Raw genomic sequence first — 72,089 nt, forward strand, 5'->3', positions numbered from 1 at the left:
TCCACTGTTTAATTACCATTGGGCCAAACTATTATAATTAGGCTTGTATCGAGGTCCCCCAAGATTGAACTGTACTGACCTTTCCCAGGATGCAACCCACAACAGTTGCCTAATTCCCAGGTACCTATTTACTGCTATGTAAACAAAGCATTAGGTGAAAGGACTCATGCCCAACCATTTCAAGGCTTCCCTCCACCCCAGGTTTTGAACCCTGGATCCCTGATTGTGAGTCGAGAATGAAGTCAACTGTACTATGGGATCCATGCAATGTTTTGGTGTTTTTACTCTTGGGATACATCTGTTCCCTTTAAGCGGGTAAACATATTGGAAAAAGACTAAACAAAGTACAGTACAGATTGTATATTTATATTTTATATATATATATATATATATATATATATATATATATATATATATATATATATATATATATATATATATATATAATGCGAACAAGCCTGAATGGTTCATCAAATGGTTCAAGCCAATATCCAGACATGAAATTTACTGCCTGTAATGCATTTTTCTGGATATCTACCCGTGTATCATATTACAAGTGAAGGTCTGAACATGTCTGAAAACAAAAAAGTAAATCAGTCATATATAACCTCTTTAATTCGACAATGCAAACAATAATTTAATTTTTCTAAGAGCCTTGCATATTCATTGAAATCCAAATAATACTCTTATTTGTTCTGTTTTCCACTAGATACTTTTAATGTTTCAATATATTACTGGCATATATTTCAAAAGTTCCTTGCATTTTTTTATGGTCTCATTTTTCACTGATGCAGGCACTATCCAGTAAATTTTTTCAGTGCCAATGTCTGGCTACCAGTGATTTCATTCCAAGAAAGGATAGAAACTATACTTCCAACACCGATATAGGCTAAGGAAATTAAGCTTGAGTATAGAGAGGTAGAGTGATATAGTGCAAGCACTGGAAATATATTTTTTAAATCAGCTGGTGTAGTCCCAGGTTAGGTAAGTATATATGTGGTATAGGAATAGTGCTGTACTGAGAAAGGGTTAGCCTAGGCCTATGAGGAATGTAGTATGAGCAAAAGGAGTGATAAGAGAGAAAAAGAAGGAATAAAGTGTGGTTTGGGTGAAGCACAATACACTTAGGTGATACTGTATGGACATGTTAGCATGATGCCCGAGAGCAGTGTAACAAAAACGGTGTTCTTTGGTAAAATAAAAGGGATAAGATGGTAAGAGGCAGATGACCAACATAGTCCTATTTCATGTAAGTGGGAGAGCAGGGCAGTATATGAGAGAAGGGTTGAGGGAGAGGTTAAAGAGCTTGAAGGAGTAACAGGTTTGTATAGGGAAACCTGGGGAAATTTGCAGTGTCGAGGCAAAAGATAATAGATATATAGACTTCAACCTATTCTTAAGAGGGATGCATTGTAATAGACCTGTTAGCCAAGGACTACAGCCCATGATCATCATAAAAGAAATACATATATATAATTTTTATACTGTATACCTCAAATCCAACTGAATTTATGCAAACATGCCATGCAAATACTGTAAAAGAATCGAGAATACAGACCTCCCTGTTCAGTAACTAGATTTTTCACATACTAAAGGAACAATAATAGCAATAAATATGTTATTGTTTTAACAACTACAAGTCAAAGGTCGTACTTCACCAGTCAAGACGCCAGAGAAGACGGCAACACGGTCACAAGTCATGTGGTTCCCAGAGGCGTCGCCCAGACTGGTCGTTTCCCAGTAAATTATTTACAATGCAAAAATTATATACTACATTAACTAACTGTTATTGTTCACAAATTATAATTCTAAAAAGGGTACACATCGCATTATCTACTTAAAGGAATGCTATAGAACATGCCTGACACCATTATGGTTTGGGGAATATATGTATATATTATTATCTCTTCCCCACAGTGCTATCAACTGCCAACAGATACACACACACATATATGAGCCTACATGAACTTCATGCCAGTATATCCCAAGATAACTTTAATTACGAGCAGGAATAAGACAACCAGTGAGCCCGGTGTTTACCTCTGCGAGGACAACACCTTCACTAGCCGACAACCGACATAAACAATGCGTGTCCGGTGTGCCGGGTCGCATCCGAACGGACCGAACCCACTCAATAATGAGGTGATACCCTCACCGCTCGGTGACTGTATCGTAGCTGCCTCGCTCCATCCTTGTTCGATTTTGGATAAAAACCCATGAGACAAATCCAACCACATCGACGACCTCATATTTACTAATAATGTAACACTAACGTTCATTCATCAGAGCATTAGGTTGGGTTTGATCATACAGTATAGTTCTATACACTATACTGTATAGACAGTGGCTACAAAATATGACATTCAACTTTTTATATAGTTAATTACATTTTTTTACTAGGTCTACTCTAACATTACAAGAGGTTCATCTGGGTACATAGTTTTTATGTCACTATGTTAGTATTTAGAAGTTAATTTCCTCGCAATAATATTCCTACCCCACTCATTTTTGCAAACTACATTATTAAATTCCATTTACCAAAGAGCATTGTGCTAAAATTATAACTCCTTCATAAATATTAAATTATATATTACAATACACGTGTTAATTTCTAAATCACTGCAAATTATTCAATACATACTTTATCTCATTCACTAGTTTCAAATAAAGTGCGGTACTTAATCTTATTCTTCATTAGATGTAATTTCCTGTACAGTATTGGCGCTGTATTCTAGGATTGGCCTGCTGTTGGCTGTGTTAATTGCCTAACTACTGACCTTGCCCAGATTGTAACCCCATAATACTTGATAAACTCCTGGGTACCTATTTACTGCTAGGTAAGCAGAGACATTAGGTGAAAGGAAATATTATAATTCCAATCCATTTGTCCCCATCAGGGATTCCCAACTGAGTTGAGAACAAACCCAACTGTACTACTGAAACAGTATAGGAAGATGCAATTTACTCGGCCCTCTCTCCTGTCCTATTATGGTGACTTTGACGTTGGGCCATCAAGCTTGTTACACATGGTTTGCACTGCAATTTTTGTATTATTATTATTTATACTGTATGTACAAGAGTTCTTACATTCTCGTAAAGCCACTAGCATGCATAGTATTTTGGGCAGGTCCTTTAATCTTAATTTTCCCCTGGATGACCCACCAAATTGTTTAACAACCAGGTACCCATTTACTGCTAGGTGAACAGAGGCTTATAGTTAAGGATTGGCGCCTAGTCAATCCTCCCTGGCCAGGATACCAACCCAGGCCAATTCTCTCACGAAGCGCAGGGCGAGTGTTTTACCACTGTTCCACGGAGACTGCCGAGGCAGTCTCAATTTGATTAACCTCTGATGATTACCTATTCTCCTTAATTATTTTCTATAGTACAGTATTTTCAGTGAGAAACATGTTGATATTCTACTCTTTAATTTTAGGCTTTCAGCCTATCTTTTTATTTTTTAAGGGCATGGGGTGCATGGTTTGTAGAGATATGGATCAGGTGTAGATGTTGTAATATGGGTGGTGATAAGTGTCCTTGTTGGTGGATGGGTGTTTATAATTAGACAGAAATGTTGCTATGGTCATATGGTGGCCAGACATGCATACTGTTGATGGTTGAGGAATTAATAAAGGTATGGACATAAGTGTTTTGTGTGGGTGGAGGAGAAATATTCTAGAGTACCTCAAGAGTGAAAGATAGCAGGGCAATCATAGGTGTCAAGAGTTGAGGGTGAGTTACGACAGGAATTAAGGATGTTACCAGGCATTTGGAGAGTTTAGTACTCTCAATATGGGAAATAGTTTACAGTACTTCTCAACTGGTGGTCAAATACATTTTATTACAAAAGTATATATATATATATATTTTCAAATTGTACAAACATTAATGGTTAGAAAGCAAGTTATAATCACTGTATATTTATTACAGACTATAAATACAAAATGGATAAAAAACAAACATTTATCAGTTGCATATTAAAGTACAGTACATATATCAAATGTATAAAGAGGCCATAGATATACAGTACTCAGTTTTCCTGCACACCAATTAATGAAAAAATAGTTCTGGTACAGGTGTCCACAGCATAATAAATATAAATACGAGAAAAAATTTAATCATTAATTTATTTGGAGTACAATACAACATTGACAAAATTAAAAATAAGAAATGAACAAATTGAGAAACATGTGGTTTTAGAATAAATTATAGTAAGGTATGAAGATGTCACAAAGATGTGGAGAGAAAAAGTGCAAAATTAGCTATATTGAAAGCATACCGATATAGCTTGAGCATGTTGAACGATTGGATGGTAGTAATCTGATGAAAAGTGTATTTAAGGCAAGTTGAAGGTAGGAAGAGGAGAGGAATACCAGGAAGATGATCAGCAGACATGGTATGCACATGATGAAGCATGGATCAAGTGTTAACATTACATAGGATATCTTAAATGAATAAAATTGGCTGGGTGGAAGCAGTTTGTCAAAAGTGTATGAATTTATTTGTATTGTACATGACAACTTGTCAGCAGCACTGTACACCTGCCTAGTGAAGTTGTGGGGTACTGCTGTTGACAATTATTGGATTGAATTGCTTACTTATCAGTATCTTACTATTAAGTGCTTACTATTAGAGTAGCATGTGAACTTACTGTATGATAGGAATAAAAGCAGCCAGTAAATTTGTTGCTGATGTGAGACTATTGAAAGTGAATGTAAATAAAATAGTGAAAAACAATGTGACACTAAAGTTTGGGTAAATATAGGAGCATTGAAGGCTTATTGTTGAATTTAAATATCTCGTTTGTGTGATTGACAAAGAAACTGACAGTAGAATGAATAAGGATTAGCTAATAAGGAAGAACTGACAGGAAGATGAATACAGGGCTGCCTATAGGAATGGCAAAATTGAGCAGTTGGGAGGGACAATTCAAGGAGTGCAGGTTGGATTTAAAATAAAGTATGGAATGATATTGCACTGAAAAAAGCACTAAGATGGTATTACCAGGTAGTAGTATATAAAGCAAGCTAATTTAAGGGGAGATCTAGTATCAAAAGAATTGAGACAGAACACAAAACAATGGGTATAAATTGGATAAGTTTAGATTTAGGAAAGACTTGGGTAAATATTGGTTCGGTAACAGGGTTGTTGATTTGTGGAACCAATTACCGCGTAACGTGGTGGAGGTGGGGTCCCTCGATTGTTTCAAAAATGGGTTGGACATGTATATGAGTGGGATTGGGTGGTTATAAAAAGGAGCTGCCTCGTATGGGCCAATAGGCCTTCTGCAGTTACCTTTGTTCTTATGTTCTTAAGAAGGCACTAAATTAAGATTATTTATTGAGTAGAAAGAACAAATCACAAGAAATTTTAGCAGGCTACATATGTTTGACAGTATGAATCCTTTATATTTCACTATAAAGTAGCAGAAACAGCTGGGAATTATGTTTGCTATGTGTATGGTGATACTAGTTCTCTGATTATCAGTGAGAATGGATGGATTCAGTTTAAATTTTCTATAACCATCTCTTTCCATACTAATCTCCTATCTGCTTCAAGCAAAAGCCTCCCCACACAAAGAACATGAAATGGGAAATTGATGATAACTACCATCCTTTTACACTATTTCCACTTTGATATCCTGGAAGAATTGCATCACCACACTCCAATACCTTGTCTCCTTCACAGATAAGGTGTTCAGTACAGTACTACTCATAAGTCATCACAGACAAAATCATTCATGAGCTCCCTCGTAGAAAAGATAGTGTACCAAAAAGAAATTGATTAAAATCAGCAACATCATGAACATACAGCGCAGGACAGTAATTGCTAAACCATAAGCAATACAATTGAACTATTACTTTGCACTTTCACTAATATATCATTCTTCTTGTTTATTTTTTCCCTTTTTCTTCTTCCTGGCGGCCTCTTCGTCAATTGGGGCTGGATACTTGAAAGGAATAACTTCCTTGAAATCTGAGAAAGATCAACAGAGAATAATCTAGTTGAAACAACATACTTGTAATATTTACCTAACCATCTTTCTTGTCAAACAAAATCAATATTGTGTACTTTTCAGTTTTATAGCATAACTTCCAACTACAGCATTTTTCACATTATAGTTTAAATAGATAATAGTATAAACGTACCATCGGGCATATACTGCTTGATGGCTTGAGGGACAATAATGCCATCTTCAGTTTGGTAGTTCTCCAGCAGTGCACAAATCACTCTCGTTGTGGCACACATCGTAGCATTCAGCATGTGAACATATTCAACCTAGCAAACAAGATGAGACATTTAATTATGGTATAACGAACATTTATTGCAATTTGCAAACTATATATATATATGATATTAAAGGAAATTATAAATATGAATATGTAAAATGTTTCTAATTATGGCATCCTGTTGCTCCCTAATGTAAGCTTCCCTACTTTAGACCAGACTGTCCTTAGCAAGGCAGAAACAACACATGTGCTAGTTCAGGGTACTTTTCAAACTATCTCTGAAAGGTCAAAACAAGATGACAAAAGGCAGCTCCTATCTGGCCTAATATCTACAGCAACACTGAGAAATAATTCACAAATGAATGATATCCTTTTATTTAGAGGGAATTGCCCATCTAGCAAACATAATAAGCTCTGATTAAGTATTCATTTATCACTAGACACTCGAACTTTTTCAGAAATAACTATGTATGTGATTATTAGAAAATATAACTTGCCTCAATATATCAACGTCTAGATAAAAGCACTCAAACTGAATTTCCACATAATGAATAACCAAAAATAGTACAAATACTGTTCAGGTAAGTTAACTTACAGCTGTATTCATCTTCTTGGTTGCTCCATAGCGAACCTTAAGTCTCCTGGATTGATAATCAAGACAGTTGGAACACGAGACCAGTTCCCGATATGCCCCTGAAGAAGTTATCACATTAGTAAAATTTTACATATATATTTTGCTTTTATGTGCATTTATGTGAAGTAAAGCACACGACCTAGGAACATGATCTAACATCTAAGCACATGATCTAAGAAGTAGCAAAAATACTTCTGTGGATATTTTTTTAGGGTGTTTTAATACTAGTTTCCTGTGATGTTCCTTAGTGAGGATTGCACATGTATTAATTTCAATTTAGTTTTAACTTAATTGTGATAGTGGTCACTTAAATACCTGGGCTCTGAAATTGCTGATATGAATTCTTATTATAAATTAAAAATTTTACTGCTATTTTAATACTACTGTACAGTGTTTTACCAATGTATCACTTAAACCGTAAGCCAAATACTTTATAATCTGTCTAAAAATATAAGTGACAAACTGCTGTACACCTGTTCAGTCCAGCCAGAATTGTAATGATTCATACAAGTTATTACAAATAAAGTCCCCATGTCTAATCAAGTCTAGTAATGGTGTTGGTTCTATGGCACTGCAACTGTATGTAGTGTACAAGATACAGCAAACAAATGTAATTTCTTATCAGATACTGTATCCTATTCTTTTTTATTTGCTCTTGCAATTCTTCCAGGCTGATGCCTCCTCACCCCATGAGACTTGGAAATGGGGATGCGATGATGACGTGGTATTTACTTTGTTATCTTTATATCACTTTTCTTACAATATCTTTCCATTGTTTCAGGGTAAATGACAGTACTGAAGAAGTTTTAGATGATTTCAGCTTATATAAACTCACCTGATCCAGGGAAGTAAGCTTCAAGATCAAGTTTTTTAGCGGCAGCATTGTTGAGTTCCCCAGATACTATGTTGACAATTCGATAAGGCAGACCCAATTGTTGACATAATGCCTCTGCATTTGTGATCATTTCTTCCATCATGATCCAGGAAGCATTGTCATGAGGAGATGTAAGACAAAACTGTTCTACCTGAAGCAAAACCAAATTATTGAATTAATAATCTGGTTACATGGTGTATTATATAGTATGAAGCTGGCACATTGCTATAGCAAAGATGTCATAATCTTATGTTTGAATGTCATTTACTTATTTAAAATATATGCCTGCTAACTAATTAAATGAGTGAATGACTGGGACAGTAATGAAATATTTTCCAACAGAATACACCATTTTTCTTTCCCAAGAAGTATTCAGGTACAAAAAACTTCTTTATTGGCCTAAATACAATGTAATCACAATAATGTAATATATCTATGAGATGTATCAATACAACAGACTACTACAAAGTCTAGGGAATTAAATTTATGAACCTAAAAATAGACATCTATAATCAACAATAGCTAGACATTTACAGTTTATTAAACCATGCCTATGTTTATTGGGATAGAAGCATACAAAGTTTCGAAGACTAAATTTCCAGCTTGGCTGCATCAACTGTTGCAACTTTCAAGCATATTCTGAAAACAGGCAGATACTGTACTTACAGATAAGCCAGTTTCCCACATGCAGATGCAGTAATGCTATTCAGTTTAAGGCCTAATACATCTACCTAAGGCAGTCCTCCCAAAAATTTAAGTTATCCATACTAAAATATCTAATTACAATTGGTTAAAAAAAAAACTAAGATGTTATTCCTAATTACATACATCCTTCTTACCTTCTGAAACTGATGTACTCTGAAGATTCCACGAGTGTCACGTCCATGAGATCCAACTTCTTGGCGGAAGCAGTATGACAAACCAGCATACCTAAAATATGGTATCATTACACTTAACAGCTTAATTACTAACAAACTTTACTGCAGTGTCATTTCACCAAAAACAAACTTAATTGTGTTTAAGCTCAATATTCATATCTTCCTATGTTATCCATAACAAGCAAGGCAGATTATGAAGTACTATTAAAACTTGCAAGTTCTTCCGGTACATTATATGTACTTCAGATATTTTATAATCTGTATACTGTATATTAACTATGCCTCCAACTAAAGTTTACTGTGGTCTAAATAGAGCACAATCCATGGAATGATACACATGATGTCCAAACTACACATTAGAAAATGAAGAAAAGACAACATTTCGGTCCAGCCCAGACCCTAATCAAATCTCAAGAATTACCACAGTTATCTAAAGTAAGTGGGTTTACAGATCTAATGAAACATTCTACCTCAGCTTATACTTACACATGCATGGCTTAATATTTGAGACACACATATGACTACTGGCAGGATCAACCAGGTAGCTCAGTAATCCTACTGTTATAGTAGTGTCATCATCTACAATGACACACATTTCAAGTTTTCTGGGAACCTCTTCAGCAACATTACGGCACATTTCAACTTTTAACTATTTTCTCAAATACAAAACTGTACAGTAACATTCTAATAATTTAAAACTACTTTTTCTCTATGTCAGGACTGACTGCAGGAAATCCGATTCAGATAATAGAATAGTCCCAAATACCGTACTGCCTCTGAATGCTATTTTAAATATTTAGGATTTAGATATTTTTATCAAAATTATCTGAAACCCTTTCAGCTTTTTAAGATTTGGGTGTTGGTTAAAAGCCCTTTACTTCAGATATCAACACTGATACATATTCTCTTATTTGTCATAAATCACAAATGGCATTTAATAGTCCACAATTATCCTATCTGAGGATTTGCCAAGGTCATCAGGGGGAATTCAGCAGCAGATTACAGGTTCTCTACATAGAGGGTCTGCAGGAACTGAGGGGAACATAATTTTATAAAATGATCAGTTCCCAAAGAACTCTGGCATTCAGACGTTCAACCTTACATCTTCGCTGAGATTGATACAGTCTAGAGCAAATTTAAAAAATCAAACATTTAGGCCCAATAAGCTGAAGAAAATACAGTATATTCAAAATTTTATTTAGATAAGTTCGTGTACCTTTATACACGACCTACACACAAATTTTGTACAAAGCACTAATACTTTTATATACTTACTTAATTGGCAGCTGGTCTGTAGGTATCCACTCATCACGGTGGAAGGCAGCAATTGGTTGTTCTGACGTGGCAATTAGATATTTCTCATCTACTTGGTCTGAACCTGGAACATCACCCTTACCCAGGACCTAGCATGAAAAAAAATCAACCAATGAATGTAAGGAAACCCTTTTCTGATGGGACCCTCATTAGCATTCCATCCAAGCTCAGACCAACCAAGCCTCAAGGCCTCTAAAGTCTACCTTGCCAACCAGGAAATCGGATCAGAATCTGGCTCTTTCTACAAGTCAAATGAAACTTAGGAATCAGAGATCAACTACCTAAAACCGAAGAAACGCCTGCCAAAGAGCATAACAACAACAAAAGAAACCACTGCTTGAAGTAAATTAGGTACCCACAGATAATGTCAAACAATCATTGTCTAGTTATGATGTGCTTGCACTAATTATGATGTGCTTGAGTACAAGATGGTAACCAAGGTCACCCAGGGTCCCAGTCAGCCCGCAACCCAAGCCGAAATAATCTTGAAAAGCTGCAACTAAACAATGTCAAGCCTGGAGTTGGATGAAAAAATCATAAAAATCTGTCAGAGAACAGAAGCTTCCAAAAACCACCAAAGGATTCAGATAAACCAGCTACTAGGAACATCATGCTCACAGGCAGATGTGCCAAGCACGAGGAAAGCATTTTGGCTGAACACAGAAAACTGACCATAAACATCCGGCTAAGAAAGCATAAACAGACCCGGACAAGATCAATCACCTACACAACCCAAGCACACCCTTGGCAAAAGTGCAAATCTCCAACATGAATAAGGAGCATGTGAAATAAAACATGACCTAACTACTACTACTCATCAACAGGCACAGGGATAGCAACAGTGCTATCCTGAAGTGAGGTGAGTAGAGGAGTCTGTCAACAGAGCAGGAAGCAGTTACCTCTGGTGAGGCAGGAAAAGCACATGCACTTACCTTAGAAAGGAACCGTGCCCCCCACAGTTGGAGCAACATATAAAGCCAGGTAATCCAATATTTTTTTTTTTTTTTTGAGATATATACAAGAGTTGTTACATTCTTGTACAGTCACTAGTACGCATAGTGTTTCAGGTAGATCCCTGGAATACGACCCCCACAAAGAATCGTTTTTACAACCAAGTACACATTTTACTGTTGAGTTAAACAGAGGCTACAGTTAAGGATTTGCGCCCAGTAAATCCTCCCCGGCCAGGATACGAACCTATTACAAAGCGCTCACGGAACGCCAGGCAAGTGTCTTACCACTACACCACGGAGACTGGTGTATATGGATCTGGTAATATATGGATGGCATATTTGAATTAAATTAGAAATAAGAACAAAGCAGTGTCCAGCTTACACAACTAATGTTCCAGGGATAGCTAATACAATTTGGCTTTAGCATGAGTCTAAGGATGGGCCCCAGTCAGAGGTGCCATGCCCCTGAAGATATTAGGGAAGGGGGTGAAGTGAGGCTGACTGGTACCCACGATGACCTGGGCTGCCACCTGGTGGTGGTCAGGCACAGCACAGTTAGGGTGTTTATACTGAAGCGACAATCGTTTGACTTCTTGTCCTAGGATACCTAATTTACTTTCTAGCACTGGTTTATTTTGTTGTTGTTATGCTTTCTGGTATGGTTCACTCTTGGTTTTGGGTTGATCTCTCATTTTTAAGTTCCTCTCACATGGAATGCCAGATTCTGACCGCAGCTTTTGTTAGGCAAGGGTGGGGTCTCAGAGGCCTGGTGCATCTTCCTTGGGTTTGGCTTGGCTTGGCTTAACTCAGGGAGCTACTGAGACCCCTCCCAAATAAAGATATAAAATGATTATTGAAGGTGCTGCAGTTATACATCTACCCTGACTCAAGTAATTTCATGAAATAGGATGATATGCAATGTCAAAATTATGTTTTACAACTACCTATAATTATGTAAACAATAACTCCACACACTAGTTATATATGTAAACAAGCCTAGCAAATTTACTTCATGTGCAGATTAATTTTTATATGAGTAGAACCCAAAAATTTATCACAAATTGAAATAATTAAAATACCAGTTACAGAAGCACAAAAAAATAACAAAAGCTTAAATGGTAAGTAAAAACATTAATGGCATCTTACTTTGTAAAGTTCTTCATCAAATTGAGAGAGCTGTGCTACTTCCTGCATAACTTCTTTGCGCATGAAAAATGGGGTAACCATGGGAATGTAGCCCTTCTTGTTGAGGAGACTTAAGGATAATTCTACTATTGCACGCTCTAGGAACACTGCTGGACCCATCAGGTAGTACCCTCGACCACCTATTAGGAACATATGCTTCAAGATAAAATTTTCAAGAGCTCAAAATGCAATGGAACAAATGAAAATCCAATAAGGGTCGCCCATGAATCCTACAGATTGGGTGACCATTACCATATCCAATACAGCATATAATAGGAATGCATGCACACACACACATACATAAAACTAATATATTTTCAATCACAGGAGATGAAGGAATCTCAAATTTATGATTAAATATAAGTTATAGATTTCCCATCAATAAGACAAGGTATTATAAAATTCATATAGATACCATAAAGAAAAATTTCAAATTAAGAACATTAAATGCACAAGGTATCACCAAAGGTAATAACCACATGTAATTACAGTATGCATACAGATACATTACTGTTAATGTACAGTACGCACAAAAGAACAACAAAGCAAGTGGTGGTGGTTGTGGTCATGGATGCCACCACCATCTACAATTGTACGATAAAGTACAGTACAATAAATGCTAGAAAGTGCTGCAAGGAATACTTGCACCCCTTTATCATACATACAGATAAGCGCACAACTTCACATCACTTATACAAACCTGATGTAACAGACCCACGCTTAGAGTCTGATCCTCCAATCATGGAAATGAGATCAACATGTGAATATTTTTTCTTACTTTCTTCTCCAAATGTCCTCACCACTGCATTGTTGTCCTACAATAGAAAAATTTTTCTATTAAAATAATTAAGACAGTCAGCAAGATATTGTTTATATTTATCAATCATTTTCTATTTTTTCACAAAAACATTTACACTTATACAGCCCATGTATGAACATGACCATCTGTCTTAATATGCTGATAAATAAAAATAACTACAGTAAATTTTATGAACATTCTGAACTAATCTGTGATCAATAAACGATAACTAACCTCATCGTTGCTAACAGGAACATCATCATATACAATATTTCCAATTTCTTTGAGGATAGCATCCCTCTCATTCTCAGTCTTCACTAGCTCCTCATTATTCTCAGCCATAGCTTCATCAACAAGTTTTTTCACCTAGGTGAGGGATTATCATTATATACACACTCTAATAATGTACATAGACATATTAATTATATATAATAATATATATATAATATATATATAATATATATATATATAATATATAAATTATATTATATATATAAATATATATATATATATATATATATATATATATATATATATATATATATATATATATATATATATATATATATATATATATATATATATATATATATATATAGACATGTAAATACTATAAGCATATTAATTATAAAAAAGAAAATGCTGTAGGAGTAAAACTTTTTCTAATTATCGAGATACAGTTGATAGGAGTGCTGTAATCTATTTAAGGAGAATTGTAGTACTGTATACCCATTTACATATGAAGGCTTTCCAAGCAAGGCAAATTATTTTATTCAAGCAGTACAGAGGGATAATGAACTTCGAGGAAACACAGCAAGATCGACTGTGGTGTCAAAAAATGCAGAGGCCAAGGAGAAATTTATTCTGCTTACGAAAAAGGTGAGTAACAGCAAGATTGTCGATAGCTCAACAAATCATGCAAAGGAAGCCATATACTGTACTTTTAAGTTTGATTTGCACATTTTTCCTTTTAAAAAGAACATAGTCCCATGCAAACTGAGACCCACTTGTACTGCTGTGTATCTCTAAGCTTGATACAGCCCTTATAGTATCACCTTCAACTAATTTGACTCAATGTGGTGTTTCTTTGCTTTACTAAAATCTACTGTATATAACATTTATAAAGGTTATATACAGTAGATAAAAATAAAATTTTATGTAATTCTTTTAATTAACCCTTACACAACTTCAACATGTACTAATTGCCATGTGCAATTTTTTCTCCAAATGATTTGGTAACTAATTTTTTGTCATACACACTGATGTAATACAGTATTTTTAAATAGCTGAGCAGCACAAGAGGTAATTATACAGTAATTGAGATATAAATAGTCATACAAATACTGTACTTAATCCTCAGGTAATTGGCTAGTAAAAATGTGTCTGGGTCTGTTCATTCAACTGAGACTATCCAACATATGAATTATTATCAATGCTATTAGGGAACATGTGCATTAAGTTTAGTGAAGTTCTGCTTATTCATTTTCACATCACACAAGACATGATAAAATTATAAGAAACCAAGTCATCTCCAAACCTTATTAATAGGGTTGTACTGCCCAAGTGGAAAATGAAGTTTCATTTTATAAACATGTTATACATTTTGCAAGTTAGCAAAACATTTTAGTTATTCTTAAGTTACTGATAAAAAAAATTTGCAAAAAATATTAGGAATACCTTCTACTGAGGGTTCTCAGAATTTGTTAATACACTGGAATATAGTAACCGACCTCCTTCAGTTGAGAAACTGTAAGTGGTCGAAGAAGATCCATAGTGAGCTCTGTTAACTTTTCCTTAATCTCATCTGGAACTTTTGTATCTGTGCCTTCTGCTTCTTTAGCCTTAAAGAAGAAAATTAAACCATGACAAACAAAATTACAATCTTTAGCTTTCACTGAATAAATCTACAATATTAAGAAATGATCACTTTGCTAGTTAGTTAATGTCCATGCAGTCACAGTTATGATAATGCTTAGCAATCCTTAAACAAAACATTAACAATGTTTTGTTTAAGGATCTGCACTCCCCAAAATATACAACAAAGTGAAGTGGTGGAGGCAGACTACATACACAATTTCAAATGTAGTTATGATAAGAGCCCAATAGGCTCGGGAACTTTTACACCAGTTTACACTTTTACACGGTTGAGAGGCAGGACCAGAGCCGAAATTCAACCCCCACAAGCATAACTTAGCTAGTACAACATCTCCTACCATGCTTATTACAAACTCGGGAAAAAGCCTTAAGGCAAAAGCACAAGTAACATGAACCTAAAACCTGTTCATCTTCATGACAAATTGACAAATGATGACAAATTTACAAAACAAAACCAGTTGCAATTTAGACTAACATTTTTTGGTTAACAGCATACAAACTATTAATACTGTATTTCATATTCTCAGTTCTTAGACATGTCTGAAAGTTTTTAACACGAGGGCAAGCAAGAGTTGTCGTGAGTGACACATCTCAAGATATGAACAGAGTAATGCTATGAATATGGGAACTGTAATAAATAGAATATAATAAGCGCAGGCTGAAGTAATGAGTGAAGGCTGGCGACTTTCCTATTGGTGGTACAGTAGCATATGTTAAAGTCTGCCATTTAGTGTTCTTCGATTTCTTTAAGTTAAAGTAGCAGTTAATAAAATACAGACATGCCTGATTTTGGGGTTCCTGGGTGATATGTCAAGATTCACAGCTGATATAAAGGGAAAACTGGCAATTTTTTAAACTTGACAAATAGTCTGGTAATTACATCTATAAAATTAGACTGTACAATACTGTAATTCAACTTTGAATGGATTAAACACAAAAAAAATTATTAGATTTAAAAAATTAATAAATCTTAAAGAAAATTATAGAAAAGTAACTTGTATCATAAAAGGAGAGTGCAAGTCAATAGTTTGACAAGTCTTTAACATTGAAGTTAGTGTCCTTTTGGGTACATCCTAAATACCAATACAGTAGTTAATTATGAGTATGATAAGTATGAAAATATAGCTACAGGTACTGATGAAAATATATATAAATATGAAAATACATATATGTAAACAAATATAAAAACTTGTTTACAGTACACTGCATTCTTTCATTAACTGGGTATCTGTTGACATCTTTTAACCCATTATGAACACAATCTGATGTACACTGGAAATAAACTGATACTGACAACAAATAGCTACATTCAAAATACATATACTATCCTCAGCATTCTGCAAACCTAGATATACACCTTCATTACCCATCACCAAGGCTTACCAGAGGGACCCTGAAGGGAAGCTGCTGAGGCTCAGGCAGAGCCTTTATTTCCGCAGATGAGAAAGAGGTTATGTGATTGTACCATCGACACACTGACGGGCGAGTGTCAGATAATGGGGACACTGACAGTCTCCCTGCCAACTGCGGATCAGTTTGGCAAGGCATATGCCCATGAACGTAGCTGTACTGAGTCAGATGACTCTCCAAAGCATCCAGGTTGGGTGCCACACACTGTGGTTCTGTCTCTGGTTCGCTCTTTCCCCTCGCTGCCTGGCATGAAACCACAACTAACCTCAGTCCTGATTAACTTTTCATCCTCTCTTTGGTAATCTAAAGTTTTTTAATTAATGCTATAAATCATGTACGTCATCTAAATATTCAGCAAAACAAATGGAAATGTTTGAGAGTACTGTATACAGTAGGGAATTTTGAAAAGGTTTCAAAGGTATCATTCTAAACATTTAGAAAATGTGAAATATTGCTTTAAATTTCTGAATTGTATTGCTTTTCAAGCAGGAAATCAAAATTGTATTAATTCTTTAATATAGTAAATTATTTTGATATTTACTAGTTGTTTCAGAGCAAATAGATAAATACCTACAACTTTATTGCATGTGAGTGAAAAAGTAAGACTAGTAGGCATTTGCAAACAAAATTATATCAAATATTATATCAGTGCATTTTTACACAACATGATAAATAAATTAGAAAGCATTTAGTTAACTATGAAACTAGTACAGTATAATACAAGACTAAGTATCTGTTATTTGTGGAACGAATAAAAATTGGACAAGACTGAGATGATGAGCTAGGTAAAAAAAATTTTTATTGGTTATCAGAGTCAGTTATGCAATTTTCTAAACAGTTTTCTTTACTGCATATGTATGATCAGGTATCAAGTTTGTTCAATTGCTAGTTCTAATCATACACATCAATTACTACAAAAAACAAAAAAAAATCTTTTATTATGTCCCTGAATGGGGGGGAAAGGAATGGTGCCCAACCACTTGGGCTGGATTGTAAAGCAAGTCTCACTTCATGCTGGTCAGCATTCAATCCTCGACCGTCCAAGTGGTTGGGCACCATTCCTTTCCCCGTCCCATCCCAAATCCTTATCCTGACCTCTTCCAAGTGCTATACAGTTGTATTGATTTGGTGCTTTTCTCTGATAATTCTCTCCCTCCTGGGGTGACAGAGATGCATAGTAATGCTGTCATTTAGTTGAGAACAAACACTCAAGCTGAGAGGGTGAGCAGAATACTGATGCCAGCATAATTGGATTGAAGTTAAATCCTTATAGCACACACACACACACACGAGAATAAACCTGGGAACCTTAAATGTGGCATTGCAAGCCCAAAGAAAGTTTCCCTGCATCAAAGAGAGGGCCAGTGAGAGGGAATAATGTATGAAAGTAACCCATCCACCACGGGTTAGAGCACTTGAATGAGAGAAATGTACGAGTGTGTGGTAAGAACCTCCAGAGTAACATCTGCACCACCCCTTGATGCCAGGAAGAAGTAAGGTATTGGGACGAGAGATAAAATTACAAATTTGGTATGCACTATATGCATATAAAAGAATGGCATTCAATGACATTTTTTTTATTGTACATTATCTGGTAAAATACAGCACTAGGTAAAGCTTTAGAAACTGCTGTAATAATACCTACTAAATATAAATGAAGATTTATATACCCATACTGCACATTATATTAATAAAAACAAAAAATATATAGTAAACATGAAAGAAATTAGCAATATTGCAAGAAAGGCACGAGGGAATAAAACATTAATATATCACCAAATGGAAAAATACTGAAAAGTATATGAGAAAAATCGTATGTTCTGCTCACCTTTTTTTTTTCACCAACAGTCTTGGATATAACGTTCCCCATTCTGTTCAGGAGGTCGCCTTTGTGACGTGCTAAAAAGATATGGGAATGTTTAATTGCAGGCATTTATCTACCAACATAACATTTTCTACTTTACACAGGCAATAATGATTACTGAATGAACTACCTGTATGTGGAGGCTGACTCCATACACAGTTTCAAATGTAGATATGATAAGAGCCCAGTAGGCTCAGGAATCTGTACACCAGTTGATTGACAGTTGAGGGGCGGGACCAAAGAGCTAGAGCTCAAACCCCGTAAGCACAAGTAGGTGAGTATAACTAGACAAGTACACAGGCTACCTGTCCCCACCCCCCTCCTGACAAAATGAACTGTAATTAATTTGCTAAAATTTATTAACAATGACAATTTTCACAAGCAGATATCTGTACAAGAACACATGTTAATAATAATAATACTGAAACCTTAACAGATGATGAAATATTTACCTGCTCTCCATTTTGTGTCTAGTTCAATAACAGTATCAACACTTGTCACGTCTTTATATCTTCTCTGCTGCGATTGTCTAACAATATCCGGGTTGCCCCCTTGATCAACACGAAATAACACAATATCCAACATGATTTAGGGCTTCAGTCTTCGCCCAGCTGATGTAACCCCAGCCGCGTCGTCTGAAGTAAACTCTTGGTAATAGATGTAAACCAGACAGCAGTCTTACAGTTACTGTAAGCCTCTAGCATGAACCGGTCAACTGATATAAACGTTTCGCAAGAGAGTTATCCAGCTTCAGTAGATTTTCAGTAGGAGTCGTCCAGCTGAGGCTTACTGGTGGCGGGGGATGTGAGTGTGTGTAAACAGACGAGCGCCGGGGGCTGGTCCACGCGGCCCTCACCCAATCCACGAGTCGTTCTTAACACTCACAACCCTCGCCACGGTACACCAATCCGGATATATTCAGATTCAGATTCAGATTCAGATGTTTATTCAGGTAAGGTATATACATACAAGTGATGTTACATTAATGGATTGATATATAGATAGAGCTAGTACATACAATGCCTAAAGCCACTATTACGCAATGCGTTTCGGGCAAGAAAAACATTAATATCTAGAACTTAATACTAATTGAGCATAAAGAATAAAAGATGTTGAGAACAAATACAAATAAAGATAAAAAAAAAGGGGGAACATGACTGAAAAAGCAGCACAAATACAATAGGTTGACAAACAGTGTTGATTAAAAAAAAAGAAAAAAAAAAGAAAATAACAGACATGGGTTGACAATAGAGGAGTGAGGTAGATTACAGGGAATTTATTAGGTAGTGTTTAGTTTTTATCTTAAACTGGTTGAGAGAGGTACATGGTGGTATATGATACCACCATACCAATTGACATCATATTTATATTGTTAATGCCATTACCCTCCATCTAATTCCTCATGTTGCACGTAAAGGAGCCTTTAAAGCTACCCTTATCCGAGACAGAAAACGAAAAATGCCTTTTCACCAACAGGGGTATGAACCCCATGGAACCGCCTACCCGCTGTTGCCGTAAATGAAAAAAAAATAACTTAAATTTGAATAAAATCCATCTGGAAAAAATCATCAGGGCAAATAATTTGGTGGGGGGGGGGTCCTTGACAAGCCGCAGGCTTCCTGTCCTCGTCGAGGCCACTCGTCTGTGTATAGGCCCCATGCTAACTTTCACGTCCCCTCATTTTTCCTGAAAATTTCCTCTAACTAGATTTTTTTTATATAAAAATCAGACTTCAAAGAAACTAGGGCAGACAGAAAACCTATCATATTCTTTACCATCTACAGTCCACTGCTCTATCAACAGAGCTATCGAAAGGGTTCACTTACCCCTCACACCTCCATAATAAAGTGTCAATATATACAAAATGTATTAAAAATGATCTACTACTGTACATTTTAACCAAATATCTTCAGTTTGCCAACTGTAGGTAGTAAATGTGCATAACTAACTTTTCCACCACTGCTCACTGGATGGGGAGGTGGTGTGCAGGATAAGCAAATCAAATTATGAAACTATTTCACTGCATATATAAGCTACTTAGCTTTAAAATTGCTTTTCGTCACTTCTTGAACCCATTATTGACATACTGTAATATAAATTAACAGGCTCAGGTACACACCAATGTGATGCTATGCTATTCTGTTCAAGAGGGATTATATATTATAGATCAAGTCAAGCCTTAAGTTCATACAATATCACTATCTTACAAGATGGTAAGTCATATCTGGAATCAAAGAAAAATATGGGATATGTGGCAAGTAATTGTAGGTAATCTCCTATCAATAAGCATTTCAATTGTCAACTCTTACAGTTAAAAAAAAAAAAAAATTCTCAATCTTTAATATTTAATGCCAATTTTATTTCTTGGGCGATTATATATTTCAATGTCCAGCCTTTAACTTGTTACAATCTGTGTGATATCTGGTGGACTTGTACCTCATCAACAGGTTGAGCTTAGTTAACAGTTCTTATGGTTGTTTTTGTCATTCATCTGACTTTTTCCCCCCCTTTTTCCTTTTACTTTATTGTAAGTATTTTTGTATAAACTTAGTGCATGCTGACCTTTGTGAAATTATTTATTCCATGATGCTTCAATGTTGGGCTCTTCTATTACCTCCATTCACAAGATTATTTTTTGTTCATCTTTCACTCCTAGTCTTTTCCAAAGTAGTCATCTGGTTCTTTATTTGGGTTTGTTCTATGAATTGTATTCCATCTCTGGATATAATGGTTACATGTTCAGTATCGGGTGGTCTACTGTCTTCCCTGTATTTGGTGGACCATACCCCTCTCCTGTTGCTAGCACAAGATTATAGGTACTGCTACTGTTTGAGATTTGTCTCATGTTGCAAGAATAAAGGAAGTCCTATACTAGGTCAAGAAATTGCTTTTCCCCTATTTGTGGATTTACCTAATCCATTGTTTTGCGGTTAAAATCGCCTATTATAAAAGCTTGTGCAAGCTTTTGCCTTTGTCACTTGATGCAAGTCTATGACTTCATCTACTGTTATATATACTCCCATATATATATATTTTTTTTGGGGGGGGGCTATGAATTTGCACAATACTGTATATATACACATGTTTGCAACAACATGAAGTTTGTGAAGCATGATTTGACAAAAGTGAGTTGTGATGTTTTTAAGAGGATTGTGCACTGTAAGATAAACAAATTCTTTCCTTAGTATTGTAGCCTGTCTACAAACTCTTAGTGGGCCCTGTTTTCTAAGATTCAGACCAGAGCCTAAAAGCCTCTTTAGAAGAATCAGACAGATGGGCACCGAGAAATAAAATGAACAGCAATATTTATTCTCAAAAAGGCTATAGCAACATGCAGGCAAGTAAAAATGCAGTGACTTAGATGTAGGACACCTATCGAATGAGGGTTAACACTGGCATTTCCTAGAATAGTATAGAGTTGAATGCTATATAAGCTTAGTTTGTTGCCGAATTATAGGCTTATCAAACTAACAAGAGTTAAGATTACTACAGTAGTTTACAGACCAATTGGCCAATATACATTAGGCCTCAACATTTTAGAGGCAAACTAAATTGTGTATTGTATACACACTGAGAAGTGGGGTAAAACTCTCTGGAAATGTCAACCACATGTGCCGACAGAGAAAACAGGGCAAGGTGAAGGTAATGGAGAAAATCGGTTTATATTTTTGTGTGGAAATAATTATAGCAGATGAAATGCCGACTTTTCCCTTTATTTTATTCAATGGGATTTTTTATTGACTACATTCTATACACAATCTTATGTTTTCTCCATTGATTAGAAGTGACACGATTCAAGTTTATGAGGTATTAATGCTGGTTTAATATGTAACAAACTTTGATGGTGCTACCAAGCTGGCTTGCTCATGTTCATAAATTTTTACATAAAAGTTTCTATACATTCCACACATACTCCATCACAGTTACTCTGGCTTTACCTTACCTCATAATGTAAAGTAATAAGGAAAAAACACTAAGCCATACTGTGCAAATCCCTGCTCTGATGCTTCTGCTGCCATTAGTTATACTACTGACAAGTTGGTTTATTGTGCGGTATGTCTTGTTCACAACCCTTTAAGGACAGTAATAAAAAATTCAAATTTCAGAGTATTTATTATTTCACTTATATTATTAATAATCCTCGTCATGAAAGTGAGAGCTTAGTTATTTCAATTATAATAATAATCCTAGTTATGGAAGTGACAGTTCAGTTATTTCAATTATAATAATAATCCTTGTTACCAAATCAAAGTGACAATTCAGTTTTGAATCAAATTACTGTATGTTAAAGGGTATCTTAGCAATAACCTCAATAAAATTTCTGGCCATGGTGCAAGTCAATATATTGGTCAATTAATGCATTCACCATGTCTGGATTGTCCTGCTGCACCCAATGACTGGCTCCCTCTACAAACTTTACATCGCAAGATTCACACTCTTCTGCCGACCTGCAAATCATATTAAAAATATAATTATGGCATAAACTCTCCTATCTCAATCAGCAATGCAAAATTAAATAAAAATTATGCTACATGTGACAAAACTTAAAGCCTGCCAAGGGCAGATTCCCTCATCCTATTGCTGGATGATGAACATTATAAAATTCCATCTATTGAATGATGAAGTGTTTACGCTTTCTTGCCACTGCATATCTTCAAGTTACTTAATGACTTCCATAAATCCCTTAAACAAATTAATTTATTCTCTATTTTTTATCAATGGAAAAAGACAAAAAATTCAAAGCTAACTTATTCCATTCCACTGCTCCATAATGTATGGTCATTACCATGAATTAGGAAGTATGATGCATTGCATCAATGCCACAGGAAGTTTACAACTATGCAGGGTCAAGGTTCTATAGTTACTGGAGAAAACAAATCCAGCCAGGAATAATGTATGTACCTTTCCATGACTAGTAATCTCTCTCCAGACTGTACTCTCAAGACTACATTAACACCTAGATATAACAGCCAAGGTGGTGAGGAATGAAGAGAAAAATAATTTAAAACATTTAAATCTATAGTATTAAAAATCAATTACTAGGTACATAGACTTTTTCCAATCTCATACCCCTTTGAACATTTAAGAGATTTTTTACTCCAGGTGCTGATGCAGTAAGGGATGAGGGTTCTTTCTCCTCCTGTGTAACCAAAGAAGTTAAGGTTCAAGTGGAGGGGAAGTTCTGAGAAATTGATTTTCACTTGGAGAGACTGTAGGGAATGTTTGAGCCAATATGAGGACCAATTTTCTCAATTCCTCAAGATGTTGCCCACCAAGGTCCTTTTGAGAAGACAAATTGTGTCTTCCCAGCTTACTTCCGAGGGAAGTGCATCTTTGACCTGTGGGCGAGGAACTTCCGAGGCGAGGATGTCCTCACAACCTCCCTCATTTACTCACTGCACTTTACTTTCCTTCCTTCATATTTCCCCTATCCTGACATTAAAACCGAGTGGTAGACACCAAAGTAGGGTTATACTAGGAGTAATACTGTGCAGTGTACTGTATTTTTCTGTAACTTCAAAAACAACTCTTAAATAAAAAAAAACTGCACTACATGGGTTTCCAATTAAAAATATCAATGCAGAGCAAGGGTTAACTTTTTCAGATGCTAACCCCTTTTCTTTATCACCTCTTTGTCTGTACATCAATTTGGTTCCAATCTGTGCTTACCTCTTGGAAGCTATGAGAAGTTAGATTAGCCCTTTATGGAAATGCCTCCTAGCCTTTTATTGATTTATACATCATGATTTAGCCATGATTTACATCATTAACTGATAATTCATTGCATCAAGGGGGGGAGGGGGATAGGCAGCTAATGTATGTATACATAGGAGGCTTATATCAAGGTCAAACTACTGACCCTCCACAGGATGCAACCCCACAGCAAGCAAACTTCTGGGTATCTATTTATTGTTAGGTGAATAGGGCCATTAGATATAAAATGCACCCATTTCTGTCCTGCCCAGGATTCGAACCCAGATTTTCCAATTGCGAGTCGTGAATGAACCTAACTACTACTGGGATCCTGGTGTTGGTCTTTGTCCACTGTCATCCAATGGCTAACATGTCTGTTTTATTCACCTTTATATCAAGTACCTCTTATTCTCCCATTTATTATAACAAGCTCTCAGAGTTCTGCTTATTTGCACTTTTATCATTCTTCTATGTATACCTAATTTAGATTGTGTCAAGAACCCAACCTCAGTATAAAATGACTCTCCCCCAATACAGTATACATTTTTTAAGTCGCCTAACACAAAAGACAAATACTTACTTTAATCAAAACTTCATACAAACTCACTCTAACAACTTTCATCTCTTTATGGTCATGCTCCCCACTAGTAGAGGCACAAGCACACTACAGTATGCTACTTCACCAGTACAGTATATAAAATTCTACTTTATAAATCATGGGCCAATAATAACAAAAAATAAAATGCCCTTAAAAAGAAATTGACACTTACAGTTTAGGTATGGATTTGCTCAGAGCTAGGTCTTCAGTGCCCCAGATGATGAGTGTCGGCACTTTAATCTTTGGGTACACCTGATGAAGCTCACCAAATTTGATGTTACGGTAGTAGTTGATGGGAGGGGTGAGGGCTCCTATTGGAGAATTAATAGTGTTCTCAGATCTATAAAACATTGCTACTTTAAAGCTTTAAAGAATAACTAAGTATTCTCTTTCCTTTACTAATTATTTTTCTTTTTAAGGATACAACCTTAAGAAAATGGTTTAAAAATAGATAATTAAAGATCGATCATTTCAAGTGTAGAAAAAACTGCTTTTTTAATTTCATAAATGTTACAAACCCTGTCAAGAAGTAAAAATTTTCATGTCAAACTACACATTAAAACACTAAATATTTAAATTGCTCAATATTTCCAAAGACATACAGAAGGAACAATGAAGTCTACTGGTAATCCCTCTGAGGACATCAAAAGTCTTTCATCACCTGCCCTGCAGCCTCCAGTGTAACTTTGTTGGTTGAATGCATGACATATCTGCCTTCATTACAAATGCTTCCCTTATGATCTGCTTATGGACACAGTTGAGCAGCAGCCACAAATCAGGTGTACCTTTGTACAAGGCAGACACTAGTTTCTGTTGTGTGTCAATCGTGTAGATGTGGTACATTTTTGTTGAAGAACCAAATTAACTCATAATTATCATGCATGGTTTTTATCCCAAAGATTCCAAACTAATTATGAAAACCAATATGAAGATGATAATTTGAGCATGTAAAGTTGTAAAGTATGAATGGCAATATTTATGGCATGTGCCACCAGGTCATGGCACAAAGCTGACGAGGGCATGGGATGAAATACAAAGTTAAAATACTGTAATTATATCATATTTAGAGCTGATATTTTGACTATAGTTTTGTAAGGTATTTAACAAGAGAGAAACAAGGCAATTTGTAAGAATAGGTTTGTCTAAACAGACTAAATTTTAACTTCAATTATTGTAATAAAGTTGCAGTGAGATCTGACCTTTCTGTGAATAGTAGTATTTGTAAGCTTCAATGACATCATCAGGAAAGGCCTCCACATTATTATTGTTTCCACGGAACATCTTCTCTAATACCTTCAGGTCTTGTGCCCTTATCACCAACTCTGGAACCAGAGGTGTTTGAAAAAAGAAGACATACCTGCCGACCAGTAATGAGAGCTTAGAACATAGCAATAATGTACAGTACAATACTGGTCAAAAGTGCGAGTCGTATTGCTCTTGCCCCTCCAACGCAACAAAAACACAAGGAAATTTATATGTAAATAATGTATTATAATTACCTTTTATTATATGGTTGGGTGGCCTTTTCTATTCTTCATGACTTGGAGACATGAAAGAGCCATGGTGTTCAGGTGGAATTTTTGCCCAGGACTGACAGATGGCCTTCTTGAACTTGGATTTGGAGCCAATGTCTTTTCCCCTGCACATCCTCCTTTACCACGTGCCAGAGGTTCTCAATTGCGTTGATATCCGGGGTGTTACCTGGGCAATCCATTATTAAGGGTACCATGCAATTAAGCCACATGGTGACAGATTTAGTGGTGTGAGCAGGAACACCATCCTAATTAAACATTGGCATGTGCAAGCTCGAAAAAATCCAGAAAATATACACAAAGTAGCTCCAGGTAAACAGCTTGATTTACTCAGCTTTAAGAAGCACAGCAAGCTTGCCAAAACCCCTGCCTGAGAAAAAACCACACCATAAGAAAACAAAATGACGATGTCTGCATGGTTCCCTTCATTAAGGATTAGCCAGGTAACTTAGCACTTTTGCTACCCCGATGTCTCCTAGCAGTGAAGAAGAGAAAAGGCTATCAAGTATTAAAAAGGTAATTATAATACATTATTTACTATAAATTTCCTTGTGAATTGTTTGTTGCACAGGAGGGGCGAGATCAGGATGGCACATACTTTTCTTGACTACTACTGTACCTTCAGGCAATTAGCATGTACATCCCATACAAGCCACATATCCTGCCACATGACCGGAACATGCATGCTGCCAGCCAGCACCACACAAGCAACACATGCACACTGCCAGCCAGCGCCACACGCAGCCAGCCAGCGCCACACATGCAGCACGCTGCCAGACGGCGCCACACACGCAGCATGCTGCCAGCCGGCGCCACACGAGCAGCACGCTGCCAGCCAGCACCACACGAGCAGCACGCTGCCAGCCAGCACCACACAAGCAGCACGCTGCCAGCCAGCACCACACAAGCAGCACGCTGCCAACGAGCACCACACAAGCAGCACGCTGCCAACCGACACCACACGCAACACATGCACACTGCCAGTCAGCACTACTCGGCCCCTGTCATTCAACCAGCACACAAGCAGCCAGCCAGTGCCACTAGACCAGTACTACTCACCAAGACATAAAAATCTGCTTGAATGACTGCCTCAAGCACTTGGTGAAGGCAGTAGGGTGGGGTCCATTGAGGGATATGTGGGAAGAAAACAATTCCGGGTAGAGGGAGACTAGTCGCCACGCCAGAACTGCTCCCCAGTCATGGGCAACCAACGTACATTTATCTTTGCCTGTGTATAAATAATTCTATATATATTTCAATATATTTAAAGTATATCATCTGTGGATGATATCTCTATTTATATAAATATATTTATATATCTGTGGATGATATAAATAAGGTAAGAATGGCAAGGCAAGGGGAACTACATATTCCTGGACTCCCTGGAGACTGACACTGTGCCCAACAGGTAGCCACTTTACAATCATACTGGGTTATCTGGAAGGATATTCTTTGGAATTTGATACAGTACTTAGAAGGCAGTCTTAGATTATGTTAATGCCACAATGGAGCAATGAAGACAGCTGTGACATGATCATAACATACAGGATGGTCAGAAATATTAAGTGTATAAAACAAGCCATGAATTATAATTAAATGACCCATGGGGGGGTTAGGAAGGCATTGCATTAATTGATTACTGTAATTATAAAGACGTGGGGGGTCCAGTAGGATTTTATTTCCACAAACATTTTGGTAAATATAAAATGAGTATGGCTGCAGAAAGAACTAACCTAAAGCAATGACAAAGTGGCGGAGGTCCTGAACCAGGAGGTCCGTATTGTACTGTGAGGTTTTTGAGGGCTTGTCCGAGTTTCCATAGCCACGCATGTCCACAGCCACCACCCTGCAGCACCAGAGTATCAAACTATCATGCTGTTTCTGGTGCTCTAGATCTGACATGAACTTTTATTGAAAAATACATCAATGATTGTGGTGAATTTGGAATGAAGCCTGGAAAAGTGCCACTACTGTACGATTGTGTCATTACTGTATACAAAAATGAGGCACACAAAGTACTGGACTTATCAATTATTTGTTATAGGCAAAATGAATTGATAATAGCAATTAGAAATACATAAATTAAGCCCTAAAGTAATAAAAAGTTAATTTAGATGCGAATGATTGGATAACTTGGATAATATAGCGTTATGGACCAAGCATTGCAACATGGAAGTCATTCAGTAGTTTCATACTGAAAAAGTAGCAATAGTATTATATTTGAGATATCTATTTGATAGGGGGCCCAAGTAAGAAACACCAAGATGTACTGTACATGATCTTTAAGAATCTGGAGAAGACCTACGAAAAGTAAAGAGGACTGTGGAAGGCCGAGCATGGATGAAATTGAAGAAATATTGATAAATACAGCTAAGCTTCCAGGAAGAAAAGAAAATTTCACATTAGTTGTTGCATGGCAACAACTAATATTCCATTTTGTGACTATTTAGGAGTTAACGTGTGATTTAATTTTTTGTGGTAATGTAATACTATTACAATACTATTGTAATGGTAATACTATTGTATATACTGTATGTACAGTATACAGATAGATGAGGTCAGGAAACAACATTAGACAGATGTAAAAACTGTAATTTGACTGGAATAAATATAATTAGTGTTTTAATCTTAATTTCTACATTACATTATTTACAAATAAACAAATTTGCACCACTTCAACCAACATTGTACTAAATCTTGCTCATATCTTTTCCCAGCTGCACTGTATATAAAGAGTTCATAAGTACTAAAGATTTCTTCTGAAATCTTAATCATGAAACCATGACAAGAGGAATTTTTGTTAATACTACAGTATATAACCTTTATCGGTTTCTGGTAAGTCATTCTATAATTTAGAGCAGATTTACTCGCAGAGGTTTTCCATCATGATAATCATGTCCAGATTAAGTTTTCTTGGATGTATCCAAGGACCACAATCTCTCTAATGGGCTTGAAGGGGACAGGAAGTTAGCAGCTTGTCAAGGTTCTCTCTCCCCCCCCCTTCCATGCTTGGAAAGAGGAAAGAGACTAGTACTGTATACATAAAGCAAGTCAATGGGACTTCTAGAGCTCTTAAATTCATTTTAATTTCTTCAAAACAAAACAGATGCTCTATTTGCACTAATTCATATATCCAATTTTAAGCATCTGCTAGAAGTTTTACCTTATGTTTCTCAGACAAATAAATTAAACCAAAATTACCAAAAATTTGAAAATTAAGATCTGAAAGATTACGTTGTGTGATCCGATGATCTGGATTTCACCTTTTTTTATACCGAAATCTGAATTTCAAAGGAGAATTTAACAATTTGATGCATTGTTTAAAGGTATTAGTTATATAGAGGTCTGGAATTTTTGGGAGAACTGTCTGTATGTATGTATGCGTGTGTATGTATATGTATGTATATATATATATATATTATATATACATATATATAAGTGTGTGTTAGCTCATCTGCTGATTTGTGTTTAGTACTCAAGTCTTTTATCCACAAGAGAAAATGGATCAAAATTTTAATAAACTGTCTGTCCAAAGATATTCTAAATTGTTTAATGTTCCCTTGGCTTTCCTGTATATGGGGTGACCATTTCTATGATTTCATCATCATTCAGGTTATACAATGCAGTATAACTGCTATTTAACTTACCAAAAGTTCTTGGAGAAGTGTTTAAGTTGATGTCGCCATGAGAACCAACATTCAGGGAAGCCATGAACAAAGAGGATGAGTGGATTTTGTGGGTCACCAGCCTCAACATAGTGCAGTTTTATACCCTGCTCCTGAAACACAATGTATAGTGGTGACAAAAACTCTGAATACTGTTGATGTATCAAATATAGTTATGATCCCAAGAGCCCCTAACAAATGAGTTTTAGTATAATTTGTTTTTTATAGGTACCATTCCCATCTTTTGGAGTAGAAGCAGAAAGGTTGCATTGTCAGGTAATAAGTCAAAGAAGATAACTACAACAATCTCTAAGCTTATCATGCACCCCATACTCATCCATTGCACCCCATACTCATCCATTGGGCAACAATTTACAGTATACATTCAAGTGAATGCACGACCTACAGTTAACATCTACTTACAGTGACAAATTTTTGTAAAAGCCTATTGTAATCATAAATTTAACTTGAAGTTTTATATGTGTATGTTCCAGTTTTATATAGAATTTATGGTAGAAGATAATGCAAAGGTGTGTGTTATATACTGTACCATAAAGTCCATGGATGCTGTGTGTATGCCTACATGCTTGCTGGAATGTGCAAATGATCTACCTGCATGCACGCTCCTATGTACTCACCTAGTAGTGCGAGCGGGGGCTGAGCTCTGACTCTTTGGTCAAACCTATACATACATGCATGCATAAATGTTTCATTTTTATGCCATTGCCTACAAATGTGATGTATATACCTTGAATGCCATGTAAGCATTTGTGACATACCTTTAGGTTCATGTAAGTATGTGTACCCCACTGAGGGTCATTGAGGATGGATGGTGGAGTCGGGCGAGCTTTTACCTGGAAAAACTGCTTGCCCACCGTGATTCTGCGCCAAAACAATCCCACAACCACCACTGTTGATATAGCCAGTGACACCATCTGCACCACCACACCAATCAAAAACTGAAATCCAAGAAATGTATTGTTATACAATACTTACGAAGGCAATTATTAAAGAAAATATCTTTCATAACTATGATCATCTAAATAGGTACTTCTGTTCTAATATACTGTATATCACATATAAAAATTGTTCAAAATATAAAGCATACTAACTGGGGGATTAAATGAGTAACCTACAATGTGAGAAGTTCCCCAAGCACAGGACAGAGAGGGTAGTGCAGCAAGCACAGCAGGTCAAGAGAAATATTATAGTACACACAAGGGGGAAGAGGGGGTGGGAAGGGCTTCACAAGTGCTTATGATACCCATCCCATTCTCATAAGTGTACATGGAGAGCGTGTGGGGCCACAAATGCACATGGGAGAGGTGGGATGAAAGGAGGGAGATGCCACAAGTACACACAGGTAAATTTATAAAATCAAAATATTTAGCCACCCAAATACATACTACTACTGTATACCAAAGTTCAAAAGGTATATTGAAACAAAATAGGTGCCACAACCAAAGCATCAAGGTCTCTCGACCAGAGATCCTATGTATACAGTGTTATAGCTAGCTATTATAGCTATATAGGAACTCGCCATAATAAATTGCAACAAATATTACAAGACGAGATGTGAGGCTTCCCTTTCCCAGTAAATTAACACTTGCACTCTCCAATCCTTAGTTATTATACTCTTGTTTTCTCATATTTGGTTCCCTCTGAGTAAACATGACCTTATGCATATATATGTACACTAGTTTCATTAATAAATTATGCATCTAGTGATATCCATTCTGTGAGTGGCAGTGGAACAGGTCACAGATTGAGGAAAGGTATCTACACTTTCATAAGGAATTACTGTTATTATACACCATACCTATAATATGATAATGCATCAGTTTCTCAAAACCCATTTCCATCACTGCACGAGAAGCAAGTCTAGTCTGAATTTACCTGAGGGCCACTAACACTCTAGCGGCCTCGACAAGGACAGGAAGCTGGCATCTTGTCAAAGGTTCTCCCCCATTTGCTCTGATTTTTTTCCCAACTGGATTTTAAAATTTAAGTGTTTTAGCATTTATGCCTTTAGCAGGTAGGCAGTTCCAGGTGTTTATAACCGTGTGGGTTAAAAAGCATCTAGTTTCTGTCTTACATTGTGGCTTGTTGAGCTTGAAATCGTTGCTCCTTTGTATTATATCTGACCTTTTGAAGAAATTGTCTGGATCATCCTCCAACTTCAGTACTGTATTTTAAAAGTTACAATAAGATCCGCACTGTCATGCCTGGTTTGCGGTTTTGTTAATCCTGACGCCCTCAACTCAAGTGTTCCTGGTGTGAGTCAACTTAGTTCAGGAATGATTTTTGTCGCCCGGTGTTGTACTTTCTCCAAAGCAGCTACACCTTTCTTAAGGTTTCCATGCTCGCATCCAAGTGAGGCGGTACCAGAGATTTATAGTTAAAATACAAATACAAATCACTACCTTCTTTTCCTTCTACTAGCATGCACTTGCAAACTCTGAGTCAATTATGGGAATAATCTCTACATTTTCGCGAGTCAAAGAAATTGTTACAATGCTCCAAGTATTTCATGTCATTTAGTCTTCAGGGTATTCACCAATATAGTGTTGAAGAGATGCATGCCAATTCTCATATAAGTATTCACCTAAGAAACAAATAGACCCACAGTATATGTTTCTTACAAGTAGTGTATATTATGATATAGCAAAATTACAGTAAGTTAATAACAACTTACCTGCCCCACAGAGCCCATAATTGGTTGTAAAATGAAAACAAATCAGCAGCAGTCTCCCTCGTGAAGCAGTCGTAATGCACTGTTGTCAAGTTCAGCCCCGAGGCCAACCTTTGCCCTGACATGGGTTGCCATATCTCCTTTACTCATATCAGCACATGTACAGCATATTATATTAGTATATATTTTTTACCAGTAAACAATTTTTACTACAGGTAACTACACTCAAGTGACGATTCACAAACCTTTTAAATTTTTTAATTAAATGTAGTTTTAAAAGATGGGGGAACAAGGGGGGGATTTTTATTTGACAGGCCGCCGGCTTCCTGTCTCCGTCGAGGCTATTTATTATTATTATTATTAACAAGCTTAGGTATACACGGAACTGTGCTGTTATACTATTCTATATGAAGGATTACAGAGTGTAGATGAAAAACTATGGCTATAAACTATGGTTACATATAAGTTTGTAACGGACGAGTATGTTACGTTATTTGGTTAGTTAGATACAGAGTTTATTGGTTTTGATATTTATTTAGTAGTCTTGGTTACATCAGTCGGTCTGTTGACAGTGTCGTAGAAATTGAGACGAAGCCTGGAGCAGAGCAGAGAGTTGAGTGAGGCCGGGTGTATGACTAAGGCTGAGTGTATGACTAACCATCCCCATATCACGGGATGTTGTCATACATAGAATCAGGAGAGAATGAAATGCGAGTCTAATCTATTAACTTGCATTACCTTTCTTTGTTTTCACCATTGTTTTATCCATTATAGCATTCTACCATTTATGCTTGTAATTTCCATACAAATGTGATTCTGAAACTTGCTGTGTATTAATTATATTGTTTATAATGGATGTTACAGTATCTATTTTGTTGTCATCAACTTATGCTGACATGTTAGCATAAGTTGGCACTAACGCACTGAACAGTGGAGGAGTAATTTTCTGTTTCCAAATCAGCTATTCAGGCCCTTGAAAACCCAACGTGCAAAATAGATACTAGGACTGTTGCAACTTCCATTATAAACAACATTATTAATACTCAGAGCAAGAGTTTCAGTCTCATTTGTATGGATACCATCTCACATAGGTCTTGTCCAGTATGATGTCATAGGCATGGCAGCTAAAACTGCATATGATAAACCTGAAATCGAGTTGGATATGGACATTCCAATATCTGCTGAAAAGCCACAAAATTTCAGGAAATCAGGGATGACAGAAGAACAGTTACTTACACTCATAGGCCAGAAAGCACGAGTATAAAGAGCTATGACAAGTTTAGAACCAAGAATTATATGTACGGACAGCATTAAACATCCACTAGACAGTGTGACATTGTAATTACCAGAATTAAGCTAGGATATCGATATCTATGGCAGGTGGCTGCAGGTAATGAATTCCCCCAATGGTGACCATTCCAATTGTAAACTATGTGAACAAGAGCTGGGACATACTCTCCAACACTATACCTGTGATGTCCTGTTATTAGTGCAATCGCACTGATTCCCTTGTTATCAGTGATTTCATATCAAACGGTATGAGCTACCTTGAGCTCTGTAGTTACTTCATACACTCACGAATACTGGAAGATATTCTTGTGCTGTGCCCAGATTTTGCTAGTGGAGGCTAATAGATCAACTTCTCATATCATGTTCTCTCCTGATTCCACGTATGACTAACATCCTGTGAGATGGGGATATTAGATGATCTTACAGCTAGTTTTTTATCTACACTGTGTAATCTTTCATATAGAATAGGGTAGCACCACACACACACACACACACACACACACACACACACACACACACACACACACACACACACACACACACACACACACACACACACACACACACACACGCACGCACATATATATATATATATATATATATATATATATATATATATATATATATATATATATATATAAACATATATATATACATATACATACATATACATATACACACACACATATATAGACCCGCATTTCATATATATTAATCACGTGTTTATTTTCGTGATATACACACACACACACACACACACATATATATATATATATATATATATATATATATATATATATATATATATATATATATATATATATATATATATATATATATATATGTGTGTGTGTGTGTGTATATCACGAAAATAAACACGTGATTAATATATATGAAATGCGGGTCTATATATGTGTGTGTGTATATGTATATGTATATGTATATATATATGTTTATATATATATATATATATATATATATATATATATATATATATATATATATATATATATATATATATAATATCTAAGCTTGTTAATTAAAAAAACACTGTTAGCTTATCAAATCTGCCCAATAGTACATGAACTTTTCAACGTGGTGTTAGAGCTAGAATTAAATACTCTCCAACACTATAGGTGATTCTTCTGTTATTAATAACTCCAGACCAAATGGCATGAGATACCTAGAGCTCTATAGCGAACTATGGGGTTCAGCTGTAACCCTTTCAAACGCCGCCCACGGGATGGGTATGGGGTGCATAATAAAGAAAGAAATTGAAATGAAGATGGGAGATGTCAGATAAATTGATAGCGAGTTTTTTTATTTATAATCTGTAATCTTTCTTATAGAATAGAGTAGCAGCACGTTAATGTCTGGGTGTAAGCTAGTGAACAAAAACTTGTGCTGATTGCCACGTTTTATACATTCTTTTAAGATAAAGTTAGTCTCACTATATTTTTGTATTGTATATGTTATATGTTATTAATTTATCTTATTGTTTTTATTCGATAAGCAAGTTAATATTTTATTTACTAGTTATAATTATAATAATATATTAACAATATATTGAAAAGAATGTTCAAGAGCATGTTTCATTCCTACAACTTTATTTATATTTTATAACCTATTTGCTTTAAGGTGAAATTTAAACTAATATATCTTGCTTATCATAACATATATGCAATCAATTTTTGTTAGCTCCTTGTACCCCCTTGCAGGAGGCATATGGTTGCACTTGGACCTCTGCATTCGCATGCTTTGGCGAGTCTCTGGCATCATATTCAATCATACATTGAAACAAATAAATTTAACGTCTCAGTGCCAAACATACCCTAAAAAGCTAATCAGCTTAAAATGTTTAAATACAGTGAATACGTTAAATGATGTCTTTAATTTTTATTTGGGTTTTAATCTATATATTGTAGATTTTTGCAGGTGTTGGGGTGAGGCCGTGAGGGTGACAGAGGAGTGTGTTGTGACGGCAGCCGGCCGGTGTTTACATCAGCCTCGTGGGGAAACCGTCACGTATAACAGCCTGTCATAAGGGCGAGTCCCCAGTGTTTCCTCTAGCACCCAGTCTAAGGTAATACTAACCACTTAACTATCTAGACTGGTAATTAGCAGCCCAATGGCTATAGCAACCTTCTGACAGACTAGAACAGCCAGCTGATGGGTTATAGCAGATTGATGACTGAAGGCTATAACAGCTTGCTGGCTGGCTAAACTATAGCACCCTGTTGCTTAGATATGGCAGCATGGTGATTAATTATATTAACTGAATTTACCTAAGGGTCGCCATATCTGGTAGCTTGGTAATTGGCCATTGTTAACCATTAATTTGGTTATAGAATCCTGTTGACTGGCTATGGCAACCTGGTGACTGGCTAGGCTATGGCAGCCTCGTATCTGTAGCAACTTGATTACAACATCATAGTGGCTATTGTCAGCCCATTATTTTCTTGGGATAACTTCTAGAAAAACATGTAAAACAAAAGTTTTTATGAAAAAATAAGATTCGTGAGTCGACTGCATTTACTTGTCAAGCTATTTCATTGTAAGGTAAAGTAATTGGTCTGCTGTTTTTTTAAATTCACTATTGTAATATAGGAGTTTTTTTCAGATGTCTCGTAAAAAACTGGAAGACCTGTTGTCCATAGAGTCATTAATTCAGAAACAGTGGGATGAGGCAAAAATCTTCGAGGAGGATGCCCCAACAGAAGGAGGATGCAGTGGCAAGGAGACGTTCATGGCAACATTCCCTTACCCTTATATGAATGGCCGCCTCCACTTGGGGCACACATTCTCTCTCAGCAAATGTGAGGTAAATACAGTATCATAGTTTTGTTTTATTTATTACATTTAGCAATAGTATTGGAAGTTACAATTCTCTGTTGGCCAGATACTTGGGTGACCCAATGAGGTGTTGGCTGATGAGTTACTTTTGTTATTGTCTTAAATAGATTAGATAAAGGACACCATGTATGGATAAAAAAACATAGGTCTTGTTCTCAGTTATGCAGTTGGGCTAATAAAACTAAAAAAAAATAAAAGTAAGGTTTGCCATGTGGAATTAATTCTGAGAGAGAATACAACTACTGTATGCCCATAGATGAGCTTTGTGGAAAAAGTAATACAGTAATTGCATGGAGTATGCCAAGTTTTTAAATCTGTCATTTGTACTCTGCCACCAAATGCCTTGGTCAACAGTGGAAAAATTGGGATTACTAAACACAGTGCACTGGATTTGTGATGGTGATAATATTGCTTGACTGAAAAATAACCAAAAATGTGAAAGAATGAAACTTTTTACTACAGGTAAACTTTTATGGTTGCCTGCTCAGCATCAAAATGGAATTGACTCCCAGGTATGCAAACATGCATGAGCTGCAAAAGAAAAAAAAATTGTGAAAAAAAGATAAGATATAAATATACTCGTTCAAAAAATGTAAAGCGCCAATAAGTGAACATCAAATAGGATCTTCCTGTACTAAACTTTAGTACAAATTATCATTACAGAACAAAACGGAGTATCATGCTGTAAACACAGGTCCAGGGGAAACAATCAATATAATCATAGTGTATGTTATGCATGGAGTGTATAAATACAGTACAGTATGAACAGGGAAGGGAAACTAACAGTCTCCAGGTGTGGTCACACAAAGAAATGACAATCTTTTCATCACGGGTAAATATTATTCCAGGATAGGCAGTTCTTCCACTTAAAACTGTGTGATGTCTCACTTAATGAGACTATATTAGGCCATATGAACACCAGTCATACTTGGACAAGACCTCAACGATGCAGATTTAAGAGGATTTTTAGCAAGAGGAAGAAAGTCTTTCTGTAATACTGTACTTTAGACTTCCATTTGAGCTGAACCTTGCTTCCTAGTCATTCTCTAGACTTACTTGGGTGGCACTTTTGCAAACTATGGCTGGAATAAACATCCTGGTCTACCTTGACTACTGGTTCATTTTATCGCTAATATTGGTGTGCTGAGGGCTTCATCATTTAGTCAATTGACCAGAATCCGTGCTCCAGCCGTCACAGCTTTGTGTAGTTGGGCTTGGTTATGAAATACTATACCAGGACTACTTTCATTATTCTTCTAGAGGTCATGATAGGTCCCCTGTAGTCTTGCTACCAGTTCTAAGCAAGAGTGTCCTCCTACATCGGGATCCTGAGACTTCTTGGCAGGCTGAACTTTGCTTCTTTCCTCATCCATTGGTTGAAGATTGCATGGTGACCTTTTCACTTGCCATCAGGAGTCAATTTCTTTGGAGGTTTCTCTTGGTAACTTTTTTTTTTGGCCTCATTAATGCAAAGAACTGTCGTATTTTTCTTCCCAACATAAATAAGTACAAAATATAAATAATTATCTGGATTTGCTTTTTGTTGAAAACCTTTTTTATTCTCATCCTTGAGTTCCTTCTGGAAATATTAATAAATATTTGATAGTGTATGCAGTACAGTATTTTGGTTTCAGTTTGCTGTTGGGTACCAACGCATGAAAGGGAAAAAATGCCTGTTTCCCTTTGGACTCCACTGTACAGGTATGTTTCAAGTGAAACTTGATTTTCATTGTTGATGTCTTGCAACCTTAAACCTACATATTTATACAAGAGTTTAGTGAACTGTTGATTCATAAATTGGATTTTTTTTTTTTTTTTAGTTGTCCCCCCAACACAACCATTTAAACTATTCGTGTATCATCAGGCATGCCAATAAAAGCTAGTGCCGACAAGCTGAAAAGAGAACTTGCTGACTTTGGCTGCCCACCTAGCTTTCCTGAAGACAATGATGATGACAAGCAGGTTACACAGCCTCAGGAGGTAACTCTTAAAGACAAAGCTAAGGGTAAAAAGGTAAGAATTAAGTTATTTTTTTCGATGATTTGGAGAAAAGCCTCTACTAACCATGCCCAATTCAACTCTTACTTGCAGTATTTTATATTATGGTCAACTTGTACTCTAGTCATACTGAATATCCACAGATTTTCAGTCAAGACCTAAGCCTAAATCTAGCCATATTAATAATAATAATAATAATTTATTAGTATTATTATAATTATAATTATTATACTGTATAGTTCTCTAGACAATTTGTTCATTATTATATCTTATACTCTGGTCATATTGTATGTCAGTTTATTGTAGGTATAGTAAGTATATCTAATACCCTTGTCAGCACATTAATGTATTCTGTTTCAAAATTTCATGGGGTAGTGCAAAGAGAAATCAGAAAAAAACACAAAGAAAAATATAATTTTTCATGTGTCCTTCTAACCTCTCCTAACTAGTGTCTAAGTTTTATATATAAAATACCACTTATGTAAAAGATTATTCATGTAATGTATCATTAAATACAGCCAAGCTTATGTTTTAAGTTCATTTATGTTCTTTTTCCAGAGTAAAGTTGCTGCCAAAACTGGAGGCATTAAATACCAGTGGCAGATTATGCAAAGTCTAGGGATTGAAGATGAGGAGATTCAAAAGTTTACTGATGAAGATTACTGGCTGAAGTATTTTCCCCCTCATTGTGTAAAGGATCTGAAAAGAGTAGGACTCCACACAGATTGGAGGAGGTCTTTCATTACAACAGATAGAAACCTCTTTTACGACTCCTTTGTTCGATGGCAGTTCATTCGTCTTAAAGAGAGAGGAAAGATCCAGTTTGGAAAAAGGTAATTCAGTAATACTTTATTTAGTCTTTGCATAGCATGTACAGTAAGAATGAATGTTGTCTTCCCCAACATTAGAGATGTATAGTACTGTATTGGTGTTTGCCTAGTTTTGTATGAATTTAATACTGACCAAGCAGCTTTTAAGTAATATTCCAAAATCTGCTATTCTCATCACCCTAAATTCTCCTTTGAACACAAATTAGTAGCTACTCACTCTGCAAACTGAGTCTCCTTTCATTGATGCAAGGTTTTAATTAATTGCTGAGTTTTCAGTATTGTCACTTTGGAAAGTGTATTGTATTGTATCAATAAAGTGTATTGTCACTTTACAGTATGTACGTGGTATTTTTTTTAAATATTTATTTGTATAAGCTGTGATTATACAATTGTCTAAAAATAAAGAGGAATGTAGCATGTGGAAGAATTATAGAAGCATTAGTTTACTAAATGTAGTGGTCAAAGTATGTAACAAGATAGGTATTAGAAGAGTACAGGAATTTTACTGAGAAATTGAATAGTTATGAACACGGTGGGTTCTGTAATATAAGAGGGTTTGTAGGTCAGATAATTTAATTGAGACAGCTTGTAAAGAAAGCACACTAGAAAGTGTGATTTATAGACTAGGAAAAACCTACGACAAAGTTAATTGAAAACTACTTTCAAGTGTAATAAGCATGTATGTATCCTGAAATGAGAATACTGTACAATATGTTATATAAAATAAGTATGTTCCATGTAACAATTGTACATGTTGTTACTGTTTATTTTGCAGGTATACAATATATTCTCCAAAGGATGGTCAACCATGCATGGATCATGATCGGTCATCGGGAGAAGGTGTAGGTCCACAAGAGTACACGCTTGTCAAGATGAGAGTTCAAGAACTCTCAGGAAAGTTAGCAGCCTTGGCTCCAAAGCCAGTGTTCCTAGTAGCTGCTACTCTGAGACCAGAGACGATGTATGGACAAACCAACTGTTGGCTTGGACCAGACTTGACATACATAGCTGTGGAAACAAATGAGGGCGAAGTTGTTTTGTGTACACGCAGAGCAGCAAGGAATATGGCTTTCCAAGGTATGTTAAGTGTAGAAAATGAGGTGAAGCCAATATTGGAAGTTAAGGGCCTTGAACTAATGGGGACAAAACTTAATGCACCCCTTACCAGTTATAAGACTATCTATACCTTACCCATGCTGACAGTGAAGGAAGAGAAAGGCACAGGAGTTGTAACTTCTGTACCATCTGATGCTCCTGATGATTTTGCAGCACTTGTGGACCTTAAGAATAAACCAGCACTGCGTGAGAAGTATGGCATTACTGAAGAAATGGTAAATGTAGAGCCACTCCCAATTATTGATGTACCAGAGTATGGTTCCCTAAGTGCTCCATCAGTTTGTCAAATGATGGGAATCAAGTCTCAGAATGACCGTGACAAATTGCTTGAAGCAAAGGAAAAAGTTTACCTTCGTGGTTTTTATGACGGTACACTTTTAGTTGGCGAGTTTAAAGGGCAAAAGGTGCAAAATATAAAAAAGGATATACAGGAGATGCTAGTGAAAAAGAAGGAAGCCATGATATATCAAGAGCCTGAGAAGCAGATTATTTCCCGATCAGGGGATGAGTGTGTGGTGGCACTCTGCGATCAATGGTACCTGGACTATGGTGAATCAAAATGGAGAGCCGAAACCCAGAAGAACCTTGATACCCTTGAGACCTATCATGAAGAAGTTCGCCGTAATTTTGAGGCCACTCTTGATTGGTTGAAAGGTCATGCTTGTTCTCGAACTTATGGTCTTGGAACTCGCCTACCTTGGGACGAATCGTGGTTAATAGAATCGCTTTCTGATTCTACAATCTATATGGCTTATTACACTGTCTGTCATATTTTGCATAAAGATGTTTATGGTTTGGTGTATGGCGAGTATGGCATCAGAGCTGAGGAAATGACCCCAGAAGTATGGGACTATGTATTTTACCAAACTAATAATGCACCAGAAACGAGTATCAGGAAGGAAGCTTTAGATAAAATGCGTTGTGAGTTCGGTTACTGGTATCCAGTGGATTTGCGAGCTTCAGGCAAAGATCTGGTACCAAACCATTTAACATATTACTTATACAATCACACTGCAATCTGGCCTACTCAACCTGATAAATGGCCTAAAGGAGTTCGTGCTAATGGTCACCTTCTACTGAATTCTGAAAAAATGTCAAAATCAACCGGCAATTTCATGACCCTTTCTGATGCGCTTGACAACTATGGGGCAGATGGCATGCGCCTTGCACTGGCTAATTCAGGAGACTCTGTAGAGGATGCAAACTTTGAAACTCAATTTGCTGACTCTGGCATACTTCGACTTTGGACATTTGTTGAATTGGCAAAAGAACTTCTGGCAGAGAAAAGTTCCATGCGTACCGGGCCAACTACATCAGTAAATGATAAGATGTTTACATCAGAGATGAATTTAAAAATAAGAGAAACTGAGGACTACTATAAAACGATGATGTTCAAGGAAGCTCTGCGCACTGGATTTTTTGAGTATAGTAATTTGTTTCACCAATATCGGGAACGAGCACAAGTTCAGACTGGTTTACATTGGGATCTTGTACATCGTTACCTCACTACGCAAGTATTGCTGCTGGCTCCCATTTGCCCCCACACATGTGACTACATTTGGCAAAAAATTCTAGGTAACACAAGCTCTATTCTTCATGCAAGTTGGCCAACAGCCGAGGAACCAGATATTGTACTTGTTAAAGCTTCAGAGTATCTTGCAGATGCCTCTCATCGTTTCCGACTACGTCTCAAGGCTCATGCAAGTCCTGGCAAAGCTAAAAAGGGTGAAAATCTTACCCCACCACAACCACCATCACATGGTACCATATGGATTGCAAAGACTTTTCCCAAGTGGCAAAGTATTATTTTAACAACAATGCAAGATTTGTACAAAGCCAACAATAATTGCCTACCAGATAACAAGGAATTATCAAAGTCACTGGGAAGCAACCCATCTCTCAAAAAGTACATGAAGAAAGCTATGCCTTTTGCTCAAGCAGTAAGGGAAAGAATGAACACATTAGGGGAAAATGCCCTTAAAGACACTGTGGACTTTGATGAACGTAGCATTTTGGAAGAGAATATCGACTATCTACGTGGCACTTTAGATCTGGAAGGTCTTCAAATGTGTTGGACAGAGGAATGTGACAATGAACGCACTCAGGAGGAGGTGGTTCCTGGAGAGCCTTACCTGACCCTTTCTACAGCCCCTTCTATTTTCTTATCCTTAATTAATCCTCAACCCCATGTTGGACTTTTTCATTGTCAGCTGCCAATCTACGAGAAAGACACAGTAGCTTCTATGTCGGCTCGTCTGAAGAGACGAGAGCGTTTAGTAAAGCCAACTATGAAAGTAAGTTTTCATCGATACAAAGACCCAATATTTGGACCACGTATAATCCCGAATCTAGCTAATCCTCTTCAAGACACTGAAGAACTGAATGAGGAGATTGTACTAACACTGAAAGATAACAATATACATTTTATATCAAATGGTACTTCAGCATTTGTAGGAACTAGAATTTTGTATATAGTTCAGTAAATATAAAATTAAACAAGTGTTGTTTTCAAAATGCCCACAAATTTGGCCAGGCTTTGACAACAGCCTGCTACTGGGAATGCTATTACAACTACTGTACCAACTATCACCTGACCGTAAGTCAAGAGTTGAAATCTCGGTAGAACTACTGTATTGTATATTAATTATTTCACACATTGTAAACTCAATGGTTTATTTTAATTATTACCAATGACTGATAAATGCTGTGTAGGTTTCAGTGTATACTTGAAAAATGCTTTGGTTGCTGTTCATGGGCCAAACGTATTTAAACACTCCTATTAGTTTTTTGTCCATGAACCTGTTTAGATATTAACAGTTGTATAATTAATATACATGTTCTGTACTGTACCATACATGTCTTAACTAAGTAGAGAATCCCAAAACTAATGGTTGGTTTTCTTTACCTTTCAACATTCATAACAATGTAGTCATCTCAAGGCTTCCAGGATACTTTGCTATAAGCTTAATTGCAAAATTGACAGGAAGACAAAGCTTTGCTCACATCAGCTGCCATCTGCAGTGCCTACTCTGCCCTTTGTGAGAATCTTTTATCAAGTCTCTATAGGTCAAAAAACGACATGGCATCCTCACCCAGGGAAAGAATTGCACCATGTTTATCAAGATTTGTGTATTGGTCCAACTGGTGGCAAGTATCGTATAAGTTTACATCACTACAGGGACCTGCACTAGGTCTGTTATCAAATAAATACCCAAAGCATGGAGAATCGCTTGTTGCTCCCAGCCATCAAATGGATGAATTTATTGTAGAATCAGTATTTAGAGGCCACGCCCTTATTCTTTATTAGGTGTACATTCTTTGTCAAAGTATTTTTGAACCATGGCGTCTGAATTGTGTTCAGTGTATACAGGTTTCTCATTTATGGTACAGCATGTACAGATGCTTTGTTTACTTTAGCTGTGCTAGGGGGTTTCCGTGTCTTACACAATCATTTTGAAGTCTTGTGGCAGTGGCACCAGATTGTTCCATACATTCTCTAACTAGCCAACATAATTATAGGGTGTGAAGGATAACTTAATTGTTAATGGAATAATTGCCAGTAGTGCAAAAAGTCTTATTATACCTCAACACTCACAGGATGAGTTGGGTTCACAACCACCAAATCAATGTCTTCAGTAGGTTGGGATGATGGATCATTTTCTCTAATGAAGTCAGTACCATAGCTCTGCCTTCCTACCATCATTGTATTCACACTAAGTGAGGTCCATTTTTCCAATGTGTAACTGCTGCATATATAAACATTCTTTAGCGTTCTCTAATCAAACGTGTCAGAAAAGCCAATACATTACTGGCAAGTTGAATAGTAAAAAGTAAATATAGCAATTTGCAGCAGAAACCAAATACAGTACAGTACTGCATTTTTTTTTAAGCAAATATTGGATCGTTAACTGTAGTTTTATTTTCTTCAGTTTTTAAAATTTAATTCCCCCTGAATGATTCTAGTTACACTGAAAGGGAGAATAGGGCATTGGGAGAGCAAGAGTGTGGTGGGTGTTTTCAGCAATAGTAATTTGGCTTTATTCAAAGTAATTAAATAATCATAAAGCACCAAGCCTGGAAGACTATTTAGGCACCGTCTGTGGCATAATGGTGTACCATGTCATGGCACAGTGGATTCAGAATTTTGCATTTTTAACTATACTTTCCTGTGGTTCCATTTGTGGCAGTTATTGTAGTAGCTCTGCTTGAAAAGTTTTACAGTATTAGGTCGTGTTTCTTCAACTCGACCATCACTATTTACTCTAATTATGATAGAAGTATGAAGTACATGAAGATAGAAGTATGTCTTCTTCAAGGAGACCAAACAGACAGTTATAGACACTGGTCTCATTAGTTCCCCCAATACTTCTATGTACATGAATAGAGAATCTTGCCGATGTGTGTACCATAGTTATTTTTTAAGTTTTTTCTGGCTTATATGATCACAACTAGCCATTTTTCCAATATTTTCTTTAGTAGACATTTTCTTGAACAATGGGGAAGAAATGAATACAGCAAAAATTTACCATCCTTGCATCTTTTAATAAAAAACCTGCCAACTGCAATTCTAAGGTGATGCAGCTGCAACAATACATTGTTAAATATTATGTAAGCAAGACAATATATATGCTGGTATCTAACTCAGTAACACAGTTTTAGCAATACCATGTATGATTTATCTTTAGAAAAGGCAGTGCTAAGGCTGCATATATATCTCTACATTACAGGTACACACAAGGGTAATTATCACAAATTAGAGTACCCATATTGCAAAATGCAATGTATAATATACTGTACTTCATAAACACAGGTCATGCATTCATTTTTTGTTCCCCCACTATCTCCAAATATCTAGCACCAGTTTATTGAGAGAAATTTTCACCACAAGGATCTTGCAATACTTGATTATGAAAATATATTTGTTATTAAATTACCCCCTATAAAATTAGTAATAGGTTATACCAAATGAGAGTGATTTTGTAGCATCTAGATGGTCTGCAGCTTCAAGGTAATTATCAGAAGAAGTCTTGCGGAACCCCAAAATGCAGAAGGAATTTAACATCTTTTTCCACTTTGGAAGTTTATTCATGTTCAATAAGGCCTCTTGAATCTTGATTTTAATGGCATCTGAAATCCAAAACAAGAAAATGCCATTTAATGTTCATATTATGTTATGCTCCCGAAAAAGTGGAAGCATTTTATATAATTAATAATTCATAGTGTCAGAGGGACATGCAACCGGAGTATACATCCATGTTAAACTTATATCAAGGTCACCCCCCCCCACCCCCAAGGTTGAATTACTTACTCCCCAGGGTACAACCCCACAACAAGCCAACTAACTCCTGGGTACCTATTTACTGCTAAGTGAACAGGTTAATTATGTGATGGGAAATGTACCAAACCGTTTGTCCCCACCACTTTATACAAACGTGATGTTTCCTATACCGTCAATTAAAAAATCAAACATTTAATTTCTTAAACTGATTCCATCTAACCTAATTCATTACTGCTGCTTATTTACTGTTCCCTCTCACAGTCACAATGCCAAATGATTATTTAGTCCCGTCTTCAAATTTACACAAATACTCTTAGTCACATTGAACAAATGTAATGATAGTAACGGTCAAGTCATTATGAACTCGCAAATATTTGATTTATTGACATTTGTACTCTTACATCTTATGATATTTTCATTCTTACTCTACCTGTCCTGTAGAGCAAAAATGCACCTCAAATCATTCATTTCAACAGCTCCAACTAGATTTTTTTATGTTCATGCCACAACTGTAGCATCTTGCATCCAAACATAAGGGTAGGCACTTCCACATTTTCATGTAACTTTTGAATAATATATATATCTGCCTATCTTATTCATCCATATTAGGGTTTCTCTTACATCAGCCACCAACACTACTGATGTTCTTTACTCAACCTCTCCTGCATAAAACCTCACACTGTCAATTACAGACCCCATTGATCACATTGCAATACATCATTTTTAGGACTTCAGCATGTACCCCTATGTATTTTGCACACCAAGTTTTCCCCTCTACCACCCTTACCTGTGTACACATCCAATTACAGCAGCCTTCTTTCATATCATTTGTGCAGAAATTGGGAGTAGATTAACTCAAAGGAAAACTGACTGTGCACCAAGTGCTGAATTGTTATGCAACCAGAGGGCCAATGAGTGGTAGATAGTGTATCTACCACTCATGGTAGATAGTGGCACTACCTACCATGAATGCCACTATCTACCTCTCTAAGATCTAACTCTCGTCCTAAGCACATACTGTACTCAAAGCACTCTGGAGAGTGCGAAAAACTTATCACTTTTTTTTTAACAAGTTTCACAAATACATAAATGTGGGATTAAAACCCATACTTATAGCGTTAAGGGAATAAAGCAAGAATGAAAATATGGAAATTTGTGGTGTCTAGGTCAATAAATCATTAAGGTATGGAGTTTATATACGATAGTGAATTTGAAAGTAAAAGGAGAGGAAAACCAAGATGGATAGGTATAATAAGTATTTTGAAGAGGAAGAGGCTGTTGGTGTTGTAATGATATGGGAGGCAATGTGTGCCATATGGGAAGTTGGGGTAGATGAGCCAAGATTATTTGGTCACAGTGAATGAATGATAAAACAAGAATATGGTACAATGTAGATAATGAGTTGATGGAAGAAAGGATGGAAAAAAAAAAAAAACTTGAATGTGTGAAGAAACTGGTAAAATGTTAACAGTGCATGAGAAGCAGCAAGGAACAAGACCTAGCAGCTTTTAAGAGGTGTTATTGGAAGCGAGATGCTGTTTGGTGTGTAAAATATGGTGAATTGATGGGTTTAATATTTTATTTTATTTGTATCTTTTTCTTATAATGTTCTCTTTATTTTCTCTGTGCTGATACTTCCATATCTCATGAAAATGGGAACTGTGGTAACAATGGAGTATTATGTAATTTAATTGATTTTAGTAAAATACTGTATTCACAAAAAAAGAACCTTTTGGCTTTTTGTGAACTAACATCTAGCATAACTTATTAGCAATAAATTAGAAGAGAATTGAGGGTACTATTGTACGGAGAAATAAAATAGAAAAAAGGAAAGCACAAGACTTTAAAGAATCTGGTCATGTGGACAAGAAAGACTTAGGAATTCTAACTTAAGACAAAATGTAATCATTCTTATCTTGAGGTTATCTTTGAGATGATTTCAGGGCTCAGCGCAGTTCTCGACTAGGCCTCATTTTTGTTACACATCCCTGGAAGCAGCCTATAGCAGCTAGAACTCCCAAGTACCTATTTACTGCAAAGTGAACAGGAGCATCAGGGTGAAAGAAACTCTGCCCAATTGTTTCTGCCGGGAATCGAACTCAGAACCTTAGGACTACGAATCCCCGGGCGCTCAACCATGAAGCCCCCCCCACCCTTCTTAGAGAATGCTGTGAACGAACAAAGCTGGTCTAACCTGGGAGATTTGAGTTGACTAATATGGGGTGAGGTGGAAGTGGACCCCATGTCCCCTGGAGATGTATCTCAGGCGCCTGGTAGTAATGACGATTAAGGTAGTTTGCAAATGACAATGAATCGACAGCTGCTGCTTCTGCTTTTTTTGACACTACCATTTCAATGGAACTCATGTGATTCCCAGACACTGCAAGAAAAATTGTAATGAAACCAGTTGATAAAATTAGCATAAACATACAAAATTATCTAGGAGTAACTGAAATTAAACAAACTTGCCAGCATTCCAAAATATGGATTATACTCTGTTATAGCAATAGTTCACCATACTGTATACCCAAAGTTTTTTCCATTAGTAGTATGACATGCCCAATATTTCACCATGTAAAGTTTTTTTACATAGCCAATCTCATTACCATTTATTTTGCCTGCATTATTCATTACAATCATTTTTTCTTGAACTAGTTCACACTACCTTGTCTTTCCAAAACATCTCATTTAAAATTTCACAATACAAGTGAAGAATATAAAAAATGATGCAGTAGTATTGTTGTACAAGAATTTTTTATAATTCTTTTTATCATAACAATACAGGAAGATTAATTTTACGACTCATTAGGAATGCTCAATAAACTTGAAGTGATGCTAATTAAGAGCCATTAGTTAAGACCAAAAGTACAATAGGTAATGCAAGATATATTGTATTAGTGGAAACTTCTTAATGTGCATAGCAAATGGAAAAATTAATGAACATGAAAGTTTCACCGACCAAATAAATTGATGGAGTATAGTTACTTACAAATTATATTGGCTACAGTTTATGATAATTTATGACAAACAATATTTCTTACCTTGAATGTCAGAAAAGAAAGAGGCATCTTCTCCCATCTGCTTTAGTGTGCGCAACATAAGTGTATTACTGCTCAGAGAACCTTCATGGGCATAGACAAATTTACATCCTCGTAAATCTAAAAATTCTGATATTCTTTCTCTGAAATTATAAGTATTTTTATCCAAATTAGCAAGTACTATTTAGTATATTGTAAAAAATATATCACTAGAGCATATCATATATCATACAATAGTACCTGCTCCTGTAAAAAATGAATACAAAATAGCAGATAATTTAAAAGTAAAAAAGCCAAACAAATATATTCTCCAAACAAACACACTATTTAGTACAGTACATACAATACATACAAATATTAAAATACTGTAATTGAATCTACAGAAGGCCTTCTGGCCCATGGTAAGTTTCCAGTTTATAACCAACTACCCTTTGCAATGGAAAACAAACCCATTTTTCAGTCGTCTTCCTTAAAAAGAAATTCACTTAGTCTTCCACCTCTGCAAATGCAGCCAGCATTATTACGAGTCCAGCAAACTCTTAAATATGTACAGAGAATTGTGGATTATCTTGGTAAGCATATACAGTATACATAAAGTTAGAAAAATTAAAGTACTGTACAAAGAAAAATGTAATTTTAATTCATTAACATGTCAGTGTAAAAACTTTAAATATTTTAAAGATGATGACCAACTAATGTGCTATAGAAAATTTAGCATTTACATTGAAGTGACAACATTTTCTGTCGTCTCGTACTACAAACGCTACATATCTTATTTTAATATTTACCAAAGAATATTTCCCAAATTTGTGCCTTTTTAATATTTCAGTTTCCTTCTACTGTATATGCTTTCTTGTGTATTTTCTTAGGCAATTTCTGAATTACATCCAAATGATAATTCATTTGTGATAAAGCCAACAATGCTGGAAAATAAATTAGATATTCAGCAATAAAAAATTCAATGCTATCTTGAAGTCTAACACGTTAATTAACATTTTCAGGGAAACGCAATTTAAAGTGTTTTCTTATTAATAACGTAACATTTTATACAGGATTTTTTTTTAGAACTAATATATTGGCTCAGAAAATCTCAAAATGTATCTGAAGAATTTTCAGGGAAGGCATTCGTAATAGTCATTCCCTCTATCATTACTAAATAGGAAGAGTTCAGAATAAAAATATCAAATAGTTTAAAATATCTGAGCATACTTCAAGAGTATCTTGGTTGTCTAAAACTATCTAGCGAGACATGACACGTTTCAGACTCACTTTATATCTCTGTGTACAACAATATCTGTGTAGTAGCCAAGAACTTCACCCTTGACTGGATGCTTCGTTACAGCTCCTACTGGAAGTAACTGGAAGTTGTTTGTGCCAGACTTAAAATTTTCAAGGTAAGCAGATGTAGTCACAAAGGCTAGAAAAAACAAAGTCATGCTAAACATTTGTCATATAACAAATAAAACCACGAAATTCACAGTTTTATCAGTACACAAGAAATAGACAAGAATAATGTAGTGGGAGACGAAACATGACACACACACAATGAGCCACTCCTTTTAATATTTCAAACAAAACTAGTGTATAGGCCTAATATTATTATTAGTTTTCAGCAGAGAATGCAAATTTTTATATATGCAAATGCTCCAGTAATCAGTATTTACTGATTTTCTATTGATTACTGGATCCAGTAATCCAGTATGCAGACAATCCATTCACCTCTCGCTCTGCAGATTTGCAAAGCGAGAGCTTAATGTAGATTTAAATTTTTTTTAATTTTTTTAAATCAAAAGTGAATGTGGACAAAAGTAAAGTTATGGTGAAGGAGAGGGTGAATGAAATTCTGTAAAACGTCCAAGTGTTGAAGGACTAGAGTTGGCTTATTTCAAATTAATGGATAGTGGGATTGGCAAGAAGAGGGATTTGTGAAAGAAAAGTCAAGTGTAGGGAGAATTCAGGAAAAAAAGTTGCAAATACTGTACAATGAAATTTCTGAGAATTAGAGATTCTTAGCATAATTAAAATGAGCATCTTTGCCCAAGCTGAAATAATCAGATGTCAGATATGACCAGGAGAGATGTGTGAATGTAGTTACATTAACATATTCCTTAAGGAAAGGGGCAGAGGGTATTGTGTCTCCATTTCTGCAAAAGCAAGAAGCCACAGCAAGAAGTGAACTACAATGCCACAGGAGGATATATTGCATATCTTTTCAAAGATTAGTGTACATGCTGCAGTTAACAAGACTGCACAAGAATTTATTGGTTGGCCAAAGATATAAAAGAATAACCATATTTCAGGGCAATGAACACTCTTAGTGGAGTGGTGGACAAAGAAGTGCTTTATGTGCATCTCACTTGTTACATGGAATGTGCAAGTGATCTTAACACCGATAAAAGAATTAACGCACTCATTCTATTAATGCCAGTGAAAATATTTTCCATTACATTCATGCCCTATAAAGGTCTTTGTTTGGATGCATACACAGTATAAGCACACAAATTATCAGTGATTTATGGAAGTAAATGTTTTATCACCTATTAATGCAGTCCACGACAGTCCATTTAAGACTTCTGTAACAGAAGGCAAGCAATAACTTAAATTAGAATCTTTATTCTTAACAACTGGTACAATTCATGCCAATATCTTATTACTGATTGCCCTTGACATTTACTCTTGTAGCTGTCCCTTGCTTGTTTGAGACTGGTTTTAAAACACACTGTTGGCCTCAGTTTAGTTTAGTTCATTTATTATGCACCCCATACCCATCTTGTGGGCAGTAGTAAAAAGGGTTGGAGAGGCACATAATGAGCTCAGGGGCTGAACCCCACAATTCATTTAGCCAAACAAGTTACAAAGAAGAAGCTGGCGGCTTGTCAATTAAGTGGGCTTGACAATTATTCGAGATGATTTTTTTCCAGCAATTTTTTTCAATTTTGAACTGAGTACTGTCTTGGTATTTATGGCTTTGGCAGGAAGGCAATATCCTACATGTGAAAAAAGCATCCCGTGTTTTATGCCCCTACCTTGTAGCTTGTCGAGTTTAAAGTAGACTGAATTAATGTCTTCCAATTTGTTAAGAATTTTAAAGATCTCACCGAGATCAAACCTATCATGTTTGCCTTGTAGTATCCTGTGTTTGAGGCCCTCAAGCTTCCAGCATTCCCAAGCCAGCAGACTGTAAGCCCCCCCCCCCCAACTTTTTATCTCACCAGCCTATTAGATATACAGTACTGTATTTTAAAACTAATGAGTTCAGGCAACAGTTTCAACAGAAAAACTTTTACAATTATCCCAAAAAAGAAATTCCTCGATTTTTTTGCATGATGCAATTTTAAGTTAATTTATTGCCTCTATTGTACAGTATCTCAAACTGGTGGAAATTAGCTTTGGATTATTTTTTTACCTTGATTAGTATAAAAATTAAGAACCGCATACAGTATATCAGCATCAAAGTTCTTGCCTATCATGCTTTGCTTGGCAAATTGTAAATTATGACAAATTCAGGGGGTGGGCAGGGGTAGATATATTTATGTATACATAGGTTAGAGAGTTGGAATAAGCCCTTATTCACACTCCACTTGTGTTCCAGTTAGCAATTAAGATCAGTTTGTAGTAGTGTAGTTGCTAAGGATTCATTAATTAAGTTTAGGGTAGTGCAAAAAGCAAATATTTGTAATATGAAAGGCACATTTGTTGCAATTACAATGACATCCCAAACCAGTATAGAAAAAGTATCAGTAATGGTTATAAAAAATGATAGCAAAATATAAAAAAATTCCACAAAGATTACAATTATTATTTAACACAGCATGCATACTGCATAAATATTGTTTAGTACAATACATATATTTTTCTGCAAGACAATATACTCTACTGTACTAAAGATACACTATACCTAGATCAATGCGCTGGTGATCTCCTCGGCTGATGTCTGGTCCCCGACTACGTGAATTATATAGAAGAGTGGTTTGCAAACAAAGTTCCTTTTCCAAGTATTCGGCTATAAACTCGTAGTATTCAACAGGAATTCCAGGACACATGTATGTTCCAAGGTGTAGAATGTTGGTCTCCATGATTAATCTGCAACAAGAGCTAGTCAATAAAGGAACACACTTCAGCACATACATCCCCAGATCTTACAAATTTGTATACTTGTACTGTTTCTGAATGTTTTTTAATTTTTAACCTTAAAAGTCTTGGCTGGTGCTTGCTCCTACAGGCCTAGTTGAAATGTTTAGAAGTTTGCAATCAAGGTATTAAAAAAAGTAGGTACAGTACAAGCAATAATATTTTAATTGATAACCCAACAAAAGGCCCAAACAAATGGGTGGGAGGGAATGTGACTCAGGGACTTTTAGCAAATAAATTAAAATGGGACATATCCCACAACGATATCCTATATTAAATGATTAAAGATATATATTAAGGATTTTTTGGGGAATATAAACTAAGGAAATTGCCTAACACTGGAGCCAAGTTCAAAATTTGGTGGGCAATTGGAATTGCAGGATGAAGACAACATACACAATAATTTGTCAAGCATGGCAATAGTATTAGGTTTTGATTAGTGTGCAATGGTAGGTCAAGTGTTGCACTTACACAGAGTGCTAGGTATAAGAGTATCAAGTACTGTACAGTTTTCCTTGTAGGGGACAGGAAGCCTGTTAGAATTATCAACATCTCCCTAAGCCACCTACCAATTTTCCCCAAAATGCAACCACACCAGCTGCCCAACTACGGAGTACCTATTTACTACTAGGCGAATAGACATTAGGTGACATAACTCATATGTTTGCCAGGCTGCAGAACTTTCAAAATGAAAGCTGATGTCACTCTTTATGCCAAAATATTTAAGTTTGATTTAGAACAAACTTACAGAACAGGACAGTAGTTGAAATAAGAGGGCAGTGTGAAGGAATTGTATCCAATCACTTGGATAATCAGGTATTGAACTCCAACCCTATAAAAAAAGGGAGCCCATCACACAACTAACCAGTAGTCTGTAGTATATGAATAAAGAATATAATCACTATACTGTTACTGTATTGCAATTTCAGTTCTATTGTCCAACTTTTGCCTATACTACAGAATCTTATATAGTATGGGACCTGTAATACAGTAGTCCATGTTCGACTCACAATTGAGGATCCTGGATCCGACTCCCGGGTAGGGTGGAAATGGGGGAGGATGATCATGTTTCCTTTTACCAGATGCCTCTGTTTACTCAACAGTAAATAGGTACCTGGGAGCTCAGCAACTGTTTTTAATTGTTTGGGGAAAGTTGGTAGTCCACCCTGGGATGAACCTCAATACATAGTCTATCCTCCTAAAGTTTATCAACGTCAAGAAACTGTTGTACTAATATGGCCTATCCTACCGTACCAGAGGACCCAAAACAAAAAATGGGACAGTGTTAATTTCATGAGCCACTTTCTTTTTCTAGTATGATAATTTTTGGCCTTAGTTAAGTATACATCAAAATGTGATGCTCTATTAGGAGGATGGGTTGCAATACAAGTTTAAGTACTGGTACACAAGGAAATCACAATAACATGGTCTATGGGTTAAGGCACTCATCTTGGGTTACCCTGGATGCTGGTTTGATCCCTGTCCTACTCCTTTGATTTTCTACTAAGTACAAGCTTCCTGTTCCCAACAATGAGAATTCTTAATATCCTAATAACAGCACAATATATATTTATAAATTTAATAGAGCCAAATAAGCTCCAGAATCTGTACACCAGTTGACTGACAGTTGAGAGGCGGGTTCAAAGAGCCTAAGCTCAAGCCCTGCAATCACTCCTAGGCGAGTACAGCATCCCATGGGTTTATATCCAACCTCTCCTTCAAGAATTAAATCGTGGATACGGTGGAACAATTGGGCATAATGCCTTCATTGATTGTTCCTGTGCACCCAACAGTATTTGGAGACCTGTATTTAATCAATTAATAACAAGTTTGTTTACGATAACCCTTGGACAAGGGCTTAAGACGCGCTGTGGAAGGAAGGGCAGTCTGCAAACAGACAAGGAAAGATTTCTGTTCCAGTCTCCTCTAAAGTATATACAGAAATAATAAAAACCCACTGTCTCCAGGGCAATCAAAATAAAAAAAAACTTTAGAGTTCATCTTGATAAATGTTCGATCGTAGTGCATGTTTATAATATTTTTCAAACCAAGTGAAGCATGACCTGCAGGAGATGCTGTGATCAAATTACACACAGGTATTGTGGCAAAGCTTGTTTTCTAATTGTTAACATTGTGTATATCATTAGGCTAGGTAAGGTTTGAGTTGAGTTGGGCAAGTTTTAAAATCCATCGGCGAACCATTTTGGGTACAAGTTACCTGTATCCACATGACAATCCTTTCAAGAAATGCCCACGAACTATGCCTGGTATTAACTAGATGGTTTACTACTAAAGTTCTGTTTAAACGTCCTGCCACTGACATGTGACAATTAAATGGCTCAATTACACAACTTTTCAGTTGTTAAAACTCCCGCCAGTAAATAAAAACACGAGCGAGGCCTTTGCTCGCCTGCATAGAGATAAGACGCTTATTCAGGAAAAGGTACATATATTGAAAATGAGTTACAAACATAATGTTGGATTTATAGACAGAGCTAGTACATACAATTCCTGAAGCTATTAATACACACAGCGTTTCCGGCAAGTTTTGGGGACAAAATTAGACTAAAACTTAATACTAAAGGCTCATTTACTCTTTAGTACTGCCCATCCTAACTTAACACGCACACATATACTAACAACGTATTGTTATTTACTAGCCAAACAAAGAACAAGCAGAGTGTCGACCACGTACCAAGTGTCCAAACAGCAGCAAATATAATATAGAACCGCTCCCAGCCGTGCAGAGTACACACTACACTTTACTTATCTGCTCCATCTCTCTCACACGCATTGGCAACTCAACCCCAATGTGTCTCATACTTCTCCTACGCTCTTATTTTATCTTGCAGTGCTTGTATTAATTTAATGTATAGTCAATTAATAGTGGTACTATTTAGGCAATGTTTAAGCGTTTTCATCACTTCAAATACAGATTTAAACGAAAAAAACATGAAAAGTAAATTTCACAGTTTAATAAGCCCATCAGCTGAGGTTCATTTTTGTTTGAGTTTCTCACTATGGCTTAAGCTTCGGCCGATATCACAAGAAAAAATTAATACTCATTCTCTTGAAACATTAAAATAAATGAAAGCTATTTTGCTATTTTATTGTATGCAAAAATAATAAATGCCGCTGAGTGAAAAACCCAGTCTTCAGAGACCGAACTTGGTCCCAATCCGCAACCAATTTCAACTGAACACTAGAAACACACAAATATGGATATTTATAATAATAAACTGATTTATTTATAAAATTAAATCGACATAATTAATTTATTAAACAGCACCATTTCAGTGCAAGTATTACAAATAATTAATTAACTGTTCTATTCCAAACTGTTCAATTACTAACTCAATATTAAATTTTAGTCTAAGATTGGTTAGCATTGATGAGATACTCATCAATGCTTACCATGGACAGCCATATCCCCTTTGTAATAACAAGCAAATAAAATTCTCCAAAGATGGTTATACACACTTGCAACCGACTTAGATATTGCAACTGAATTCAATAGCTTCTTTTCACCAATTGGTGCTAACCTTGCCCCCCCAAAATCCCAGAGACCCAGACACATGACTCCTTGATAGATGCCATCAAAATTGCCTCGGTGTGCTTATAGATGTTAATATTTCTAAAGGCATTTAAACTCCTAACAGCTTATGTTCATCCCATACCCCAGGCCAGTTCCCTTGCAAATTTGGGTGAGGCTAGCCCAAAGTGCCTGGCCTCCAACTTCGGACAGATAACCAGACATTCTCTTTTATATGTACAGATTTTGATACCTATTTTACCCACAACTACTCTTATTGATATAATGACTAGATGTGTGTGCCTTATAATTTGGCTAGTCATGACAAATACTGTTTATTATTATTTTTTATTAACAAATAACCTTGGATATACGCAGCAATGTGCTGCCACAATATTCTACATGAAGAATTACAGAGTGAAGATAAAAAAACAGCTATGAAATCATCTAATATCCCTATTTCACAGGATGGTTAGTCATACATGGAATCAGGAGAGGACATGGAATGCGAGTCTAATCTACTAGCCTACACTAGCAAAATCTGAGCGAAATAATATCCTCCAATATTCATGAATGTATGAAGTAGTTATAGAGCTCAAAGTATCTCATGTCTGAAATTATTTATAACAGGGCAATCATAGATATAGTGTTGGAGAGAATGTCCTAGCTCTTGTTTATATAGTGTACAATTGGAATGTTCACAACTGAGAGATTCATTACCTCCAGCCACCTGCTATAGATATCGATATCCTAGCCTAATTCTGCTAATTATAATATTACACAACACATCATAGATCTTTATACGGCTTTATACTTGTGCCCATTAATTGAGTGCCAATGACAGCCTTAGCATAAACTTTTGCTTAATTTACTCGAGGGCAAGTAACACTCAATCGTGGCCTCGGCGAGGACTGGAAGCCGGCGGCTTGTCAAAAGTCCCACCATATGCCCTGATGATATTTCAAACTCAACTTTAGTTGCAAAGTACTATTAATTTAATGACTTATTGAAAATGTAGTTTGACTCAGCAGAGCGTTTGCAGTAAAACAATCGTGATTAAATCGGCTCTCGTTAAAAATAAAACTACCATTATAATTTTAGTCATATATAACAAATAATATGGACTGGCTTCCTCTCGCATATATTTTACCTGGCAACTAGTATCTATATCTGATATCTGATCTGTATCGTTTATTTTAGGCTAAACTTAATATGACATGATCACAATCATTCTGGCTGGGTCACCTTGACGCTGGGGTGATAGCAAGCACTCAAGGACAGAGCGACCTAGTCGTTCACATGTGTGTATTCCCTCTCCGACATCTTCGAAAAATGCAACAGTTTAAATTAATAGATACTCGAGATAGAAAATATTTGATGTATTATGCACCAGAGTGTTGCTGGAGAGGATAAGTTAACAATTAAGTAATTGAGAGGGAGCAGTGCAGGCACTTGTCACGTGAGGCGGGAGGCAAGGGCCGGTCTTGCTGCCTGTGGGTGCCTCCACGCCCTGCTCACGTGCCCAGGATGCTCTCAACATGCTGCTGCTCACCCAACACTGACTTCTCGGGTGTGGGGTCTAGCTCTTTATACCCCGCCCTGAGGTCTAGTTCTACCTGCTGCATTTTATGTTGTAACTTTCCTGACGTTCGATTTCTTTGTCGTATCTGTCCGTGAACTTGTGCCAGAGGTTGGCTTCCATGACTTCTTGCAGTGCATTCCAATTGCTGACCACTTATACATGGTACGAGTATTTCTTTACGTATCTTGGTTCGTTTGCATTTCTAGCTGTTTACTGCTAAGAGAACAGGCTCATTAGGCGAAAGGAAACAACCATCTGTCCTGGCACCTACCCGGAACTCAAACTCGGGGTTAGTTCGATTTCTGTAAGTCGAGAACGAAGCCAATTAACATATTTCTCTGCCCGATGTCAGGAGGGTATCCTGTCCCATAGGATACTTTGAATCTGATCTTCTGTTAGAGCAACTTTATTATTTTGCAATTTGTCGAATTAAAATCTATAGTAGCCTTTTATTGGACATTTTTTTCCAGTGAAAATGCATGAATTTAAAGGGGTATGTTGATTAAGATCATATATATGGGGTCCAGTACCTGAACCTATATATGACTGCAGTTTAAATTGGGCCACTTGTAAACCAGTTAGGATGGATATATATAGAAAGGTCCTTAATAAATTACTAAAGGAAGTAGCCTATGAACCTTTATAAATATTTTTAAACAGACTCCAAAAAGAACAAATTAACGATCTATACACACACAAATTACAATTGCGTAAGTCAATAAATAAATCCACAAGGACCGTGATGAGGGTTCGAAATTAACGACTTTCTTGAGGTGGCGAAGGACGAATGAGTGTCCTTCCTAAAACAAGACGTCTGGCCACCCTAATTTTATGCTGTCATTGATAATACTGCGTGAAGATTAAAAGGTGATGCAGAAATGCTGGCTATTTCAAGGCTAGGATTGTTTACATGACAGCGTAAGATTATCACAGAAGGAAGGGGGGGGGGGGGGAAATAGCCTAAGTTACTCTATCCCTTTGAGATGTATTTTCTAGTCTCAATAAACATACTTGAACTTGAATCATAGAGGATACTGACTGCGGCAAGGTTAGAATTTTGAACATGGTTGCATATAATTTAATATATTAATAATTTATTGAGTCGAGGTACAGGAAGACCTCCCCCCCCCAAATGTTGAATTACCGCTCCCCCCCTCTCCAAGGATGCAACCCCACAACAAGTTGACTAACTCCTGGGTACATATTTACTGCTAGGTGAACAGGAGCAAGAGTATTAGGAGATAGGAAACTCGCCCAACCATATCTGTTCCGGCCGGGATTCAAACCCAAAAGTCCCTATTATGAGTCGAGAACGAATCCAGCTGTACTACCTGGGTGCCTAACAAATGAACTAAACTAACTACCGTAACCATATATGATACTACAGCATTCGGCTAAACCGAACTATCTCTGTGGTGGATAAGTGTTGGCTAATTTGATTTTGTTAGCTATGTGGCTTGTGAACAAAGCCACATAGTGGATTTGGAACTACACTACACTGTAGTGTAGTGTAGTGTAGTGTAGTGTAGTGTAGTGTAGTGTAGTGTAGTGTAGTGTAGTGTATGTGGCTTGTGTGCTCTACAACTTCCTCGGCAGTGTGGAACGGGAAAGCAAAATAGTGAATAGCCTAATTCCTGCTGCTTAGTAATTTTGAAGGTAATCTAAATCAAAGGGAGCATTCGAATGTGCTTCGCAGGATTGGTAAGTTTGTTTCCTTGAAGGACAGTATGGAAAAGTTACGGGTAAATATAATAGTGAAATTTTGTTGCCAAACTCTTAACTGGGGGGTTTCCATACCCCCTTTCGGTTTATGGTACCCAAATAATTGAGGTATGAGACTATCTCCGAATATTTTAAACAAGTGATGTTAGATTATAATTAGCTATCACTGTTATCCATGTTTTGATTGCACAAAAACAACAATAAAAATGTCATTAGTAGATTCCGTGTGTATTTGTGATTTGCCGTTTTTATGTAAATAAATACGACAAAATCCTTATCATTTAATTTAGGCTGATCTGTGTCAAGATATTCATATGCAAAGTAAAAATTAAGCTGTTGACATTTTCTGAAGTCATATTTGTACCTATGATAGGACTGGTAGTGATAGTGTGCATGTTAGTAGAGATGATATGAACAGAAACTGCAATAAAATTTCTGGTGCGGTGCTCATGGGTTCTATTACACCTACCAAGGAAAAGTTTAAGATCAAGATTAGCATTTAGGAACAATATCTTGTACATGCAAATAGCACATAAGAATGTGTGGAGTGAGTGTATGTTTAGCACGATAAAGGACTTAAACAGGGGGTTGCGTGTTTTCTGGAGACAGAGTTTGTTATAGTTCTGTAAGTAGACTTTTCCAGAGTGATGATGGGCTTGAGGTAATTTGGAGTTATCTTGAGATGATTTCGGGGCTTTAGTGTCCCCGCGGCCCGGTCCTCGACCAGGCCTCCACCCCCAGGAAGCAGCCCGTGACAGCTAACCCAGGTACCTATTTTACTGCTAGGTAACAGGGGCATAGGGTGAAAGAAACTCTGCCCATTGTTTCTCGCCGGAGCCCGGGATCAAACCCGGGACCACAGGATCACAAGTACAGCGTGCTGTCTGCTCAGCCGACCGGCTCCCTGTGGTTGAACCCCATGCACAGATACCGTATTAAGATAGGGAAAGATTAGCGCGCAGTATAATGAGAGGAGAGTAGTGTGGGGAACATAATATCTGACTTTAGAAAATATTCCAAACGTTTTTTTTTTGTTTTTTTTGCTATATTGTATGTGGGTGCTGAATTTCAATCTAATATCTATGTATGGGCTAAGGAACTTTCCTTCATTTTTATTGCTAATGTCTATCATTGTCTATCTGAAGTTGAATTTGATTTGATGATTTACTACCAAATACAATGTAGTAGTAAATCTTTTTTATTGTTAGTGTGAGTTTGTTGGTTGACATCCATGAGTGGACTTTTAAAATTCATTATTGACAGTATTATTTAGTGTATGTGTGCGGTAATAACTGTATAAATGCTAGGATTCGTATAGTAATGACTCATTTGTGAAATGCTTCAGGGTGCAAGTTCTACTCTGCTTAGGCTAGGAGGATATAAGTATTGACTAACATTTCTGTCGCCACTGGATGGGCGACTCTGGCGAGAAATTTGTTTGTGCAAAATGCCTGACTAGCAGTTGCGTAGACGGGGCAAGCTGGCGGCCCTCGGGAAAAAATATGACGGGGAAGGAAATGGCCTAACAGCAGGGCCAGCTGCATGGTGGTCCTGACGAGTTATCGGGCAAACTGGTGGTTTTAGCCGCCCTACCAGGAAAGATGGAGCAAGCTGACGGCCCTGGCAAGAAATTTGACGAAAAAATGGCAGCCCTAGCTGGACGGGGCAAAATGCCCGCGACCCTGGTAGGAGAGTTAACGGCAAACTGATGACTCTGGCGGGAAATTTGACTGGGTAAATTGGCGGCCATGGCAGTAGTTGATGGGACAAGCTGGCGGCCATGGCGGGAGAAACGGGGCAAGCTAGTGGCCTTGACAGAATTGCAGGTCAAGCTGGCGGCTCTAAAAGGAGTTGCCGGGGCAAGTTAGTGGCCTTTGACAGAATTGCGGGTCAAGCTGGTGGCTCTAAAAGGAGTTGGCGGGGCAATTAAGCTAATGGCCTTGGCAGTATTGCGGGTCAGGCTGGCTGCTCTAAAAGGAGTTGACGGGGCTAGCTAGTGACCTTGACAGAATTGCGGGTCAGGCTGGCTGCTCTAAGAGGAGTTGACGGGGCAAGCTAGTGGCCTTGACAGAATTGCGGGTCAAGCTGGCGGCTCTAAAAGGAGTTGACGGGGCTAGCTAGTGGCCTTGACAGGTTGCGGGTCAAGCTGGCGGCTCTAAAAGGAGTTGACGGGGCTAGCTAGTGGCCTTGACAGGTTGCGGGTCAAGCTGGCGGCTCTAAAAGGAGTTGACGGGGCAGCTTGCAGCCCTAACGATAAGACGGGGCAAGCTAGAGGCCCTGGCAGGAGAATTTACAGGGACGGAAATATGGCCGCCCAGGCAGGAGAGTTGACGGGGCAAGTAAGTAATTATCAGAGGAAGGCACCAAGCCGGGAAGGCTGTATAGCACCGGTTGACGGAGCAAGCTGGCGGCCGTGACGGGAGAGTGGACAGGGCAAGCTGACGGCGGCCATGGTAGAAGAGCTAACGGCAATCTGGCGGCTCTGATGGAGCAAAATGGCAGCCCTGGCAGGTGTTGACGAGCAGGGGGAAGGGAGCCGGTAGTTAGAAAGTTGACGGGCTGGTTCGAGAGAGGACGGGGCAAGCGGACAGCCCTGGAGGGAGTATCGAAGGGGTAAACTGGTAGCCCTGACGCGAGAGGTGACATGACGGGGCCCCCGGGCTGGGGGGCAGTTGGCGCGGGAAACATGGTCGGTGACGCAAGGCAGAAAAGCGCGAAAATTAGGTACTACTTTGTGTAGACTTGAAAGTGAATACTGCGGTCAATATATTCATAATGATCGAAACAGTCACATATTAAATTTTTAATTTCCCGGTAATTAGGAACAAATATGAGGCGTAAATCTGTACTAAATTCTGCATGTATGTATATTGTTGCACATGATTAACGACATCAATTGACATGCCAAAATGAAACAATGTGCGAGTAAAAATCATATTAAATAATATTTGCATCAATAAGGTTTTAACCCAAAACATTTGTTGTATCAGATTTTGAAATAGATTTATTATAAACATTTTAAAACAGTATATTTGATTGCAACTTCCTAGACTGTATTAATCCGCGAGGCTGCGACGTCTGACCCGGGAACCGCGAATCTCGTCTTCATTCGCCGTCGTGCCTCCGAACGGATCGGTTGTTGCAGGTGAGTCTCTTGCTGCCTATACTTCTTGTTGACTTTCAGTCAATAATATAAGTATATCATCCTATTATATCATTGCTAGTGAGGGCCCCCAGGATAATATTCAGCGGTTTACATATAACATAAGCAAGGTAGCAGTGAACAAAAGTGACCCTTGGTACTGATGGCTTTAGGCTTGAGTCCGTCCGACGGCCAGTTGGACGGACAACCATCAACAGTTGTATATCTCGTTCCGAATTTTTATATATTTGACATTGATCTTTTAATAGTATTCCCCGCTGTGCATCCAGACAAATTTTACTAGTAACTACCTTGTGTTTTTGTGATTTTGCGTTTTTATATAAATAAATACGACAAAATCCTTATCATTTTAGTTATGCTGTTCTGTGTCTAGCTATTCATATGTAAGGTAAAACCAATTATGCTGTTGACATTTCTGAAGTCATATTGGTACCTATGATAGTATTTTTTTTGTTTTGCAGGGATATTCCGGAGCGGGCCCTATGTCTCTGGCTGGCCCACTAAGTGTTGTTTGTACTTGGACGGAGTATGAGTACTTATGACTCGTATAAAGTAAGTAAGATTTTGTCCCATGTGTTTAAACAACTTCTGCTCTGTTGAATCTTGAGTTTAAATCTTATTGGGTTTGTAACTGCTAGCTGGTGGTGGACATGCTAGGAGAGATATGAACAGAAACTGCAATAGATTATGGTGTATATTTGAGATTCGATCATGAATGAAATTGAGTTGACAGATGATAACAGAAATGCTAAGGTACTGAAGCTAATGATTATGGATATGTTAAGATATAGACGGTAATAATTGAACAAATGCTAGGATTCTTATAGTAATGACTTTATTATTTGTGAAATGCTTCAAGGTGCAAGTTCTCCTCTGCTTAGGCTAGGAAGATGTAAGTATTGACTTATAACATTTCTATCGCCACTGGATGGGCGGCTCTGGCGAGAGATTTGTGGGTGCAAAATGCCTGACTAGCAATAGAGTAGACGGGGCAAGCTGGCGGTCATGGCGGGAGACGGGGCAAGCTGGCGGTCATGGCGGGAGACGGGGCAAGCTGGCGGTCATGGCGGGAGACGGGGCAAGCTGGCGGTCATGGCGGGAGACGGGGCAAGCGGGCGGTCATGGCGGGAGACGGGGCAAGCTGGCGGTCATGGCGGGAGACGGGGCAAGCTGGCGGTCATGGCGGGAGACGGGGCAAGCGGGCGGTCATGGCGGGAGACGGGGCAAGCTGGCGGTCATGGCGGGAGACGGGGCAAGCTGGCGGTCATGGCGGGAGACAGGGCAAGCTGGCGGTCATGGCGGGAGACGGGGCAAGCTGGCGGTCATGGCGGGAGACGGGGCAAGCTGGCGGTCATGGCGGGAGACGGGGCAAGCTGGCGGTCATGGCGGGAGACGGGGCAAGCGGGCGGTCATGGCGGGAGACGGGGCAAGCGGGCGGTCATGGCGGGAGACGGGGCAAGCTGGCGGTCATGGCGGGAGACGGGGCAAGCGGGCGGTCATGGCGGGAGACGGGGCAAGCTGGCGGTCATGGCGGGAGACGGGGCAAGCTGGCGGTCATGGCGGGAGACGGGGCAAGCTGGCGGTCATGGCGGGAGAGACAGGCAAGCGAACGGTCATGGCGGGAGAGACGGGGTAAGCGGGCGGTCATGGCGGGAGAATTATTGGGCAACATGACGGCGACTCCGGTAGGAGAGTTAACGACAAACTGGTGGCTCTGGCGGGAAAGTTGACGGGGCAGTGGCGGGAAAATTGACGGGGCTTGCTTGTGGCTATGGCGGGAGACGGGGCAAATTGGCAGTCATGGCGGGAGACGGGGCAAGCTGGTGGCTTTGACAGGAGAATGGCTGGGCGAGTTGCCGGGCTAGCTGGCGGCGCTAAAGGAGTTGACGGGGCAAACTCGCGACGTGACGGGAGAGTTGATGGGGGCATTAAGGTCTCGGCGGCCATGGTGGAAGAGTTGACAGCAATCTGGTGGCTTTGGCGGGAAAGTTAACGGGGCAACATGGCGGCCCTGGCAAGTGTTGACGAGGAGGGAGCTGGTAGTTTTGGCGAGAAAATTGACGGGACAAGTTGGCGGGCTGGGTAAAGAGCGGACGGGGCAAGCGGATAGGCCTGGAGGGAATATCGACGGGGTAAACTGACAGCCCTGACGGGAGAGGTGACAGACATGACGGGGCGTCTCGACCCGGGCTGGGGGGCAAGTTGACGCGGGAAACACGGTGTGCGACGCAAGGCAGAAAGAGCAGGAAAATGAAGAACTACTTTGTGTAGAGTTGAAACTGACTACTGCGGATATTGTTTATAATGATCGAAAGTCATAGGTAATTAAGAACAAATATGAGGCACGAATCTGTGCTAAATTTTGTATTTATGAAATTTCTTGCAGTTAATAACAGACACGGACAGACCGACAGATAAACAGAGACACACACACACAAAGACACGGACAGACCGACAGACACACACACACACAGACACACACACACACAGACACACACACACAGACACACACACACAGACACACACACACAGACACACACACACAGACACACACGTACACAGACACACACACACACACACACACGTACACAGACACACACACACACACACACGTACACAGACACACACAGACACACACAGACACACACACACACAGACACACACACACAGACACACACACACAGACACACACACACAGACACACACACACAGACACACACACACAGACACACACACACAGACACACACACACAGACACACACACACAGACACACACACACAGACACACACACACAGACACACACACACAGACACACACACACACACACACACACACACAGACACACACACAGACACACACAGACACAGACACAGACACAGACACAGACACAGACACAGACACACACACACACACACACACACACACACACACACACACACACACACACACACACACACACACACACACACACACACACACACACACACACACAGCCAGAGCTCAACCCCCGCAAGCACAATTAGGTGAGTACACACACAGACACACAGACACAGACACAGACACACACACACACAGAAGAAATATAAGAAAATTCACCTTCGCAAATAGTGGTAGACGGTTGGAACAAGTTAAGTGAGAAGGTGGTGGAGGCCAAGACCGTCAGTAGTTTCAAAGCGTTATATGACAAAGAGTGCTGGGAAGACGGGACACCACGAGCGTAGCTCTCATCCTGTAACTACACTTAGGTAATTACTTAGGTAATTACTACATAGGGGGCCTGACGGCTGAGTGTATACCACTCGGATTCATAGTCCTAAGTGTCCTGGTTCGACCCCCGTAGGAGGTGGAAACGAATGGGCAGTTTCTTTCATCCTGATGCACCTGTTCACCTAGCAGTCAATTGGTATCTGGGAGTTAGACAGCTGCTACAAGCTACTTTCTGGGTGTGTGGGGGGGGGGGGAGAAAATAATAAGTTGATTGACAGCCGAGAGGCGGGGCCAAAGAGCCAGAGCACGACCCCTGCAAGCACAACTAAGTTAATACACTCGCTCTCTTTTCTAGGAAGTGATGTGGTGGAGGCTGACTTCATACACAGTTTCAAATGTAGATATGATAGAGCTCGAGAAGTTCACCAGTTGATTGACGGTAGAGAGGCAGGACCAAAAGCTAAAACCCTTCCAGCATAACTAGGTGAGTGCACACTGTCTGTCAGACAGACAGACAGACATACAGACTCAGACATACAAAGACACACAGACAGACAAATACAGATACAGACAGACACATATACATACAGACACAGACAGATACACATACATACTAACAGACACATACAGACCAAACCCAGGCTATTTCAATGTTTTTTTTATTCCCCTCAAACCTTTGTAGTCAAAATTTTTCTATTTTATGTTTTTGCTCGAAACGCTTTGCGTAATAGTGGCTTAATAGATTGTGTAACTCCTGTCCTTACAATTTGTACATTACTCTTTTGTTCTTTGTACACACATTCTTTTGAATACAAATTGTAAATTGTAAATTTCGACTGTGAACCAACTCGACAGCCCATGTTGTAAGTTAAAAATTTTGGGTATTCTCCATTTTTAAAGAGTAATTTCATATTTACCTATTTGCCGCTAGATGTTTGAAGGCACTTTGTGAAAATCATCATGCCCAAATAAATGTCTGTCCTGCCATTGGAATCAAACCCAGGCCATCTCGAATGTGAACTGACTTGACTGCCCATGATGTATCAAGGGTATCCTCAGTTCTTAGAAGTAAACATTGAGGGGTATTCTCAGGTTCTAAGAAGTAATTTCATATATATACTGTACCTATTTGCAGCTAGGTATATGTATGCACTATATGAAAGTCAACATGCCCAATTAAATGTATGTCCTGCCATGGGAATGAAACCCAGGCCATTTCAGTTGTGAACTGATTCGGCGGTCCATTATAAAAAAATTTAAATGAAAAGGATATTCTCATGTTAAGGAGTAATATAGTAATTAATTAGGGATTATTGTTTCTGCCCGAAACGCTATTCGTGTAGTGGCATTACAAGAATTTAAAATCATTAATGCGATGTATTGTACTCTAATAAACCCAATGTACCTTCATATATATATAAAAATAAATAAATTGATTCTTTCATATTTATTTTGATTTAGTAATTTTTATTTTATCCCATTTTACTTGCATTTGATTTCCTTTGGTTTTCCCTTTGTGTAACAACATGGGTAATTACACACTGACAGACAGACACATGTCCTGCTGTGGGAATCAAACCCAGGTCAATTAGCTTGTGAATTCACTCGATGCCCCATGAAAATTGTTAAACAGTGAGGATGTTCTCAAGTTTTCAAGGAGTAATTGCATATTTGCCTATTTGCTGCTGTGTATGAAGGCTCTGCTTGACAGGCAAATTGGCCAAATAATTGTCTTTCATGCCCATGGGAATCTACCCAGGCTATTTCTTTATTTTCCCTTCACATTTTTGTAAAAAAAAAAAAAAAAAAAAATGTATTTTAAGTTTTTTCCCAAAATGCTTTGTGTAATAGTGGCTTCATAGATTGTGTAACTCCTGTCCCTACAATTTGTATATTACTCTTTTTGTTCTTTTGTATATTCTTTTGAATAAAAATTGTAAATTTTGACTGAACTGACTCCAGGCCATATATGCCAATTTGCTGCTAAGTGCATCTAGGCACTGTGTGATAGTCAACATGCCCAAATAAATGTCTGTCCTGCCAAGGGAATCAAACCCAGGCCATTACGGATGTGAACTGATTTGACGGCCTATGATGTATCGGTGGTATTCTCAGTTTTTAGAAGTAAACATTGAGGGTATTCTCAGGTTCTAAGTAGTAATTTCATATATATATATATATGTATACCTATTTGCAGTTAGGTATATGTAGGCACTGCATGAAAGTGAACATGCCTAAATAAATATCTGTTTGGCCATGGTAATGAAACCCAGGGCATTTTAATTGTGAACTGATATAGTGGCCCATGATAAAAAAATTTAAACAATAGGGATATTCTCAAGTTGTTAAGTACTGTAGTAATTTGATCTTTTCATATATATTTTTATTTAATAATTTTATTTTATACCATTTTACTTGCATTTGATTTCCTTTAGTTTCCTTGTATGTAACAACACTTAGGTAATTACACACAGAATTTAACAAGTTAGGTGAGAAGGTGGTGGAGGCCAAAACCGTCAGTAGCTTCAAAGCGTTATATGACAAAGAGTGCTGGGTAGACAGAACACCACGAGTGTAGCTCTCATCCTGTAACTACACTTAGGTAATTACAGTACACCTGAAATCTGTACACCTGTTGATTGACGGTTGAGAGGCGGGACCAACGAGCCAAAGCTCAACCCCCGCAAGCACAACTGAGTAAAGACACACGTCCTGCCGTGGGAATCAAACCCAGGCCATATAGGTTGTGAACTCATTCGATGGCCCATGATGAAAATTGTTGATCAGTGAGGGTATTCTCAAGATTTTAAGAAGTAATGGTATATATGCCTATTTGCTGCTGTGGATGAGGGCAGTGCATGACTGTCAACATGCCCAAATAAATGTGTCTTTTTCCATGGGAATGAAATTCAAGCCATCTCCAATGTGAAATGATTTTATATCCAATAATGTATCAAGGGTATCCTCAGTTTTTATTTAAGTGTCATGTATACTTATTTACTGCTATGTATTCAGAGGAATCTTTGAAAGGAAACAAGTGCCTGAAAAAGTGTTGGTCCTGCCATGGAAATCAGACCCTACCTTATTCGGATTGGTCAGTTTTTCTATCGTGCAGGTACAGTAAATGGATCGAGACTGACTTGACAGCCGAGGGTGAAAATTTTTAAGCATTGAAGGTATTCTCAGGTTCTAAGAAATAATTTCATATATACCTATTTGCAATTAGGAGTATGTAGGCACTGAGGGAAAATTAATGTCCCTAAATTAATGTCTGTGCTGCCAGGGAAATCAAACCCAGGCCATTTCAGCTGTGATTAGTAACCCATGATAATTTTTTTTTAACAATGAGTACATTCTCAAGTATTTTAAAATGTAATTTCATATTTATTTAATAATTTTAAATTTATACCATTTTACTTGCATTTCATTTCCTCGAGTTTTCTTAGCTATGCATGTATTACACTTATAATTTTCTTTTCTGTCTATTACTCAGTAATTTGTCTCTAATTGGTGCATTAATTTTTATTTTTCCCTATCACTCCTTTTGCATGATATAGTACCAGCATTTCACTTTTGGGTGAACATGATTCAAATTGATAACCTAGCAATCATTGTGAATCTCAAAGTAACATTTGGTGCATGATTTATGGTTTCACATAGCATCTAAGCAGAGCTTCGGCGGACTATTAACCGTGGACCAGCCCATAGTCGCAGACCTCAACGTGGTGGGCTGGTGAACATGGAAAATCACATTATTGTAATGGTATTCCATGGCCAACTTGCGACTCCATATTAACTAATTTTGTTGAACATAAAATATCGCATTATTGTAATGGTATTCCATGACAAACTTATGACTATTAGTTACCTGATTTTGTCAATATTTCTTTGAACCTAAAAATTCTTGAACTATAAGTCTGTATTTACTATGATATTAATGGTTCACATACATTATTGTAAATATAAAATGTTGAGATAGTTTATGGTTCTCTATATTTATTGGTATACTGCATTTAAAACTTTTAAACTTTTACTAAACATTGTCAAAGTTTGTATTACTGTATATGTAATTATATGTTTATTTAATATTTGCAGCTGAAGCTGTTTTGTAATTAAGGTATTAAATTTGCTGCATTTATTACAGAAATGTGAACTTTACATGTGCTCTATTAATTAATGGTTTGTTTGTATTAAAGCAAACTACCCAAGATGTAAATTTTTAAACAATGAGGGCATTTTGTTTACATAAATACTTTCATATTACTGCTACCTGTACAGAGACATCCAGTGAAAGTAAACATGTCTGGTTAAGTGCCAAGGGAATCAAACCCAGACTCTCTTGGTTTTGGACTAACTTGATGGTCGAGAATGTTAATTTTTAAACATTGAGGGTTTTATCGGGTTCTAAGGAGTAATTTAATATTGACCTACTTGTTACTAAGTATACATAGGCACTTAAAGAAAGTAAGCGTGCCCGATTAAGTGTCTGTCCACCCATGGGAATCAAACCCAGGCGATTTTGGTTGTAAACTGATTTGATGGCCCAATGATGAAAATTGTTAAACAGTGAGGGCATTCCCCAGATTTTAGGGAGTAACCTAATATTTATCTATTTATTACTAAGTGTATATAGACACCAAGTAAAAAGTAGTGTGCCCGAATAAGTGTCTGTCTTGCCATGGGAGTCAAACCCAGACTATTTAGGTTGTGAACTAACACGAATGCCCGTATCCAAAAGTGTTGAAACTTGAGGATATTCTCGGGTTTTATTGAGTAATTTCACATTTACATATTTGCTGCTAAGTGTATGAAGGCACCGAGTAAAGGTTAATGTGCCTGAATTAATGTCATGTACTGCAATGGGAATCAAACCCATGCCATTTGGATGTGAACCGATTTATTGGCCATTGATGTATCGAGGGTATTCTCGAATTTTTAGGAGTACAGTAAATCCATGTACTGTATACGAGTTTACTGCTAGGTATTCACAGGAAACAGGTGTCCGTCCTGCCATGTGAATCAAATTCTGGCATTTTTGTAATGCCTGAATTAATGTCTTATATTGCCTTGGGAATCAAACCCATGTCATTTTGGATGCGAACTGATTTAATGGCGCTTGATGTATCGAGGGTATTCTCAGTTTTTTAGGAGTACTGTACAGTACTTCCATGTATACCTGTTTACTGCTTCGTATGTTCAGGAAACAAGTGTCTTGTCCTACCATGGGAATCAAACCCAGGCATTGCTGCTTGTGAACCAAATTACTGTGCCACAGGATTCAATATGCCAACTTGGTTTGTTAAAGCTTCGCTTTTGAATCTCTTGACATTTTACCCACTGGTTTTAAAGTTGTGACTTTGGCTGGTTGGGTTTAAGCTTTTTTGTTTCAATAATATTTTCTTGGAGCTAATAATTTTAAATGGCATGCAGTTATTTTTTTAAGCAGTGCCATGTGATGCTTCACTATTTTGAGTGAGACATGGTTTTCCCATTGTCTCCTTGTTTTAATGTGTGGGGGACTTGGACACAAGCACCTTCTCACTATTGGGACATCATTTTAGAGAACTAAAATTTGTTTGCTCCCTCATATGACATACATCCTATATTGTGAAAAGTTATCACAATAGTTTAAGCTTTATGCTTATAACCTTGTCGTTGACAAGAAGCCTTTCTATATGGAGGCACATTCTTATTTTTATTTAATTATTTTTAGTTTACACCATTTTACATGCATGTGATTTCCTTGGATTCTCTTGGTTATCCATGTATGGCACTTATAATTTTCTTTACTGTTTATTTAACCATTAATTTATTTTAAGTTTTGCATTATTTTTTATTTTCACCAACCCCGTCACTCCTTGTGAGTGGTCGTCAGCATATCACCTTTGGGTGAGCATGATTCACGTTGATAACCTAGCTATCATCGGGAATCCCGAAGTAACCTTTGGTGCGTGGTTTAGGGTTCCACGTAACGTCGAAGCAGAGTTTTCGGCAGACGATTAACCCTGGACCGGCCCAATAGTCGCAGACCTCATCGTGGTGGGCCGGTGAACATGGAATATCACATTGTTGTTAGGGTATTCCATGGCCAACTTGCGACTTAGTTAGCTATTTTTGTTGAGCATGGAATGTCACACTACTGTACATATTC

At 37.4% G+C, this 72,089-nt stretch overlaps 5 protein-coding genes across 9 annotated transcripts in view; 1 reads left to right on the forward strand and 4 right to left on the reverse strand.

Moving 5' to 3' along the window:
• The window catches only part of LOC123768676 (progranulin), a 22,069-nt gene extending 19,987 nt beyond the window's left edge, over positions 1–2,082 (reverse strand). Inside the window, exon 1 of one of the 2 annotated variants that reach the window (XM_045759354.2) lies at positions 2,041–2,082. The gene's annotated coding sequence lies outside the window, so the exon portion shown is untranslated. Of the gene's footprint in view, positions 1–1,653; positions 1,726–2,040 lie in introns of those variants that run through there. The other variant, XM_045759353.2, reaches the window with a different exon arrangement.
• Positions 2,083–3,907: 1,825 nt separating this feature from the next.
• SerRS (Seryl-tRNA synthetase) lies at positions 3,908–18,907 on the reverse strand. Of its 2 annotated transcripts, XM_045759351.2 has the most exons (13): positions 18,469–18,895; positions 17,981–18,051; positions 16,126–16,395; positions 14,598–14,708; positions 13,102–13,233; positions 12,769–12,883; positions 12,030–12,208; positions 9,892–10,019; positions 8,578–8,668; positions 7,700–7,889; positions 6,826–6,923; positions 6,150–6,279; positions 3,908–5,976 (listed from the first exon to the last, which is right to left on the reverse strand). In XM_045759351.2, the coding sequence occupies exons 1-13, from the start codon at positions 18,599–18,601 to the stop codon at positions 5,882–5,884; spliced, it is 1,743 nt and encodes a 580-aa protein (XP_045615307.1). In that variant the 5' UTR covers positions 18,602–18,895; the 3' UTR covers positions 3,908–5,881. The 2 variants fall into 2 exon arrangements, with proteins under 2 accessions (XP_045615307.1, XP_069172462.1); XM_069316361.1 differs by lacking the exon at positions 16,126–16,395 and having other exon boundaries at positions 18,469–18,907.
• Positions 18,908–22,110: 3,203 nt separating this feature from the next.
• LOC123768674 (epoxide hydrolase 4) lies at positions 22,111–32,337 on the reverse strand. Its single transcript, XM_045759350.2, has 8 exons — positions 32,201–32,337; positions 30,285–30,464; positions 29,488–29,618; positions 27,574–27,686; positions 26,900–27,068; positions 25,508–25,665; positions 24,481–24,619; positions 22,111–22,464 (listed from the first exon to the last, which is right to left on the reverse strand). The coding sequence occupies exons 1-8, from the start codon at positions 32,216–32,218 to the stop codon at positions 22,326–22,328; spliced, it is 1,047 nt and encodes a 348-aa protein (XP_045615306.1). The 5' UTR covers positions 32,219–32,337; the 3' UTR covers positions 22,111–22,325.
• A 3,064-nt stretch (positions 32,338–35,401) lies between these two features.
• On the forward strand, positions 35,402–43,172 carry LeuRS (Leucyl-tRNA synthetase). 3 transcript variants are annotated; one of them, XM_045759348.2, is made up of 6 exons: positions 35,402–35,570; positions 36,108–36,308; positions 37,975–38,041; positions 38,205–38,353; positions 38,897–39,171; positions 39,944–43,172. In XM_045759348.2, the coding sequence occupies exons 2-6, from the start codon at positions 36,108–36,110 to the stop codon at positions 42,765–42,767; spliced, it is 3,516 nt and encodes a 1,171-aa protein (XP_045615304.1). In that variant the 5' UTR covers positions 35,402–35,570; the 3' UTR covers positions 42,768–43,172. The 3 variants fall into 3 exon arrangements, with proteins under 3 accessions (XP_045615304.1, XP_069172463.1, XP_069172464.1); XM_069316362.1 differs by lacking the exon at positions 35,402–35,570 and adding an exon at positions 35,633–35,745; XM_069316363.1 differs by lacking the exon at positions 35,402–35,570 and adding an exon at positions 35,878–36,004.
• Positions 43,173–44,805: 1,633 nt separating this feature from the next.
• Positions 44,806–55,556, reverse strand: LOC123768673 (uncharacterized). The gene is made up of 6 exons (XM_045759349.2): positions 55,427–55,556; positions 52,499–52,683; positions 49,870–50,017; positions 48,604–48,743; positions 47,757–47,942; positions 44,806–45,411 (listed from the first exon to the last, which is right to left on the reverse strand). The coding sequence occupies exons 2-6, from the start codon at positions 52,674–52,676 to the stop codon at positions 45,230–45,232; spliced, it is 834 nt and encodes a 277-aa protein (XP_045615305.1). The 5' UTR covers positions 52,677–52,683; positions 55,427–55,556; the 3' UTR covers positions 44,806–45,229.
• Positions 55,557–72,089: the final 16,533 nt, after the last annotated feature.

The sequence above is a fragment of the Procambarus clarkii genome, chromosome 83 (assembly GCF_040958095.1).
Source record: "Procambarus clarkii isolate CNS0578487 chromosome 83, FALCON_Pclarkii_2.0, whole genome shotgun sequence".
NCBI lineage: Eukaryota > Metazoa > Arthropoda > Malacostraca > Decapoda > Cambaridae > Procambarus > Procambarus clarkii.

Excerpts from the sequence above, each read along its gene's own strand:
- SerRS (XM_045759351.2), bottom strand. The coding sequence starts at position 18,601 with ATGTTGGATATTGTGTTATTTCGTGTTGATCAAGGGGGCAACCCGGAT. Across the intron at positions 16,396-17,980 it reads CTGTTGGTGAAAAAAAAAAG|GCAGCGAGGGGAAAGAGCGA; the intron begins GTGAGCAGAACA and ends GTTTCATGCCAG. Across the intron at positions 7,890-8,577 it reads GAGTACATCAGTTTCAGAAG|GTAGAACAGTTTTGTCTTAC; the intron begins GTAAGAAGGATG and ends GTTTTGCTTCAG.
- LOC123768674 (XM_045759350.2), bottom strand. Across the intron at positions 27,069-27,573 it reads CCACTTTGTCATTGCTTTAG|GCAAAGATAAATGTACGTTG; the intron begins GTTAGTTCTTTC and ends ATTTATACACAG. Across the intron at positions 22,465-24,480 it reads AGCAAATCCATACCTAAACT|GTCGGCAGAAGAGTGTGAAT; the intron begins GTAAGTGTCAAT and ends TATGATTTGCAG.
- LeuRS (XM_069316362.1), top strand. Across the intron at positions 38,042-38,204 it reads CTTTGGACTCCACTGTACAG|GCATGCCAATAAAAGCTAGT; the intron begins GTATGTTTCAAG and ends GTGTATCATCAG. Across the intron at positions 38,354-38,896 it reads ACAAAGCTAAGGGTAAAAAG|AGTAAAGTTGCTGCCAAAAC; the intron begins GTAAGAATTAAG and ends TTCTTTTTCCAG.
- LOC123768673 (XM_045759349.2), bottom strand. The coding sequence starts at position 52,676 with ATGGAGACCAACATTCTACACCTTGGAACATACATGTGTCCTGGAATT. Across the intron at positions 50,018-52,498 it reads TCACCAGCGCATTGATCTAG|CCTTTGTGACTACATCTGCT; the intron begins GTATAGTGTATC and ends TGTTTTTTCTAG. Across the intron at positions 47,943-48,603 it reads TTTCTTTTCTGACATTCAAG|TGTCTGGGAATCACATGAGT; the intron begins GTAAGAAATATT and ends TTTTTCTTGCAG.